Raw genomic sequence first — 72,089 nt, forward strand, 5'->3', positions numbered from 1 at the left:
TTACCCACACTGATTAAGAGATCTTACTGGTTTTATTTAAGCACAGGAATGAACTTCTGTAAAAGGTAAAATTGGAATATAGAAAAAGGTCAGATGAAGCTGGGTCATCCATATAGTAGTTTAGATATGCAGCAATTCGATCAAAAGGACACTAAAGACAAATTTACTTGCTTTCCCTAATGCATCCAACACAAATTTACTTGCTTTCCCTAAATGCATCCAACACTTTCATCTGCAGACCTAAATGCACCAAGGTTCCAATCAAGGATTGCTTCCAATGAAGGATTGAAGTATCACATGTTGGTGGCGTGCCAGCACGTTATTTGCATAGTAACTACTATGCCTTGCCTTAACAAGCCACAGCAGGGCACACTTGACATGCACTGGCATGGCAACATGCCAGCTACTAACATGCAGCTGGTACCATGTCCCATGCAGGGAAGGAAACTAGTGTGGGACATATATGGTTCTGTACTATACCATTCTACACTGACTGACAATCTTCTTAGTTTAGAGCTGCACTTAGTTCTTAAACAAAGATAATGACTATATTAAAACTGCTGTTATCAGCCATTATTAACATGAAATAATGGACAAAAACATAAATGTAATAGCATTGTTGGATTGTGATAATATTTTCAATTAGCACGGAAATGTGAACCACAAATTTTACTTTATTCAGGTGAACAATGATAATGTCATATAAATTATAACAATTGTTTTTCCCCTTTGCACGGAGATGTTATAATGATAAAATGGCTTATCGGTAATTGTTATGTACGAGCCCATCTCTCTCTCTCTCTCTCGCACTCTGTGGGTGTGTGCGCATGCACACAGGCACACAACCATTATTTAAGAGTCAATTACACAAAAATGTGTGCGCACACACAGCTAGGTGTGTTTGTTATTTAAAAGCCCGTTACACATATACAGACAAAAAGGTGTACTCCTTAGAAATTAAATATGACAGCCATTATGAAGTTATATCCACAAATTATGAACCTCAAATAATATAATTGTGCGATATAAGCATGCAGCATCAAATAATAATGCAGAATTTTTTAAGAAAAATACACCATTGATACGAACCAATTAACAATGTTCAAGATCATGCGGGCATGCATAAATCCTTCCTAAGTCTAACCGAGATGGATGTTGGAAGCAGTACAAGAAACAGAACTTGGAACAATTGGTAGCATGAAGTGAAGAAAACAACGTGGAGGAAAAACAGTAATTCATTAAAAAACCATCATCTTTAATTTAAGTTTTTTATATTTTAATGCTCATAAGTTCAAGGCTTCCTCAATGCCATATGCAATTAAGGAGAACTGAACTTTTCATGCACATTGCTAGAGAGTACCTCTCAATTATTTCGACATTTAGATTTTCATATATATTGACTGCCAGTTATTCCCAGACATGATGACGCAATACGTCTTAACATATTGTGCACATGAACATGTTGGCACAAGAAAGTATGCAATGTTGCCAAAAGAAAATAAAGACAAGCTATGATATGCTATGAAAGCCCTCATTTCTTATTCTGTGCAAAAACATATTTTAAACATCCAATGAAACAAATGTAAAAATCTTTAAGTTGTACTGAAACCATAATGTTCTAGCTCATGGATAATGCTGCATCTTTTGAAGGAATCAACCTAAAGGCTTGGCCACCACCATTAGACTGGATGAAATAAACCAAAACAAAACAGGTGAAGGCTTGGAAAAGGATAAATAATACTTGAGCCCATTAAAAATGATTATCATCTTTAGTATTCAACATATATGCAGTCCAACAAGGATCCTGTAATGTAGCATCTTGCCGCAGCAAAATTATGGGTCAGTCAGTCTGATATAAATGTGCACCTTGACACTGTGTCAACAACCATGCAAGGCAGGATGGTATCTATCAAATTTTACAACCTGTAACTGTTTCATCACAACAAAGATCCACCAAATCCCTGCTATCCTCACTGAATCTGTTCCAATATTATAAAACAGCTCACAGAATTACTTGTACAAACCACACAAACCAGAGAATGTAATTAATCTAAGAAAATCCTATCTTTGCTTACATCATGGATGTACATTTGGACCTTACTTGGCAGAATAAGGAGGAGGTGCAGGTGTGGGTGTGGGGAAGCAGATATTTAAGAAACACTTCTAATAAGAAAACGCCTCAGAAGTGGTGCTGGTTCTAGATTCCGACAAGAAATACACCATCATCAGAAGTCATCTGACATCTACTTGGCAGAATGAGGAGGTGCAGGTGTGGGCGTGGGGAAGCAGATATTTAAGAAACACTACTAACAAGAAAATGCCTCAGAAGTGGTGCTGGTTCTAGATTCCGACAAGAAACACACCATCATCGGAGCTCATCTGACATCTAATGTTTGACAGGAAGGGGAAGCTTGTTACTCATGTAATGCCTAAATGCAAGTCGTAGGGATTATCATTTGTCTTGTGGGAAAGTCGCTCGTCTCTTATTGATTCTTCTTCTAGATATTTTTCATTCTTTTTAACTACATTATTTTTAAAAGACTGAAAAATGATTAAGAAAAAAATTATTGTGTCTTTATCTTGTCTTATGAAACAGGTGACTATAAAAAAAGAACCTAATTAGATGGCAAGCACGAAGTTGGTCACTATCATAATATAGATGCTGACAGATGGTTAAAAGTTTTCAAAGGTAAACTGGCTATGAAAAGCTTGCCAAAATTAGGACCAATTTTTATGCTAAGGAGTAAGGATAGTGCATTAATGCCGTCTACCAAAGTCCTCACCACTCCAATTCTTTAGAGCTTAAAATATGGCAAATAATACAAACATATCCACTCTAAATCATCATAAAAGCATTGTACTAGTTACCTCTCATCAATCTTAATTTCTTCAAAGGTATCAGGCTTCAAGTTATAAGAATCTTCGTGCAACTTCTTGCCTCTTTCTAATGAATCTTCCAACCATTGATGCATCACAACATGTAGCCTACTGTCATGTAGTAGGTGTCTTTGAGAAGATGGAAAACTGCAGAAGCAGAAGACATAAACTACTCCAAAATTCATGGTATCATTTAATTAGCTGACATGTCAGAAAAAAAATAAAACAGGAAAAAAAGGATACAACATAAGGAGACATCAATGTTTCAATCAGTTTGACTAAAAAGATGCATGCTTGCATGCAAGCATGCATATATGTACAAATATAGCATAAACTACAAAAAGACAAGTTTTTGAAATTGTGGAAAAAAAGGAAGTCATAAAATGAAGTAAATTATACAGTCATCCCATAAATCTGCATTTCTCTTATCAAATTTTCATACATACAAGATTTTAAACATCAAAATTTGATAAACTACAAAAAGACAAGTTTTTGAAATTGTGGAAAAAAAGGAAGTCATAAAATGAAGTAAATTATACAGTCATCCCATAAATATGCATTTCTCTTATCAAATTTTCATACATACAAGATTTTAAACATCAAAATTTGTACTAGCAGATACAACCTACTACCATCAGAAATTGGCAAAGATGGTACTCAGATGTCTATGGAACTGTGGATGATCACTACAAAATTGTCAATATTTACCTTTTATATATTTCATCAAAGTTGTTGGCTTCTTTTGTTGTTGAATACACAATCAAATGAGTGGCATGTTGAAGACTGCTGCAAACTTCACCACCATGCATGGTTATTTCAAGCCTCATCCTCCTTAAAGCAAGCTCTAATATTACTTCACCGCATGTATTTCTTCAATACAACAAAAAACATTTTGAAGAATATGTAAATATTACAGAATAGGATTTAGACAATATTGTTCTTTGATTAAGTAGATGAAAAGTTAGAATGATAATGAGCACCAAACTTACATAACAGACATTGATTTGTAGAAGTAAACACAACAACCCTGAAACAAGCACAATGTTTCCACTGGACAGTACTTCTTCTTATAATAATCTATGTTGTTCGTATATTCTGGTCCATGCATATTGCTGAATATCTGGAAATCAAAAACATAATACATTAGACCCATGCAGTCATCTGCTGGCAGTGCCAGTCCTGGCCAGCGTGTACTGTGCATTGCTGGCTTGTGCTAGAATATGTTGTGGGTTGGCATGACATCTCTCAAATTCATTTCTTAATATTTTTAACTAAAAGGATTTTTTAGTAATTTTTTCTTTTCTTTTTTTTTTTTCATTCAGCATGTAGTCGCACATGTTTATGTTCTGGCACAACAAAGCATGTGCCATGCCAGTAGGTGGCCAGCATCGACACCCAAGTCCTCAATTAGATCATTGTCTTCCAGTCTAACTTCACAACACAGGTAAAATGAAGAAATAACTTTCCAGCTTTCCAGATATCATTATGTTTTTGGACAACTGTCTTAGATTAGCAATTCAATATTAGACATGCAGAAGGATCTTGCACTGCAACACCATGATTTAACTTACAGCAGAAGAACACAAATTGTGATAAAAGGCTAAAAGCAACACCAAATTGCAACAACTTCCACTACCTCACTGACCAACCGGACTGGGACATTAATGATTCAGTCTCATGACAATGTATCAGAATATAATCTCCCAATAACAATTATAAAGATGCTCATGATGTATGCTCAGAATATATACGATCTACCTCTCAGGAACAAAAGTACACAAGCAGTGCTGTAAAAGTGAGTACTGTTGCAATAGAGTAGATGCCATTATAGAACATTGGTAGAATGAGGCATTGATCTATTTACTCCCTTGCTATTTAAATATGGCTACTAATCTAGCATGCTTTTGGTCACATCAAATTCTTAAAAAGGACGACAAGAAATGGTCCATAATTATGAATGAGAGAGGATATACATTTTTAAGTAGAATTCTCTTCATGCCACAAACTAGGTCCCACTAGTTTATTCCAGAGTTACCTGGATGCCTATTTTTAAAATTTCCAGGAGTATCAGCACTTCCAGATACTTGGACATGGCATGACACAGCATGCCATTTCTGCTAATATCAACAGGGCACTTCTTTTTAACTCCCCCCCCCGCATCCCTCCTCCCCCCGCACCCCCCCCCCCTCTCCTCCCCTCCCGGCCTCAAAAAGAAGTGTCCTACTGACATTAGCCAAAGTGCCAAAACTAGGCAATTTTTTGGGGGAGTATTATCGAGAGACTCTTAGTCTCAAGTGCTAGATATTTTAAGGGTCCTTATCGTTTCAATATGAAGTTATCAAGGCTATATTGACACTTCAAGCAAACTGACCCCATCAAAATTATGAAGTGTCCCTATATTTTTAATTTAAAGTTATCACAATTATACGGACACCTTAAGTGTCATAATGTTTAAAAATAAATCTACCACCACTGATTATTAATTAATGTATCCCAACACATCTAAATAACCTTAAATAAAACCTAACAAGTGACACAAGCAACTAGCAAACTCATGGTTATTCTATTTGTTTGTGAGACAACATACATAACTCTCTTCCCCTTTCCAGTTTCTCTCTTCTAAGTACTGAACCACATGTGAACATGCATGCATGTGTGTATGCTATGTCTGCATGCCTGGATTTTTGAGGCTGCCATCAGAAATTTTGACTGCATCATTCTGCCACTCTGGCTGCATCAGCTGTTCGTATTTTGAAGCACACCATGGTGTTCGATGAATCAACATCAGGACAAAACCATGAAATTTTTTGCCTATTGGTTGATGGACATATAATTTTGAATTTTTAAGTTTATTTGATAGACATATTCATTGTATAAGGAAAAAACTTCCTAAGAGGCAAAATTTGAGCTGGCAATAATGGTACTTTCTAAAAGCATACCTGTTTAATGTCTGCAATATCTATATCCCAGTAATAATAATCAGAGAACGTGTCAATCTCCTCCCGAAACTTGCTCTTTGAAGAATCTGCAAGAAATAGGTAGTACCTTCCACCGGCAAAATCATTAGCATTTATGCTGACAAACTAAAACAATCTAAACAGAAAATGCAAGTACATAATGCAGTTTGGACCAACTTCGGTTGCAAATGTAGAAGATGCTTTTGTTTGCAACAATCCAAGACCCAAGAATAGTGAATGATATCTCCATGATGCATAGCAGCTTGATACTTGATCCCTGCCAAACTCATCACACAATTTTAGTCAAGCAAGCTTATGCCTAATACCCAATGGAAAACAAAAGGACATACCTTTTCTTTCAGCTGCAATGCAGTGAGTAACTGAGTCATTGAGATTCATTGAGAAAGTTCCCCCATTCTCAACCACAATTTTGTGAAAGTAGTCTACAGAATAGGATGGAGGAACATTGATAAAATCTAACAAAGTCAAGGAAATTTATATAATTTTAAATCTAATTAAGTCTTGGAACAACTGGAAACTGGATAGGCCAAAACTTGTCTCTACACAACATGATTAATTCACTCGGAACAGTCTCAGAGAACCAGCCAACAGTAAAGCAGGGAACAGGGATAGTATATTATCTCCCAATCGATAGGCAGATGAATTTGAAAAACATGCACAAAAAGAAAAAGGAGGTAGATAACATGAAACCAATTAGAGGATACAGAACATCATATTTGCAAATATGAGGGTCTCCTCCTTAACACCAGAGATGTCAGTATGGATCAAATGAGCAGGGACAATGGATAAATTTTTCTTCTCTCCCTTCTTGGTGGACTTCACACGTTTTGATCCATGATTTTGCAGACCTCCATGATCTGTTCCCCTCTGTGTATTCCCATTGCTTGAATGTACCAAGTCTACGAATGCTGAGATAGTAAATAGAAATATTCAAACATAATTTCAAAAAAAGTATCTTGCAGCTGCTTGAATGTAACTTGCAGCTGCTTTTTATAAATTGAAATGCAATCAAAAACTAAATTGAAATAACAAAATCAAAAGAGGCTCGCACAAAAATCCAGGAATAGTTCATTTAAGCAATAATAATGATATCATGTCTCCTTTTTTTACCATGTTCCTGAAATTCTAGCACTTTTTTGAAATCCTTTATTTCCATATTTCAACATCTATCAGAGCCCCAATTTTCTTTCTTTTAATTCTCTTGTAGCTTCGTGTTGAACCATTATATTAGTTTGCACATGCATCTTTAACCCATAGGCACTGGAAATGTTTCCCATAAGCTACATTTACAACAGTGACATATCCCTGCACAAATAATCATGACTGGAGATGCCTACTAACAGATACCAATATTGAACAAAAGAAAACCTTCATTTATACAGACCATTCAGCTTAGCTGCAGACTAAATCATAGAAATCAGGTACAGTATAATGTAATGATTATTGAAATTTCCACAACATCTCTCTTATTATTCAGTTCGAAAATAAGCGCCATGATACACTTGGCGGTTGGAACTATATTCAGAGTTTACCATCTACAAGGGTAAAACACCAGTCACACATATCAGAAAGCCCACTGGTTGATTAAGAATCAAGGAATGCTTACACTGCACATCAAGGCACTCATGCCATGGCTTGTCATATCTCACACGATGAATGCGTGGAAATCTCAAACTGTATGGTGCGGCAAATACCTTGGAATATTTAAAATTGGTGTTAAATACAATTAAACAACTAGAAATAATAGATCAAAGATAACAGCAGCATACCATCAAAGGAAAAAAAGCTTTGCAAGATACGGTATTATGACAAATACAACAGCATGAAAGATATAAGTATACAATCTTTGCAAGAACTAGAATCTGAACAAGCAGTATAATAACTTGAGATTCAAGCACCAGAATTATGGAAGTACCTCAGACTTTATAGTTCGGATATCGCTAGTTATAGAAAGTATGACCGATCTGCAGTTAAAAAAGTGATCAAAGAATTGTAAGATCATAGATATACTTAATGAAAATGAAAGAGAAAAAGGGCTGCCAACTTGTCAGGGCTGTCAATCCAAACATCTGGCCTCTCCTTTGAATTATTTGTGACTTCATAAAAGGGTGGCACTTTTTTTGGATATTCATTCTTCCTGGAAACACAATTTGAAATTAAACAATACTTTTATTGATCAAGGTTTCTCACCTTCAGAGTTAAATTTAGAGAGGAGAGAAAAGATAACACCAAAAGAAATTTTAATATAATCATTTAAAACAAAAGGGTGGCCAAATAATTAAGAAAGTTGAGAGTCTATGTTTAGCGATACAGAAACCTATTTTTATCTTGCAAAGTGTTAACTGTTAGTGCCTCACTTGTGTAAACTACCAACATGTAGAAAAAAAAATCTAAATTTCCATAACAAAATTAAATATCCTTATAGACAACCCTTAATGAACGAATTTCAGTAGCTTGTGAAAAAGTCTAGGCTTGACAATGACTTTTCATAAACTATAATTTCATTATAAAACCAAGATATGGATGAATTTGCACATGTTAAAAATGAAAAAGACAACTTAAACAACATTTCTAATGTTTATTTTTATGTTTTCAATTCTTTAGCCATAGATAAAACATATTGATAAGTCATGGAGTATAACACTTGGAATGACATAATGCAGGGGAATATAACAATCAAAATAGATACAGAAAAATGGTAGACAAATCCATCGAGAAAGGGCAAATCAGCACATCTCACAAACAAATATATCTAAATACCACTATTTTTTTTTCTTCAAAAGGAGGCCAATAACATGACCACTGACAAGAAGGCACTACTTTGTATAACATGAAATGGCCCATTTTATCCCTTACAATTGATTTCCAAGTTATTTATACTCAATTTCCTATCAGTTTCAGGTAATCATTCCATCACTATCTCCCAGTAAAATATATTCCAAGTATTACCAATTGTGTAAACACAATACAAATCTCATCATACTCCAAAGGACAGATTGAAGTCCCTAAAATGGATTAGCAATTAGGTTAGGCTGAGGAAAAACAAAACAAACAACAACAATCTTATTTCTAATATGATATAAATAAAAAATAACCACCCACTGTCTTCAAATTGGAGTCTTTAGATTAGTGAACAAAGAAAAAGATCAATAAATGTGAACACCACATCATACATGAAATATGAGATCAAGAATTGAAAACCTACACTCAAACAATATACACCACTTGTATATCTCACACATTTTAAACTCATACCGTGTTATTTAAAAGATTTTCAGAAATAAAACGGAACTTTCCATGGACATGTAAGACCTGGTCCAAATTCTAGATAGATGTGAAAGAGAGGGAGAATTAACAAGTTATGGATGGTAAAAGCAAAATGATACTCAATCAAAATACACACCATATGCACTCAAAGCTGAATTTTTGGTGGTTAAGTTTAGGTGTTTCATGCATGCAGATTTCAAAATATTTTTCAAAACAGACAGCGGAAGAATAGATTAAAACACTTTAATCTACGCATGCATAGATCTAATCTAAACACCTACAGATCTAGTTCATATGATAAAATAAAATGAATATGCATCTGATTTCAATATGAAAATAAATCCGGTGATCGAATCACCTATCTGTAGCACTTCTTTCCTTCTTCAAGATCTGGATCTGAAGATGTCTGCAGGTTCCGATGAAGCCGCGCATACGTCCGGCCTCTATAGATATCCACACGGGGCAGATGTAGATCGGGAGCGTCCGAGATCATCAAGGTGCTAGCTCTCTTTCAAATCTCGCTCCTTTGATCTCCTTCTTCGACTCTTCGCAAGATCGAAGAAGATGATCTGAAAAGAAAATTGTGCGTGAACACCTTTCGCGCAGGATCAGAGGAAGAGAAGAGGCAATTTGGGATGAGAGAACTCCTTCTCTCTTTCCTTTCTCTCTCTCTCTGATTTCTCTCTCGCTATTGGCGCACCAGGGATTGGGCGTCTGGAAGTAGGGGCGCAGAAGGAAGGAGGGGCGCACTCTCAAAAGTTTTACAATGAAAACTTACGTAGAAATCTTGTATCTCTTATGTGTGGCGGCCCAAATCATTCTCCTATTTAAATCCAATGCCTCATCCCTTTATCCTATCCATCAAGAGATTAAAATTTAAGTTTAAATCAAATTCAAACTTAAAACAATAGATAAAGATAAGAGCTGATAGAAAGAGACTCTCAGGAAGGGGCGCTAACACATGGATGTGCACCCCTTCTCCCTCTTATTTTTCACGTACGACGCCAATCTGATATTGGCACCCCACTCTAAGCATGAGGGAAGAGAGAGAGTCCCAGTAAATTGGGACTCTGGTGTCTAATCCAATTTGGGTTCAATCCGGATTCAATTCGAACCCGATTCGAGCCCAATTCGTTCCAGACTCAATCCTAATCTAATTAGGCAAATCTGAAATCTAAATGCCCAATTAAACTTAATTAGATCAAGTCTAATCAAATTAAATCAGATTTAATTATTTAGGACTTGATCCCCAATTTGATCTCATCAAATTACATTGCAACAATTACAATTAAGTCCTCCTTGCTAACTATTAGCAGATCCTCTACTTGTAACTTTTACAAATTGATCCAAATTATCAATCATATTGATAATTTAATCGTGATCCAACCGTTTGATCTAATAAAATCCCTATTATGTGTGACTCCATAAGTTCTCTTCTGTCTAGTAGTGAGACATACCATGTTCTCCATCATAGTATCATCAAAACACCTTTCAATGAGTTGGAACAATTCCAACTCATACTCATCTAGGATCATCAATCCAAAATGATCCTAATGAATTCTCACAATCCACTAGTGACGTCTAGCAATATGTGGTGGCAATCCAGCAGAACAAAATAAATAGAACCCCTAGGTGTAGTTACCGTGTGATTCAGTTTCTCTATTGTGAGTCTCGATCAGATGGAGGTTATGAAAAACTCGTCAAACCCCAACATCTGTCATATACAAGATTCAATTAGCTCGAGTCCAAATCATGAAACTCATGAAAACTTCTTTCCATCAATAATCTTGCTATGGCCACAGACTTAAGGACTTAGCTTCTCAAATCTCATAGGACTAGTTATCTACTAAAGTCGATAGATCTCGTCTAGGTACGTATCCTACTCCTACAATGAACTTACTGCAGCCAACATACACTACAAGGATTCAAATGGTTAAAAGACCATATTTATGTGCAATCAAACTACAACAACCCCACTGTGAGCAGTCGAGGCACCACAGATCAAAGAACCATTCACACTGCTACAGCATCGAGAAGATCACTGACGAGTGAGTAGACATCCATGTGATCTCTCGTATGGTCATACTCGGTACCGATGTTCTCCAACAACCACCCGCACTCTTGCTCAGTATCCCTACACTGTAGACTCGAGACTCGTCTATCCCGAAAGAAACAATCTGTACGTCGATCTAACCGAATCAATCACCATCTCCGTGATGATCCATCGATCAGGAGCAATTTAAGAATTTATCACACATGTTTCAAATTCTCAACTCTTGAGAATATGTCTTTTAAGTTATTAATTTCTTGAACGATTCAAGGACACATTACATAGGAATGAAAATGAAATTACCCACTTTATTGATAAATCAATATTTTAAATACAAATTTATGTCCTAAAAATTTTCAATGTGTCTGTCATATTGGCTTTTAGGGCATACATCTAATAGGTTAATCCACAAAGCTCGATAGTGATTGCAGAAGACATTCAGTTGTTATATGACAAACTGATAATAAAAGATTAATGTCCAGGGAAAATCATCTAGGGAGCCATTTTAGCTACTAAAGGTTTCCAACTTTGTTGCCAGTATGACAGATCATATCTTTTGGTTATGAGACAAGATTTTTGATATCAGCCTGTGCCACCCTGCATGTACCCTTGCTGGGCAAGTCATAACACCAACACTGAATTGGCACAACACCCTTTTAATACCTTCTATTTTTTTAAAGCTTTTTTAAAGAAATTAAGTCCGCAAATAATTTTTAGTTTTAAACAGCATTGAACATGCATAGGCAAAACATGACAAATAATGTATGTCAAGGATAGCCAAATCCCTATTTTAAAGCACTAAGAAATCACAAAAATAGAGAAGGCAACTACTCATATGATGGCATCTCTAGCCAAATTGACACCTACATACAAAAAGATGCTAAAAACACGAGCAAACAATAATACCATGGTAAGACATCAAGTGCATAAAGGAACTGACAAATCAACTCATGTTGAAACTGAAAAAAATTAAGGGGCAGGGGCAGGGACCGCCGAACCGGAACTGGACCCCGTGCCGGCCGGCCGACCGACAGTATGGTTTGGTACGGGTCCGTACCGATCCATGCCAGGCCAAACTAATAGGGCAGAGAAGGGGAGAGGGAGAAGAAAGAGAGAAAGAGAGAGGGGGGGAAGGAGAGGAGAGAAAGAGAGGGCCCCCGGGCTGCCAAAGGCCATCCGAGCCCTTGCCGAGCTCGGTAAAGGCAGAGGGAGGGAAAAAGAGAGATCGAGTCACCGAAGGCCCTCGAAGGCCTCCGGACGGACGGCAATGCCACCGCGAGATCTCTAATGGCCGGCGAGCTAGCGCCAAGGGAGTTGAGAGCGGCCGAAGGCCGTTAAAAAGCAAAAAAAAATTACGAAACAGGGGCAAACCCCTATTTCAAACTGGAGGAGAGTGGAGGCCCTCCTCCGGCCTCGACCGCCCTCAACTCCCTCGGTGCTAGCTCACCAGCCGTCGGAGATCTCGCGGCGGCGTCGCCGTCCGTCCGAGAGCCTCCGATGACTCGGTAAGATCTCCTCCTGTCTCTTCTTCCCTCCCTCCGCCCTTACCGCACTCGACAAGAGCTCGGATAGCCTCCGGCAATCTCTGACGGCCGCCGGAGGCCCTCTTTTCCTCTCCCTCTCTTCCTCTCTTTCTTCTCCCTCCCCCCCGAGATAGCCGCTGTGCCGTTTTGCATGCCGGAACCGGACCAATATCCCACCGGTACGGTTCGATATGACCTGAACCATTTGGTTCAGGATGGTTCGGCGAACGATGGGCAGGGGATTATCCGATTGACAGCCTCTGACAAGCGGACAATATCTAGTTGAGTTTTTGGAAAAAGGCCAACAACTTACTACCTAATGTTCCTTGATTTGCAAACAAATTTTTGGTGACATGCTCATGACCCAAAGTTGTGGGTTGCAGCTTCAACCAAAAAAGTGACTAAAATAAAAAGCTGGGAAAAACCATATTGAAGGCAGCAGTTTGATTCTTTTTCTGATCAGAACTCGGAAAGACATCAGAAAAATACTGAGGGCTTGTATTTATTGATAGAAACAATGAATCAATCCATGAAAAGGGGGTTAACAAAAACATAGGTAAGTTGACTGCCCTGCAAGACATAAGGGTCTATCGTTATCCCTTTCCTTTTTAATGCAAGAACACTTATCTATGGTTCACTTTGAGTGCTTGTGGGTCATATCTTAATCAGTCCACAGAATAACAGTACAGAAGTAACAGAACAACATATATACTTCTCCCTAAAAAGTGGCACTGGTGGTTTCTAACCTAAAACAGTGGTGCCTGACTTTCTTTATAAAATGCAGGACTTTACTCAATCTGTACAGGGGAAAGTAAACATCATTCTGTTGGAGTCTAATGTTTAAAGACTTCTTTTTGTCCCAGGGGCTGCGACAGTCATAAGCAAAGGTTTATCAGCCAAGACCAGTAAAATTTTGTAGTCCTTATGGGTTTTTGATTGTGCTTTATCATGTTCGAGTTCATGTATATGAGCTGCCAACCGATTTTGGATTGACTCTTGAATCAACAATGAAGAAATACATAAAGTTCAACTGCAGTTAAAAGAGAAACTTAAGGGACATAAAAAGAGATACAGCATGTCACAATGAATATTCTAATCCAGCCTATTTCTCATGAACGAAGAATCTAATGCTACCATATGACGAAAAAATGAATGAAGGTAAGGACAACTCCCATAATTGAGATCAATATATGATACCAGCATAACAACAAAAGAAACATTAAGCACAACAGCGATCCCAGCAACATGCTCTAAAGAATAAGAAAAGACCTAATTATATTCCAACACGAAAGGAGGAAACTGTGTATAATAAAAACCAGCAACAATACAACCTTTAAGAGGAAACATCATGATGATATGGAACTACCTGAAATAAGGCTTCAATTTCGTAATGAGAGCATCAAGCTCCTCGTCAGAGAGACCAGTACCAACTCGACAGAATGAAACAAATCTATGAAAAAGTAGGTAATAAAATTATTGTTAAAATAACTTTTGAAATAAAAATAAAACAGACTGATACATAAAAAACTAATTTATACCACATCAAAATAAATGTTGAAAAACAATATGATCCATATGCTTGTGGTTAGCCATGGTGATACTACTTAAAAAAGAGAGAGGAATATAGAAGAAAGAAGAAGAAAGGGACCAAATCCAAGCCCCAAGGCAACATGGGAGGACAACTGAAGAATATCATATTCATAGTTTACTAATGAATCCATCCAAACTCAGTATTCTACCCCCTGCATTCTGAGGCATCAAAGCAAAAACATCCCTAATTTAATATGGACCCTGAGTCAGCTTATTGACCCTGCAACTTTTAGTTAACTGTAATCTTGTATCGTCAATCAAAATAGAAGTAATCCAACCACTTCAAAAGGTTTTGATGCATACTGCATATTTACAGATCACAGCATACTTTCAGATAAACTGGACATCTTTCCTCATTGCAAGCAGTGAGATCTAACTATATCATGTAAGAGTCATAAGATGTACCATTCTGAGTATTGTAGCAAAACAAGAAATGTCATACTACCAATATGTAGTTAAAAACATACCCAGTCGCTAAGTCATTTTCTTTTATTTTATCATTCTACTAATTGCTTCTTGGTGACAAGTAACTGTGTCATGAAAATTCAAACAAAAACTTGCATGCTTCGGTTGTTGTTTAGCATCATATCTCCAACCCAATATATAAGCTGTTGCTGATAAAGCCAACCTATACCTAACTACATACATCTTGCACTAACCAAAGGATCTAAACTACAAACTGGCTCTCCATTGATAAAGCAGTCCAATACAAAGAAAAAATCATTCCCTTTTTCTCATTATCTGTTCATAAGCAGTAGTACTATATTTCAAAGTGTTTTACTTACAAATTACAATGATAACAAATAATCATAACCCAGTAGATCAATTAACTTGAAAATTATAATGCTTCTAGGCATTTCTAGATAACCTGTCAGGTGGCTAAATATCAAAAACAAAAATCAACTGGATGGATTTATTAAATTTTCAGGCAATCCACAACCCCCAACCCAAGAGACAAGATACAGAGAGAGAGAGAGAGAGAGAGAGAGAGAGAGACCCAAAAACCTTTCTTAACTTTTTAAGCATAGCTTCATTCTGCATTTTCTTCACCTAAAAATTTGCAATCTTACCATTTTGTAAGCCAAGGAGGTTTGAGGGGTCAAATCGAGAAAGAAACCAAGGTTTTAAATCTCATGTAATGAGATGTTCCGCCATCCTGCCCTGTCCCAACACCTGGGACCGGGGATGTCCCAAAAAAGTGTCGATTCGAACAGAACAACGGTGGGACGGTCCTATCCGGACACTCAGGATGGTAACCCATTCTAATGTCTTGCAGGATATCCCACTAAGATTTAAGATCATGTGAGAAACCATACCTCTACAAGAGAGAGAGAAAGAGAGATGCAGTACAAATATGATCATACTAAATATATAGTTTGATCAAATGGTACCAACTTGTAACTCAAATCACAGAGTATTTTTCTGAGACTACAATATCTTTGATATAGATGGATGCCATTTATACAACCTACACAACATGCACAACAATAACACATTGGAAAATGCAGTGCTACAATGCGTATGGTAAAAATAGCATACAAACGATGGTAAAATCGTTGCAACGAATGCAATAGGACACAACAACCAACTAAAAGGGAAAAATTGCAATCTGAAACAATGGATTTTGACACCACTGGTAAAGAAATAATTAATGCTATGGCCTTCTAATCTGATGGCATAGATGATGTGAACTCTCTTTGACATACCCTAATCAAAGACCACCATCTCAATGATAACAAACTCATGCCAAGCCTCACCAGACACATCTCATGATCAAAATCTTTACTTTGAGAACATTAACTTATCTGTGGAAGCAGCATGATGGCCTTGATCAGGAAAATGCACAATCATAACAGTTACCCATGATACCATAAAATCTGAGCCAAAATACAGTAACTTGAAAAGAGAAGTTCAAAAATTTTACTCACCGGTTTGGATAGCTGGTAGAATCTGAACGCACCGCAAGACCCACCAAAAACTGAGCTACCTGCAATGAGACAGGAAAAGAAAGGATGAAAAGAACAATTGCAAATGGCAGTTGATATTTATACACATTACACATATCTACAAAGACAACTAATATTTAGCTCTGACAGAGCCATCTAGGAACAGTCCATATGCAGCTACCAGCCCTTTTGCAGGACAGGGTCGCTCCTAGGTGGCCACATAAGAACTACAGGATCAACACATCAGAACTGTGTTTGAGAAGGGTATTATGTCAAACAGATGAAAACATGAAGCGCACCTCTCCTCCATGACGGCCAGAACCAAAATATCCTCCTATAGTCAAAAATCTATCATCATCAACTTAATCTGATCAATGAACTCTGGAATGGGAACCAACAAAACAAACTTACAAAAAACAAACCTATGACAAGCACATCCAGATCAGCACCAGCATGTATGTAATCAGGTTTCAACTTCAACCACTTTCCACTTCGATCACCAGGTTCCCATTTGGAACCAAGGTCCTTCAACACAATCCCCTCATCTCTGAAGAGTATCCAAAAAAAAAATTGAGTTCACTGCTTATAATTGAGATAGAAGAATGACTAGCATTTAATAGCTCGGCGTTCATGATTTTAGCAGAACATGATGTACAAGTATGCAAGAGCAAATCATCAATAACTGTTAACTGTTCATGAAAATGTGGCATCCAAACTATTGACCATAGCCTATCTACTTGCAATCAGATTGACCGGGGATCATATCTGCCACAATGCAAGTTTCCTCCCATAAATTTTCATGACTTTCATTATGGTCTATGTATGCCTTTTAGACCTTGTACCAGACATTAAAAGTCACAAGCATAGAAATAAGCTTTCTTTTCTTTTCACATTTGCCCAAGCCTACTCCTGGAGACCCAGGGAAAAATTGGAAGTCCTGATGATTGGTGCCTGCAACCTTTAGAATAGCAATGAGAATTCAAAAGGATTATCAGAACATATTTTCATGCTAGAGATTAGACCAGGCTAGCTTCAAAAATTTAATGGCAAAATAATGAAATCTGATCAAAAAAATAAAAATGGTAAGACGGAGTTGCTTTAATGCCAGTCTCGGTTCCTCAATTAGGTGCACAGATCCCAAACTTTATCCCTCTTGTCATCCTATATTCACCTTATATTTCAGATACTCATTTCACTTCTAGCGTTCATTGAAAATCCACCAAAGTACAACTTCACTATGTTGGCCCACATAATCTTGTTGCAAATGTTCTTTTTAACATCATAATAAAACCTAAATATGATCCTTACACAAATTTTATTTTCTCATGCATCTTTTTTCCCCCTACTATGAGTTTGAAATTGTCTGAAACAGACCACAGAACATGGTGCAGAGATATAATGTCCACCGACTCAAAGCAAGTTACTAATTTAATGACTTCTCACACACATTGCTAAGGTTCATAAATGCCAATGATGGCCATTGATTTTAACAATTACATGTTTCTGATCTGTGAATAAAAATATACATGCAAAATCTGAAAAAGGATGATGATTTAATCAGCAGATGTAACCAAAGAGGTCAAGTTGACAAATCATGAAAAGAGAGGCAATATTACATTGATGGTAATTATATAGTCCTTGATGGAAAGGACATAGGAAGGACAAATTAAGTCAATTCTAGGTTCACAAGGGAAGGTTTTTGACATGTTGTCATCCTAAATTGCATTGATGGATTATTTTACTTGCAGCAGTCCACGGTAAAGGAAAACTCAATATAAGCAACATGACCTTGAATCGCTTGAGCCAGCTCCAATGCTGTAGTGAGGCATAACTGCATAAGTATCAAAGACTACAGCCTACAGGTGCCAAATAATCCAAACTTCAAAAAGCGGGGTTCAATGATATACATCTTCAGGAATTTAATGTGCATGTACATGCATGATTTGCATGTGTCTTAATAATCAAAGTCAAGTTTATTACCAATATCTACAAAATTATAAAAATGGTCAAGACTCAAGAGACAAATTATACATATACATCTTTGAATAACATAAATATCTTTGAGTAACATACTTGGCCCATAAAGAAGCAAGCAGTGTTGGTGCCATCACTTCTATTATAATATCATAGGAATTCTAATCAAGGCCACATATCTCAGAAATACATTCCTTAAGTTACTTGAACACATGTGATGGTCCTAGATTCATATTAGCAGATAAAATGTGTTAAAGGTAGTTATATAACGTATCGAATTTTTAACATTTTACATGCAGCTTTTGAATTCTTTATTACAAAATCAAGATACTTCAAACAAAAAAAAAAAAAAACAAAATCAAGCATCACTACAGGTGCCATTTGCAATATCAGTACCTTAGGTGACTGGTTAAAACCCAGTAAGATCAGATTGTTCCTCCTTGATTTCTCAATTTTCTTTTAAATAATAGTACAAAATTCCACATTAGTAAGCCTATGAAATCTGTCATTCGGGCACATGAGAATTCATCTAATCTGAATGATGCATAATGATGAGGCACAAATAAAATGTCTAGTTAATTAGATGATCAAGTTTTTTTTTACGCTTTATAGTAGAATGGGTCAACCTGTGTGTATACAATCATGTGTCACAGAAAGAGAGAAAGAGAGAGAGAGAGAGAGATCTAGTTCTCAACTTCAGAAACAAATGTTATAAATTTGGGCCTTCCTAAGAAATAACTAGCTATTTTTTGGTTAACAAATAAATGAACTTCAACTATAAGAGAGAGTATACAGTTATTAAAAAGAATAAAACTTGAGATTTATTCTGAAGGATGGAACTGATTAAAGAAGTCCATGCTAAATGACAACATACCTATCCATAATTTGGTTAGACTTTTGAATCCAGCCTAAACCACTAATGATAGATACACCCTTGCAACTAATATCAGTTCCTTTTCATGATTCTTGTCATATCCTTAATTTTGGGGCTAAATGTTTCTTGAAACTCAGCATCACATTTGGGCTATAAGTCAATGCTTATGTAGACATTCTTTGCAAAACAGAGGACAAGAAAACCATGAAAAGGCTAGAAATACTTTGAAACAGCTAACTGAACAATTAATGGCTTGAAAGAGTTCAATAAATAAGATGAATAACAGAAAGGATAACTAGCATGCTGAAATATATGACCTATTTTCAATAGTTTCTTTGAAAAATCTCTCCACATCTTCCACAGTGTAAGCAACAAGGGACCAACATGGCTCGCCTGAAATTTCAAGATAAATATCAAGTCAAGTTTCCAACTCTAAAATCAAATAAATAGGTGACAGAAAATAAACACATAAAAGCATATTAAATTCTACTAATAAAAATATACATAGAATATAGGTAATACAAATATGCCAGTCACACCTCGGACAAATCCTCCAACTTAGTATGGCCCAAATCAAGTTGTCATTCCACTTATTGCAATGATAAGAACAAGTATTAAGAACAAAGAAGATATGGAAAGGGAATAATATGGGTAATTCATTAGAAATTCTTTAATAGCTCTGGTAGTGACCTATGAGACACAGCAAAATTAAGCAGATTCACAATTGAATATCATTGCATGCATATGGAAGAATATATGTGGAAGAAAATAACGTCATGGTCTTCTCACATTGGGAAATAAGCTTCATAAATGTAAAATGAGATATCAATGCCATAGATAATGTTCTTTCGGAAAAGTGATATATCTTTATATATTGTTTGTAATAAGACAATAACTTGCAAGGTTGTGGTTGCTTCTTTAGGAGCTATGTTGCTGAATCATACAATATGACTGCACTTGTTTTGCAGAGCTGGATATTGATAATTCTCACATCTGGATGGTACTACGCAAAATGAGAAAATGGCTCACCTTGCAAACGACGATCATTAAGACCCCCATTAGGGGTCAGAATTTCTAAGCGACCCTTCAAAGGTTTTACAACTTTTCGCAGAAGGTCAAGTCTTTCTGTCAAGCTCTGATGAATAACACTAGTGTCTCCGACATAAAGAATATCAAATGCAACATCTGTACATAACGTTTGTCAAGATAAACACCATAAATGCAGATATTAAGTCAAGATACAGATCAAAGCTCACCAAGAATGACATAAAAAAATAATGGTGGCATATTGATGCATTTTGCATGAGCAAGAAAAAGCATATGCAAAGTGAGTGGGGCAGACAAGACAGAAGGGATATGCTGGTACCAGTTCCAAGCTTGTATATGGAAGGAGGGCTAATATCAGATTGACAGAGGTAACGGAAATGACTAAACTCTAGCTGTTCTGATGGTAAAAATTTCAGAAGGGACCTAAACGGATGGAATCAAGCTTGTTGGTTCTGGATATGCTTCTGTGAATATATACCTTGAGCAAGCTCATCTTATAATAAAATCTTGATACTGGTCAAAAAGCAGGATATCCATATTAACAAATTCTAACATACTCAACCTACCAACTTGCTGCAAAATTCTAGCCATAGAAAATCCTCATTTATTAATTGCTTTCCTTGAATTGATGAAGTCAAGCCCAACTTCTAAAACCATCAAATAACCTTTGTTCTACTACAAACAGCAATTCAAACCATAAAGAACACAAAGATATAAGATATATGTCAAAATGTAAATCCACAAAGCACATGCTACAACTTGCAAATCATGCCAGTATTCCCTCTGCAACACTAGATGCTTATTCCTTACCAACCTCACATTGTGAAGCATATCAAACGAAATATCAACTGCAGGGGAAAGGATACAGCATAGCTGCATGTAAAATAACAATAATATTAATAAAATAAAAATAAAGACATGAAACTAGTATACTCCATCTTATATATAAAGTCTAGGCATTATCATAAAGCACAAATTTTTCAGCTTGGAACCTGGCGGTCACTCTCTAATCCTTCTCTAGCTGCCTTTGCTGCAAAAGGATGTTTTCAATAATTAGGGTGGCAAAGAAAAATTAAATAAACAAATTCATGCACAGAAACTGCGTTAAACTATCCAATGACCTATTTCCTGATTTGAACCAAATTCTGCAAAACGTTGAGTTGAGGTGTCCCAAACGAGCATTTCACCATCCAGAATACACCTGAATAACATCAATTTGCACAAAGATAAATGATGAATTTTATTAAAAAGAAGTTATGTTTATCAGTGTAATAATCCAAAAAGAATATGCAAAGAAAAAAAAACCAGAACTAACTATAGGCCAATTTCAGCTTGAAGTACCTAAAGCAGGTTCCTTATGTTTCAGCAAACTTGACAACTCAAGGTGGTTTTTCATTTTGAAGGATTCTTTATCCTCTTCAGATTTTCATTCCAGATATGCAGTCCAGTTCGTACTTAAGAGCCTGGAGACTTTTTGCGGTAGTCTGGCATTTGACTGGAAACAATGTCCAGTTACAAATTTTCTTTTCCCTGATGGGGTTCCTGTGGGACAGAGGGACAACATAAGATATGGTTCAGATTACTAAGTTCTCTAGTTTCATGATAAGGTTTGTTTTCACTGGCTTCACGTCAAGGTATATACTAATAGATGAGGTTATTTTTTCCCCAAATTAGTTAGGGACAAGAATTTTAGGAATGTGCATCTTATCAGTGTGCCTAATAGTGGCCTGCCTGATATGCAGATAAAAATTATGCAACATTGTCAAAGGGTAAACTAAATGAATGCAAAAACATAGTAGAAAAAATTATTTCTTTTAAACAAGAGCTTCGACCCCTTTTAAAAACTAAGACATCTGATAAATTATTATTCTAGATACAAATCATGCAATCAATTTTTTGTTTGATGTTGGAGAATGGAATTGAGCTTTAAAGAAAAGGCTACACATGAGATGTCAAGAGAACAGAACCTCAAAAATAGTTGAAATCATAAAAAGGAAAAGGCTGCCTTTTTTTTTATCAATTTGTTATAGCATTTATGACAATTCAAAAGCAAACTATAATCAAAAGGAACAGAATGCCAGGAGTTCTAGTGCATTTTCACATAAAAATTAACCAGGATGATTACCTCTCAACAGTGATGTTCTGTAAAATAATGTTCGACATGCCATGTTCGTATTCGGGATGATCGAGAAAATTCCTGTGAGCATCAAAAAAAAAAAAAAACTGCTATGACTACTATTTAGGTAATCAAAAATGAATGATGTGACACCAAACTTATCCTGATAAATATGCATGAGTCCAACATATTGAAGAAACAAACAAAAGAAAACTTTCAGCAGTTGCTTCATGCAATAAAGGCAAAGAAAATGAATCATTTCTGACACAACTAAAAAATTTAATATTAAACCAGAGATATTCAACAGTTAGGAAGAGGGAAAAAAGATGCTAAGCAATTGTTAGAATATAACTGCAATTACCGTGAAAAAAAGTGAATCTCTTCTCCGTTCTTGTGGATTTGAATGCGATCACCATCAAACTTGCACTCGACAACCACATGCTTTCCATGAAGCTAGAGAACAAGAAAAATATGTGATTAATAATGATAAGTGCAGATCATATTTCCCTATAAATAAAGATAACAAGACATGGATGTTGGTATTGCTCTTGACAAAAGAATATTAACATCACAAGTCCAGACAAAAGAAGCATATGGCCAAGGATATGTTGTTTGGTAAAATGCTTGGATATAGGTTTACCTTCCTCCATGCAGTTGCAGCATCACCGACCCTCATAGCTAGCTGAGGCCTTACAGCTTTTCCCACTTCTATATCCTAGTCATCAAAAGGACATTTTTTTTGTCAATGCACATTACTGCATGTAATGGACTTACCGCAATTTTAAGCTGAAATGATCACCCAAATGAGTCTAAAGAATTTATACAAGAATGATACAGGGGCTAAACCAGACAAATAAAACTAATATGGATTCAGCTAGGTTCCTGCATATGCTATGTGCTCAATATGATTTTGATTTTTTTTTCATCTATAGATCTAAAAAAGTAAATGTAACGTAACTAAAAATGACTTTTGGCACCACCAAACAATATATTGAAGAAGCTATATTTGATTTTAAGTTGTTAACCATACAACATCACAACTATCTTCTATTGATCACAAAGCAGAACAACTTCTGCTGCTGTAACCCTAAGAGTCAGCCTTCCACTGGTGGAAAGGGGAAAAGTATGAGACAGGTGATGCACCATAACCAAAGTTAGCAAAATTCCCCTGATTTAAACTCAGTCCATTTCCTCTATGGGTTCAGCAAAGATGATGAACAAACAATATGCTGAGTCAACATAGATCCCCCTCACCAAGGAAAAAATCCCATAAAGGAAAAAGAAGGCCCATCCAGATGACAATTGGATCCAGCACACTTTCTATGCTGATGACTCCTACTCTTAAACTAGCCAAGTTTGACAACTAGCATTCAAATAAATCTTATAAACTGCATAAACGGACAGACCTTACCTCATGAAGATTCCTTCAGCTTTAAATGAATACTGGTATTCATGTCAAACAGTCCCAAAAACTTGTATAGCATATGATAACTTTCTAAATCCTTCCTTGCAAATACCAATCAGAAATTTTAAGGTCTCCATCAGTTTAATTTCATCCTCCATTCGTTCCAATTACAGTATGATATGAAAAAGTACTATTAGAACTAAGAACCACTTGCCTAGTATATTGCATCCACTGTTCAACTAATTCATAAATGATTCTACGACTCTAGTTTATTCCACGAAGGATCTCTATTCCAAGATTTTTTAATGGGCTCATACAAGATATGCCACAGTAGAAATTGTGGGGTCAAGTTACAAATATAACATGAAATCAAATGGAGTATAATGCTTCAAGGTTCCCAAAAAAAAAAAAAAAAAAGAGCATGCAAGAAATTCTGAGCACAAAATTTACAGGCTCCATCAAATACAAATACCAAGAATGAAGATCATTTTATGTCCAAGTTGGATTTGATCCAGCATTTCAGAGAATATCTTAGGAAATGCAGATAACCTTGGCATTACCTACACTAAAAGCATTCATTGTAAGTCCATATAGCATCAAAACTTATGCTGTAACTATTTCATTAGTTTCCAGAAGTTATTCAAGCAGTTATTGCTGAGAAAAACCAGATTTTGGTATTACAGAAACATGGTTTCTGAAAAACTAAAATGCTTTTTTAGTTTCAAGTTTAAAGATCACATTAAAATTAAGAAGAGTCCAAACACGTTGTTCTGAATTTATGTTGGTCAACAAACTTAACACATAATTACTGAACTAACTGTTCATGGAACATGCATAAGCCCCATGTCTAAAATGGTAACTTTTCTTTTTAACGTTGTCAACATTTAAATCACTCCTGATGGAAGTTGATATTATCCTGCATGCTGAAAGTCATTGACTATCTGAAAAAGAAAACAAAATACTGAGAGTCATTCACAGTCTTGAAGAAAGATCTGTAGCGCACAGACAAGAAAGGGCAAGACTTCCTGGTTATAATTAGTTTACTGTTAAATTGGAAATATCATAAAATATTCTACAAAAAAAATATATACATACAAGAGTCTTTTCCAGAATAAAACCATAAGTTCTTCCAAGTTTTAGAGCACAACTGCCTGGAAATACAGCTTGGCATATATATGTTCGCACTCCACAGTGAAAGAGTAAGCTACTTAATTCATGTGGAAAGAATTCTAAAAACCACAAACAGACACCATGATTTACACTACTTAAAGGAGTATCATTAAAATGTCAAGGGAGTGCAGTATTTGTTAGAGAGAAGGAAACCAAAGCTTAATATGTTCAAAGTTGACAGCTTGATGCTACCTGCCGTTTATGACGTTGACTTCGATCTTTCAGCTTTTCACAGACTAATTTTAGGTCACAAGTGACATTGAACAAATCTTCAGCATCTGGGTGAAACTCATGAAATATACTCTTCTCACTAATCCCCAGCTTCAGATCTGCAAAGAAGATAAATTGAAGTACAAAACGATTATTTTCTTTACAAGAAGATGGAGCAATGATAGAAGTTTGTCTTTCTTTTGAGTAAAAATGATAGAAGTTTGTCAATGAGATACCTTTAAGAATGATCATTAGAATCCACTTCATTTCCTGGGCATTTGTTTTCTTAATGAGACTAGCAAGAACAGCAGTCTTCTCTGCCCTGTTAAAATGGATGTTTCACTGAAAAGTAAATGGAAGACAATCTTGCATGCAGACATAGACAAAACACAAGAACAGAATAGTACTTGAAACAAAGTTAACATCTACAACAGTTTAGAGTTTCTGAATTTTAAAATGATATGGGTCCACCCTCAATTTAAAGTGAAAGAAACCACTTTTGGATATCCATAGCAGTGAAATTTGAACTTTCTAATTATCTTCAAACATTCAAATCGTGCATCCAGCCTTACAAAATGCAATTTTTGTTTAAAAACTGAGCATAAAACAATAAGCAACAGCCGATAGAGATTGGCTACACATTGGTCATCCAAAATAACTTTCTAAACAAAATTTTGAAATTCAGCAAATGTTAATTCTCAATGGCCACAAATTTGCACCTATTTTCTTTTGAGGCTATTTGATCAAGAGCATCATTCAACTCCTTGATTGTAAGCCCACCAGAAGCCATTCCTTGCCTACGCTGTAGAACCTGAGCCACATGCAATGCTACATCTATGTAAAAGGTTATAATGACATCAATAAACCTTGTAGAGAGCAAGTCAATGGAGTTTCAAAGAAAGTGACATTATTGTTTACGTGTCTGATAAAAATTCTTGACATGGAAAAAGCTACTGTTCTTGGAGCACGAGCTATGAGAGCACCCAGTATAAGCGATGGTAAAGAAAAAAACATGAACCGGGAAAAATCCATAAAACATAGAGAATGAGAAATCCAATTTTTCAAAGATTAAATAAAAGAACAAGGAAAAAAGTTCAAGGTATTGATTATTTTCACAGTTGCAGTTCAAGTGCCCATTGGCAACGGTGGTCTTGAAGCAAAAGCAAACAAGTTTACCACAAAAAAGAATCATCTTCCTCGTATCAAGTCCAGCCTGCTAAATACGCCAATAAAAATCTAAACAAGAACGAAGCTGTTTGGGCCAAAAAGGAACTAATCATTCTTTCCCATAAGAAAGGAGAAAATCCAATCTCAAGAACAAACAAGAGCCGATTGGCAACTAGGCTGGAAATATCAGCAATCAAGTTTATCACAAAAAGGAATCGTTTTCCTTGTATCAAATTCCGCCTACTAAACATGTCGACACAATTCTTGAAAAGAAAAGGCCACCATTTTTAGTGCACTAACTAACAAGTCAATTCATGATTCACCACTAAACATTGCACCAAAAACGAAAAGATGAGCTATTCCAGAGGAGGAAAAGAAAGAACAAGAAGTCCAATTTTCTGAAGGATTAAAGCAAAGAACCAAGAAAAGCAAGGACAAAAAGATAGGAATTTGATTGTGAGGGAGGTTGTGTTGAGAATGCCGGACCTCGGCGGCGACAAGGGCGAAGTTGCCGGCGTTGGCACCCGAACGGGCGCCGCCCTTGCGCCAGTTGATAAGGCGGAGGGCGTCGGGAGAGTCCTTGGCCAGTCCGAGGGCGTCGACAAGGGCGGCAGCGAGGGCGGACTCCTTGAGCCCGTACGAGCCGCGCTCCCGGTCGAGGCCCGGGAGGATGAGCCGAACGGCGCTAAAGTAGTCCCGCCCCGTGTACACCCGATCCAGCAGCGTCCTGAACCGCTTCCGTTTCTTCGCCGCCGACCGATCCCTCACCATCGCCTCGAACATACTGCCCAGAACCCCGAATCTTACCGTCTCATCTGTCATTTTTTCTTTTTTTCTCCAAAACCCAATCTCTCTCTCACGCGCTCGCTCCCTCTGAATGAGTCTGTCTTCTTGAAAAAACAAAGAGAGCCGGAGGAACCGCCTAGGCGTCGAGAGGAAGGAGGGCGATGCGAAAATGAATAGGCTTCTATGAAGTCGGCGCCTCAGTTACGGACTTCAAGATTCGGCAGTTCTCTGTACTTAAGTCGGCGAAACGGGATGAGACCATAAATAAGCCGGAGAGGGCCGGTGTTTTTGGATACGGATTTTCTCCCCGTTATTTGGCTCGGGTCATAAAAGGAGAATGAATGAAGTTGGAATGGTGGATAACTTCTATCCATAATTTGGTTATAGAATTTTTAAAGAGAATGAATAAAAAAAATTTGTCAATCTATTTGATATACTAATTGGAAGAATGAAAGGAATAATAGATAGCATATGTTAGGATATATTTTTGCACCGACAAAATTATCTTTCATTAAATTTTTTTGATAAAAATATAACACTTCTTCATTTTTTCATTCATATTATTTATATAATTTTTATTTTATCTAAACTATTAATTTTATATTAAATTTTATTACTAGTTATTTTAATTTAATATATTATATACATATTTATAATTAAATAATTAAAATTATCATCTATTTTCTATTTATATTTAATAGTTTTAATTAACTATTTATATAAAATTAATTAATTATTTTAAATTAAAAAATTAAGTTAATCAATTATTTATATATTAATATATAATTAATTTAATTTATTAATAATTAATTTATAAATTATTATTTAATTAAATAAATATAAAAATATTTATATTTATATTTATAATTTATAAAGATTGTAAATTTATCCATTACTTATCTCTTTAATACAAATAAGTATTATAAATTAATAATAATAATAATATTTTATTGATATAATTAATAAAAATATTATATAAATATCATTCTTTCTTTCTTTCTTCTTTTCATAATAAATAAAAAAAATTTCTCATTTATTCTTCTATATTTCATCAAATATACAGTAGAATGGGTGGATATCCATCTTATATCCATCAATTATTTCTCTCATCTATTCCTTTTCTATCTAATCATCCAGCAGTGGATCCAGAAATTTTGCTTTGTAAGATCAATATGATAAAAAATAGAAGAACCGTGGGGGAGAAAGAAAAATAATAATAATATATTATTTTTAAAAAATAATAAAATATATAAAAATAATAACATGTAATATTTTAAATATTTTTTATAATAAAATATTATAAAGAAGTATCGTAAAAAATTTTAGATATTATTAAATATTAAAATTATAATGACAAACCAAAAATTATTCTAATCATATATATTTGATATATGTGAAAAAAAAGAAGGAGATAAAGAAAAAACTAAAAGAGTATTGTTGTCATTCTAATAATGTGGAGAGCACCAATAGTCACACATTGGTTGTGAGTCAAAAGGAACTTGTGTTTATAAGGAGAAAAAAAATTTCTCATATAAGACGCCTTTTAAAGGACAAAACCGTGAGGTCCATGGACCAAAGCGGATAATATCTCACATGATGGGTCGAACCCTTGTTCGCAACAATAGCACGCCAGGTAGGGATCGAGGTCTGCCTCGATTTTTTAGAGCTGAGGTCTGCCTCAGCTGACTGTGGGACTACTCGGACTATACACATGAAAGTCTCTCTTGACTAAAGGGTTTTGTTGTGGTTTTAATAATGTGAAGGGCACTAATGGTTCTATATCGATTGTGAGTCAAGAGGGACTCACGCTTATAAGGAGAATTTTTTTTTTCACGTGAGGTACTTTTTAAAGAGCAAAATCGTGAGGTCATGGGTCAGAGCGGACAATACTTCACATGACGGACAGAGCCCTTGTCTGCAACAATGGTGCATCAGATAAGGGTTAAGGTCTGCCTTGGTTTCTTGGGGCCGAGGTTTGCCTCGGCTGGTTGTGGGGATCCTTAAACTGTATACATCAAAATTTTCTTTGAGTAGGGGGCTCTGTTGTGGTTTTAATAATATAGAGGATATTAATAGTCCCACATTGGTTGTGAGTTAAGGGAGACTCATGCTTACAAGGAGAAAAATTTTTTTTTCATACAAGGTGTCTTTTAAAAGACAAAACCATGAGACTCATGGGCCAGAGCAGATAATACCTTACATGATGGGTCAAGCCCTTGTTCGCAACAAGTATTATACAAAAATAAATAAATAAATCGATGTGGGGTTTAAATGTAAATGGTGGACGGATGAGGACTATGGGTTGAGGTGGGGCATTAAAAGATAAATAGAGAAGTCATAAATAAAAAAAAAAAAGAATGTTAGAGAGGGAGAGATATATCAAAATGGCATGAGAGAGAGAAAGGTGGGATATGTGAGTCATTGAAGAGAAAGAATGTAAATCACAATTACTCTTTGTATCTTTTGATATCGTCCTTCTAGGGTATAAAAAATAAATTGATGTGGGGTTTAAATATAAAAGATGGATGGATGGGGTTGGGATGTGATATTAAAAGATAAATAAAGAAGTAATTAATTAAAAAAGACAAAGAAGAAGAAAGAGAGATAGGATACAAAGTCATTTTAGAGAGAGAATATAAGTCATAATTATTCTTTTAAATTTTTAATATGATTTTTATATTTTTTACTTTTTCAAAACTTTGCATAAGATATGGGATCAATTCATAAAATCAATGGGATTTAATTTAATTTTTTTTAATAATATATATAACTAATATTTTTTTATATTTTTTATGGGGTCAATTGGCCCCACATTTAATAACCTGTATCTCCCATTGCAATCATCCATACCAAACAAGACATAAGCATCATCTCTTCATATTTAAGTTGGATGCACCTTATGAGTGCCACATTGTCGTTGGATGCATTTGTTATATACATTGAAGGTGTTTGGTATGAGGTGATCCACTGAAAATCAAGAAGAATGTGGATGAAGGTGATAAGATCATCATATTTAATTACATCATAGTGATTTTATACGGCAGCAATTTCAAATCATCCCCTAATCCAGTGATGGGATACTAACCATCGAGATCGAAAATCTAAAATCATCTCCAGACTGATTTTAAATTAAAATAGAAGGATAAAAATATCCCTCACTCTTGCAAAAAATTCGATATATCAATATATCATTAGTATATTATATCAATATTATATATATGATATTATATTATATTTGATATTATATATTATGTTTATTATATATATTATATTATAATATATTATAATCATATTATTGTCATATTATGATTTAATGATAATTTTAAATTATAGTAAAAATATCTTATTATACTTTATATTTATATAATAAAAATATTTAATATATTACTTCTATTTATTTTATTTTTTTAATCAAAATAAATATTCATATTAATAAATAATATATGTTACAGGAATAAATAAAAATGTTAATTCTATAATAAAACTTAATATATTTTTATAAGATTAATAATTTATAGGATTAATAAATATATTTTTATAGAATCTATTGATTTTTAATATATTAATAAATATAGTAATATTTTTTTATTTATAATATATTATATATGATTAGTATATATATTTTTACAGAATATATTATGAATAATTTTGATATTATATAATTTATAATATTAAATTTTATAAAATATTAAATAAATTATTTATAAATATCTAAAAATTATTAATCATCGAATCATGACCTACTAAATTTCATGATCTTAGATCACTTATGATCAAATTATTATAAAATTTAGATTTTAAATCATCATTGCATTATTGTGTAAAATGCATTCCGGGACTATGCCACTGTCCTTCTTATCCAGGTTCTATATGCTTCTCCGTATCGCCAACAGCATGAATTCCCTCCATCAAATCTTGCTGCAGCCGCTGCTTTTGTTTGAGCTCCTGGAATCAGAAAAATAGATGAAGAAAAAATGGTACGTCATGGTGCCAAATGATATTTTTTTGTTGTAAATAAAACAAAATTGGTAAATTATTTCCATCAAAGAAACCCTTGGCGTAGAATCAATAAACTGTAGGGATACTTACTGAAATACACACACAAAAAAAAAAAAAAAAAAGAAGCTTACAATAGGAAAAGAAAATATAATTTGAATAAACTTCAGAAAGAATCCTGAAAATATAGTGATGATCCCGCTTTGCGTACCGATGATCATCATAGAATGAAATGCGAACCGAAATTTGTTTTACCTGTTGAGAATGAAACGATAAATCTTACATTCTTACCCAAAAAACAATAAATCTTCCGTATAACCATTAATAAAACTTGATTTTTATTGTGTAGAGGGATGTCTTGGTATAAAAAGGGACGGTTGTGATTGCCGATGGGACCCACATAATTCAAAGTGCGGTTGTGGACCCACTACATTCCGCATAGAAGAGCCCTACCCAGACTAAGGCCCGTACGTATATATATCCTAACCCTCGTCGTTCTTCAAACCTAAGCTCCTAAGTCGCGAATCTTTTCCTTCTCCGCTGCTTTGCACCTCGAATACCAAACTCAGACCCCATTCATCTCTCTCTCTCTCAGCCACATCCATCCTCCTTCTTCTAGGGTTTCCGCCATGGAAGCCCTCTCGAGCTCGAGTGTTCCTTCCGGGGTTATAAAAGCCTCTCCGGCCGGCCAGCCCAGGAGCTCTAGCCTATCCAAGATCCTTGCTTTTCGGTTTGGGTGCGCTAAAACCGTCGAAAAGTTTGGATCTTTGCGGTTATGGAGGCCTGAATCGAGTGCTTCTAGGCATTGGACGTTGTTTCGGGCCACCTCCCAAGGCTTTGCTGGGGGTGGTGGTGCTGGGGGAGAGGATGGGGTGTCCGCTAATGGGTTTAGCGTAGTTACAGATGAGGATGCATCTTGGTTTGAGGTTTTTTTTTTTTTTCTTCCTTCCATGATTGGTGATGTTGTCAAGATTTAATCTTTTGATAACTAAATATATGAATTCTTGTTTATTGTCAAGATTTTTTTTTTTTTTACGATGCATAACTAAATATTTGAATTCGTGTTCAAGTCTTTGTTTAGAATTCATGTTTTGATTTAAGCAAATTCTTTGATGGATTATAAGGCAGACTTAAGGCGTGGGGTAATCTTAGTCTTAGCTTGAAGAGTACCTGCTGAAGAAAGCGTGGATGTTCTTGTCTTCTTCTTTATGACTAGTTTATCTTAATTAAAGAAAATAATACGTTGGAGGAAAAGATTTATTTTTTGAGGGGAACACGACTTCTCGATACTCACGGAGGAGAAAATCCACTTCTTTCTTTATAATACCAATTTTTTATCACGTCCAAATCAAGGGCTTAACTAGTTAGAGTCTCATCTACCCATCTCAACACGCCAGCTTATCTATCACAATCCCAAGACAACCTTTGAACAAATAGCATCTCAGAAAATTTCATAAGCCAGTGATAGTTGGACTGGGCAAAAACTCTTATGAGAAGAGAGTTCCCAGCCTTTAACAATGATTTTGTTATCATCTTCAGGAGCTTTGCATCAGTTCCAAAAGGAGAGCTTCTTGTCATCTTTGTAGAACAACCTATTTTGTTAATGTTTCTCTAATCTCCATATACATCAAACACGTAATAGAGAGCATAGGTTCCTCTAGTATAGAGTATATAATTAGACGAGCATCAATATAATTTGTTCACTTCTGGGAATGATGTAAATATGACTATTAGCTCATCTTCTTCTCTACTTATGTTCCAAAAAATATAAACAAATAAATAGGTGGATGGCTGGTTATGATTTTGCATGGTGAAAGAGCTTTTCTTGCTTCTCCAAAATTGAAACTTTCTGATCATTATCATGTTTTCGCTCTGATTCTGGCACCTATTTAGTTGGTCTTAGATTATTTGTCTAAGAATGTATTCCTCGTTGTGTTTATTTGCTAATTACCTCTTTATTCAATATTTGAGACCTACTTATTTTAGCTGGGTTGGGATGAAGTTCTTGGATTCCAGGTCATCAAAGTTCAATCATCAAAATAGTTTTTTGGATTGCACACATAATATTTTGTGCTTTTATCTTGCTCTCAACTTTTAAAATTTAGTTACTTTTATTATATGGGTTTGTAAATCACAATGAAAGGTGATCAATAGCTTTGAACTCTTGGTATTGGTTTTTTATGTGCAGCTGAGAACCGATTGTGGTGTTTTGAAGTTTGAAGGAGAAACTACATGTTCAAAACACCCATTTCTAGTGGGGCTTAACCCTCAAATTCTCCTTTTGGCATTAAGAATTGTGAAAATACATGTTGTTGATGATGAAGTGACATATTTTAATTCACCATCCAGAAATATGATATGTATTTCCATGTTAATATTAGCCTTTCATGAATTCGAGGGTTCATCAAGCAGTGTGAGAGATATGCTGATATTCTGCTGGTTTAAAAAAGATGTTGTGGCTAAAGCAGCTTAAAATACTTCTCCTTTTACCTTATTCAACGGATCTACTCAAGAATTGTCCTGATACTTCAAATCTTGGCAGGGTAACTTGGTTCAGGATGGTAACTGTGCAAGTGGCAATGCGGAGTCATCAGAGGTGGTAGCATGTGTCACTTGTGGAAGTGGAACTAGTGGATCCAGAGCTGGGCTTTTCAGAACACCCATTTCTGGTGGTGTACAAAGTGCAACCTCTGTTCACAATTTACCTCGACCAGCCTTGGCAGTTCGCAATCTAATGGAGCAGGTAAGTTTTAATCTAGAGTGAAGTATAAAAACCTTATCATATATAATTGAATCAAATCATCCTTTCTTTCTAGTCTTTCTTCCACATTCTGATCTTTCTTAATCCTGTGAATGCTTTAAAACTCTTTGCTTTGCTGCTGTTACTTTGTGTCCATCATCAAGGCCAGGTTTGCTCATCTATGCACTTTGATGTCCCGGATGCATCATCAACATGCGGGATACCCATGTGGTTCATTAGTTGATTTTGCAACCGATCCAATGGGTCGTAAGTAATTAGTTAATTCTCACATGCTCATCCACTGTGCATTTACTTCATGGTGTAATGTTTGTTTCCAACTTCTTTGCAGATCCTGTTTTTTCGCTCTCTCCACTAGCCATCCACACCCGCAATCTTTTGGCTGATTCAAGATGTACACTTGTTGTACAGGTGTTTTAGTTTTATTCTTATAATTATCATCTTTGGAGTACTAGATTACATTCTTTTGTTTTTTACTTTGCTGAAACCTACTTTCATTGATAGATACCTGGATGGAGTGGCCTATCAAATGCACGTGTAACAATATTTGGTGATATCTTCCCACTGTCTGCTGACCAACAGGTTCTTTGCAAGTTATATTTGTATTTTCCTGACAATTCTTTTTGGTGAACTCTCAATAACTTTATCAGTAAAAAACTTATATTTGATGCATTTGTTTTTACTTGCAACTACTTATGTACACAAACAAACGTTTTAGTTCCAATATGATTTCACTAGAACTGGCGTTTGGGAATCGCAATTGCACTATTTTAAGGGAAAAAATTATGGGATTGATCAATAATTTGAACAGTTTTGGTGGGAGATGAGATCATTTCAAGATAATTATAGGAGATATAGTTAAACAATTGGACATGGATTATACCAATTTTCTTGAAATATTTTCCTTGAGTAGTTTTACCTAAAAAACCAAGGGCAGTTATAGTGGATTATTTGATAGGCCTACGGTTCAACTCTCTTTTTAATAAGGTATGTGTGAAACCTTGCATGCATTTATTAGCCATTAAGAACTATTAGGAATTGAAAGACAGTCGACTAACTTTATTGTATAGATCATACTTTGATGGCAGATAGAGGATGAACATGAAGGGCATAGTGACAGATGTCAGATTGCATTTGTGAGAAAACATGGAATAATGAAGTTAGAAGGCAAGTAATTTAAAGCAAAGCCATTAGCGAAATGTGGAGGGAAAAATGTTTGAGATGGTGTGGACATGTTTGGTTGGGCTGGAACTCCAGTGAGGGCTTTTAGTTTCAGGGCTTCCTTAATGCAACTGCAGCAGTGATTGGATGTTCATTCCTGCTCTTGATACGATTTCAGAATGCTTCATAATTCTCCAATAAGTAAAACTGGTCTTGAAAAAAAAAAAAATCTAACCAATAGCTAATTAATTCTCCTTTTCTATCTTCTGCTTTGATACTGATTCTGGATGCTTCATACTTCCAATGAGCAAAACTGGTCTGAAAATAATTAATCAATAGTTTTTTTTCTCCTTTTCTCCTTTTTTATATTTTCATAATTTGAATGATTAAATACAACAATCATTTATTTAGTTAAACAGACACCATTAAGTTAACTCATAGTTTTGATTTATCAAGTATGTTAATAATTGATCAATTGCTCAAGCTTTCTCTATGTTATCATTTTCTTTCTGTCACTATCCTAAATCTAACAGCTGAATCTGCTCTTTTATTTAGTACCCTGCCATGTAACTGTGAGACTGAATCTTCAAATCAGGTTTCAGAGACTAGGGAAGGCTTAAGCCTTGGGTGGAAGAAATTAACAGTTTCAAAGGCACACACTTTTCAAATAAATTGGTTTTGGGAAGGATCTCAAGGTGAATCAGAATTCACTAACCTTATATTTGTTGGCCGTGGTGTATATATGAACAGAATATACAAAATCTTCCCTCCTAAGAATATGTGAAAAAGGACAATAAGCTCTACTGCCTAGGAGAACAATAAAAGAAAATGACTGCACACGTCTAAGACGACAATCCCCCAACATGGAGGGTATGATCTATGGTAACTTAACGTGCCAGCATCACCATTTTCTTCTCTTGTCCAAAATGAAGGAAATATGGAATAATCATAAGAACTATCTAATATTTTTTTAGTTATCTATCCTCATTCCTCAAACCTTTAAATTTACCAAACAGAGCAAATGCTGCCAAAAAAAGCACTCCTAGTTTTGGCAATTAAACATTTGAATGGGTTTTTCCTCTTCTGCTTCATGCTACATACATAAAAGCTTGGGACCAATTCTTGCTTTGCAATTTATCCTTTATGAAACAGTGTTGACAAGCTATTGAGAATTGACACTGAGCCATTAGGCTTCAATGCTGAATTTTCTGTTATCACCTACAGTGTTTAGAAGGTGAACTCATTGTCAATCATAACTGTTGATTGCATTAGGAGAAACCACTTAGACATCCACTTGTGCCCGTAAATGGCATCATTTTGACATACCCTGGTGGATCCATCATGGGCTCCATTCATTGTCTACTCTCCTTAAGTTGTAACTGACCACATTCTTTTGAAGTAAACTAGTTGGATTCTCTGGTACATTATGAGAGAGAGAGAGGGAGGGAGCATATTGTTTTGAAGTGAACAAGTTGCAACTTGTAACCAATCACATTGTTTTGAGGTAAATTAGTTGGATTGTCTGGTACATTCTTTTCTTTTGAGAGAGAGAGAGAGAGAGCACATGTGGCCATTTAGAATTCTTGGCAAGTTTTTCATGCTTCAATTGTAATCTACATATTAGTTCCTGTTAATACTTATTGGTGAATGATAATATCTTTACAGGTTCAGACAAATGTTTCATGGATGTTTTAAAAAGTATAATTTTTTTTTTTTTAAACCTATTGCAGGAATGGGCTCATCAGCAGTTTAAAGCAAAACACCAACAATGGACATCTCAACAATGGGGCAATTTTTACTATTATAGGATGTGCAACATCAGGTTGGTCTGTGAGCTTTTCTTGCACCTGAACAACAATTCAATGATTCCCATTAGAGTTTTAAAATTTCACAAATATTGGTTATAGCATGTCTGCTGTACCTTAAACAAAAACCATTGCTATTGCCTACTGACAAAACATATATATTATTAGGTGCACTTGGAACTTATAACTTTTGCTGTGGAGTTTAGGTTCTTTTTTGAGGTTTTGTTGCCAAGATTACAGATGTGCATGAGTGCAGTGTATGCATGAGTGCGTGGCTCCGTGAATGTATGGCAAAGAACAAATGACACCAAGGACTTTGACTTCAAGAAATTTAAAAAGGCCAAGAAAAGTGCAAAAGGTTGCAATCAAGGACAGGAGGAACTACTCCAAACAATGGCACTGAAAAAGTGGCATCAAGGGGTTTGAAGAACATTAAAAGGCAAAGGGAAAAGAAAAGGCAAAAAAGCATTGGTTATGTGAATGATGCAATTTATGATCTATTTGACATTTTGGGTTTGAAGAAGACAGGAACAAATTTATAGATTAGCTCGGATGCAGAATGGGCAGACCAGTAATACAAATCAATTTAGATGCATTAAAAGCAAGGGATATGGTTTTCATGAAAGATAAGGAAATAAAGAAAATGGAATAGTATATCTGGAGATTGTTAAATTTCTTTGTTCATTGTTTTTTTTAGTATTCTTGGTGACCAACTGATAATCATCTTTTTTGTTACTCATAATCACTTAGTTAATAGAAAATTAGATTAGCTAGGAAGAAACATGTACCATATACATGAATTGATCAATGCTTGCATATCTCCAGGGACATATATTTCATTGGAGGGTTCGGCACTGTTGCATGGGTAGATGTCAAGGAATATGAAGCCCTTCAACCTGATAAGATTGCTATTGATGGTGGAGAACAAAATTTGAAGGTGCGGTCTTATGGGTATACTTGCTGCATTCAACACATCAAGATTTTGCTTTTTCCCACATGCATGATGAATTATTCCCCTTTTTCTTTCCCAAAGGAACTTAATGCAATGTTCTCAAAATCACTCAAAGAAATATTATCAATTGAGATGGAGTTAGATGATGCTGCTTTCATATCCATAGACAGCAAAGGAACTGATATCCGGGTGCGGCAAGGAGCACAGGTATCAACCATAGTTTAATAAGAAAATCTTGTGCAAATGTCAAGTGCTTCTTTTGATTTTTTTTCTCTTTAAAAAAAAAAAAATCTTTTCTGATAAGCTCAAGGTTGCAGCACTGTCAACTAGTTTGGCTTTAGACTTGTTCCTAAGCTAGCTTTGTGGGCTTGAAAGTAGATTGTGGTTTTCTTGTTTGATAATGATTAGTGGGGATCAAGGAGTCAGCCCAGCAAATCGCATGCTAAATATTATGCATTTTTCAAAATTTCACAGAGGTCAAAAATTTCATCCTTCAAGCATGTATTTGTTAGTACTTTAAGGATGAAACTATTTGTATTCTTATGATTAGCATAGTAAAGCACTCATGAAGTAATTCAGGGCAGAAAAACTTTCTAATCTTCTGTGATTAACAGCTGTGCGAGAAACAATTTAAGTATTTAACTAGCATTTTCTCATTTTCTAGCATCATAAAAAATGTCATAACTAACAAAGACAGTTTGTCCCCTCGTTGTCGCTACCAACCTTTGGAGGGTTCAAAATGAGTTGGTCCATGTCCAATTCATCCAGATCTTGGTTCCTAATTTGTTCAACTGCATGCAGAATCATCTTCATCTGTCTCCTAGAGCGACTGATCAAAACCAAATAACAAAATTGGCTTTGACCCTTCCAACTTCATGTGCTCAATTTGGATCTGAAGGTGCAAGTTTGTTGGATGTAATTTACATCTATATTTCAGTTTGGCAAATAAAATGCACCTTGGAACATTTTGTGGACTAAATGTTGAAAGCAAAATGACTTGTGCCTTAATTTATTAAATTTCTTATGTCATGTAAAGCTTTTCGATTCAAAAAATATTATTTTTTATTGTTTCTCTTGCAATGACATTCCTCCAAAAAATTTCTGTGCTTGTATCTTGGGAGCTTTGTTTGAGTCCACTAAAAGCTCTTAAATAGAGTTTTTGCAGACATGGCCTTTGTGCTCTTTAAGCTTGGCTTTGCTCTCCTCTCTCTCTGTCTCTGTCCACAGAATGGCTATGAATCTTGTTTCATAATTTTATATTTGAGCATACCTTTCCAACGCTCGTCCCCTAGAAGTGAAGGTCTTTGTTGAAACCTGACTTGAAATTGGTAAAAGCTGAGGATTGTGTTTTCGTTTCTCTTTAAAATTTTATGGCCTACGGGCATTAGTTCTTACCTAGTATTCTAAATTTTAATAACTAGCATTTTCCAGCAAAATGGGCTTTGTTTTTCTAAATTGAGAAGGTATGTGGTCTAAACTATTTATATTGACTCCAGGTTTCTGGTGTATGTTGGGAGTTTTTTTTCCTGTTTTTCTCCAGACATATGTTCCTCCGTGCATTATTTATATGATTTGTTAGTTTGAGTATCTTTATTTACAATGCCTCTAGTTATCTGTTCGTGGTAATATGGATAGACATTCTTAATATTTATGTACTATGCTTGCTGACGGCATCTTATTTTTCCTTGATGCAGTTCAACATTCAAAGGCTATCATTTGAAGTAGAACAGGGAGTACAGACTCTGGATGAAGCCAAGGCAGCACTTCAGAGGATAATTGATGAGAAGTCGAGATCACATAACAGGAGCTAAAGTTCTGTAGTTTTTTTTCTTTAAGCATTCATATGTGCTAAATATCATAAAAAATATATTTTTTTCTATCAAATAAGGAATATAAATGATGAATATCAGTTTATTTAACTTATTTTTAGCAGCTTGTCTTCAGAACTAAAATGGGACTTAACCAACCTGAAAAATGTCCTAGATTTGGGGCCTTTTATATTTGCGGTACCAAAGTATTTAACCAAATAGCAAAATAAAGTTCCATTTGATAGATAAAGTTTTTTGTAAATGCTCTGCCCAGATTTCACCCATCAGAATCCTCACAGATACCAGAAGACTGCAATTGTACCGAATATGAGCTACAAGCCAAAATTCTGAGACTTTAGAACGCAAGGTATGCGCTCTGCTTTCATTTTCATAGGTCCGGCCTCAAGGAAAAGCGTTATTAGATTTCTACTTTTCTGCTTCTCAACAAGCTTAGCACTCTCTATTTCCATGCACTGGTTGCATTGCCAGCCCACTCTGTCTGGTTCTTGTCATCACCGTACTCTTATTACCTCTCTAGGATTAGTCACAGGCTAAACCTTTTCTCGCATTTTCCTTTACTCTTCTTTTTTACTGTCATTTTTCTCCATCAGCAATCCTTGTTAATGAGAATTATAGTGCATACGTGTTGATGTATATTGATGATTGCACTTCATTGTAATAGGAACACCACATACTTACTAAATTAGATTCTCATATACTTTTCCACTTATTTCCCATGTATGTGTTGCTTATCTATCCTACAGCTTAGCAAATGCATAACGTTAGGTTTAGGTCAGATTAAACACTCCTTTGTCATGAAAGGTAAATATTTAATTCTAGATGTATCATAATGCAGTATTTTCGGTTAAGAAAAGTATGGTGATGCAGGATACCTTGCAATAGTCTCCAACAAATGCAAGAACCTGGGTATAAATCTAAACTATCTTAACTTTAAGATATGCTGCTATTCTTAAACTTATTATTAGATAAACTTCTGGATTGCACTTCAGCAGCCCTTAGTAGATTTTTTTTTTTTTTAAATTTAATTTTATTTACCTCGTTTTGGTTTAGCTCTCTCCCTTTCTTCAAGGGAGTAAAGAGATGGTACACTATTGAAAAATAATTGTCTTTAAAAAAAAAAAAATGATGATAGGAGTCTTGAAGCATTGACTTTCCAATGTATGTTTTTATAAGGTGTGTCAGTTGAACAATCCAAGTCTTGCTGAAGTGATAGTGCATCCATCGATCTTAAGTTAGATTGAATTCATAACTTTTGCAAGCCTGTAAATTAGTCTAGCATATTTCATCAAGGAAAAATAAAGGATTCAGTGTATACTTCAAAAGAAATTAAGCCTGTAGACCAAGGTACTATTTCTTACCACCATCTCTTTGTAGCTTTTTTTCATGTTTGTTTGCTTCCCTTGCCAATTGTCATGTTACAAACCCACTTACAAACCCTCTCCAGAGCCCAAAAGCTCCAAACTATCCCATTTCAAACCTTATGGACCATTTTTGTGTCAAAGGTTAAAGACTTAAATCCCGATTTGCTGATGCTTCCAACCCTGTTATGTAGTTTGTCAAAATGAATTGACTGAAAATTTGCAAAATACAAAGATTGTGGAGAACTTAAAAGATGGTAATGGTTTTCTCCTGATCATAAGAGTGCATTTTTGATAGTTGAGAGAGCCAAAAGTCAGTGCTGGTGCTGAGTATGTTTGATGGTGGCAATGCCACTCACCATTCTCCAACCTAACATCTGATGGCTTCACAAAGACAAATTTGATTAGTGTTCTCAAAATATTGGAGATGCATCTTACTCACAATGGATGACTATTTGAAGAAGATCAAGGCCTTAGGCCTCAATAAATTGGCTGGTATTCCTGTGTCTGCTAGTAAATATGGACATGGATGACTATTTTGACTAAGTAGTAAAGCAGAAGAAACTGTTTTTACTGTAATATGCAAGCATGCCAGTTTGGCTAGTGCTGATACGGATCGGTACTGAGCAAAATTCTTTTATTTTATATAGCTTCAGCATGACGAGGCAGGTGTTAGCACAGGATGCCTTGTACTGGTAGCACTTAAATCCTTGGTCTCAAAACTAGGCAGTGAAACAAGGAGCTCATAACCAGCTACCCAAGAGAAACCTTATATACAAATATACCAAGTGTTGCATGGAAAAGTCTACATTAACTCCAAAAAAAGATCATCATTGTTAAGATTATGCTCGAACTGCTTATACATCAGTTCTGAGCAGTTTCTTGAGGATACAATAACACGTGTCAGATCGTCCTCACTCTCCATGCATGATTGAAAAGTTATTTCTATGCTTTGTATGTGAACTTTGGAATATGTATGTATCACTTGGTCCAGCAGGCATCTCTTTGATGTCACAGAGAAGTGAAAGAACTCAGAAATGCAAGCAAGCCATGTATCTGTATGAACAATCAGAGAGTTCCAGCTGCTCACATATTCCTAAATGGTTCTAATGATTTGATCCCCGTCCAAGTTGCACCAGGCTCACACCATAATCTTACACTTCCTGGAGGCTTCTTGGTGAGTATTTACCAGATATGTGTTTTGATCAAATTTAACCTGTTTAACAGATATAGCAGGTCTCGTTTGATTCAAACTTCTCGCCCTGGGTCCTCCAATTATTTCTGCAACTTGAAGTCAAACGTCATATGCTCTGACTCATGACAAATTTCCAAATTGTGTTCTTATATTGACATTCTTGATTTGACACAAGCAATTTATTACATCCACAAGTAAGAACCACAATGGATATTTCATTAATACAAGTGGAAGGAAGATATCATCTTTTGTTATGTGATAAAAGAAGATAAGCTTGTGCAGTGTGGCTATTTCTCCTTCAACTTCAAGAAACTGATCCTATCGTGCCTTTATTGCTTCTCCAGAAACCCATCTGTCCCTTTCAGAAATCATTTCTTGGGTATTCATGATCCCAGCTTGCGTAATACTTGAAGTAATTATTAATGGTTCAATGCTTTGCCTGATCATCTGCTCCCTCCATGCAAGTAGGAATTCTTTTGCAATTTTTGGTGCTTCAAAGTTTTGAGTCTCAATCTTCTCTACACTCATCGCATGCAAAACCTTCTTTGCATTCTTAAATGCTAATTCGGTAGTTATCACTGCGAGTATGAGGTCCTTTGTGGAAAGGAACACCCAAAAGGCATTGAAACCTTAGGGGCTGGTAAATGTTAGCGCAAGTTACTTTGAGTTGATTTTCTTGTTTATTTATGTGTTGATTATATTAAACTGAACTCTCTGATCTCACATTCCTATGACTTTATTTCCTCTGAAAGTTTATGATCCATGTTTTCATTTTTATGTTCCTTGCGCCTTTGGTAAAAGCCAGTATTTCTTGATATCAGTTACCCATATTTCCCTTGGATCACCTGGCTTTTGGCTTTTGGATGACTCCTCAGTCCTCACTATCATTTCCATTTCCTTTGGTTATGAGTTATTGGCTGTTGAAACTGATGCTGTGGATAACACAATAATTTACTTTGGTTATGAGTTGAGCTTCTGAGAGACAGAGGGGGAAGGGAGGAAGCAAACCCTCCCACTGTAAGTTCCCACATCCAAATACCTACTTCCTCCCACTGTAATTTCCCACATCCAGATGCCTTGGGATACACCAACCAGCATTCAGAATTTGGAACCTCATCTTGTTAGTTAGAGCATAACCAGTGCAGCGACGCCATATGGCTACATTTAGAATAGTCATATTATAGCTACTCCTTTTTAAGAAGCTTTTCTGAAGGGGGAGCACAGTCCTGATCACGGTAATAGAAAGATCTTGGCCAATCTTTTTAAGAAGCTTTTCTGAAGTGCAGAGAGTCCATGAATCACAGTAGAAGTAAGATCCTATATTGAGTAAGAGCCGGACAAGTTTTATCAAGATGGTGGTGGCAGGAGAGACATTCCTTCTATTACTATGGACCTCTCTTAGCTGAGAACAGAAGTCTTCCGTTAACAGTTACGTTGATACTAATGCTTGGACTGGTGAGGACCATCCTTCTTGGTCCCTTGAACCATAATAACTTATGAGAATACCAAGATGTTGTGTGGGGGACCAATGATGATCAAATATCGTGGTCCCTGTGAGCATGAATGTAATTATTTATCCAGGCCACCTGATCAATTGCTTGCAAATTTTTAATGATCAGCAGCCTTTCTCTGGTGACATGGTTTTCAGGAATGAACATTTGTAAGCACTGAAGAGGATGCTTTAAATTCTCTGGCAGACCATGCTTCCATCAAGACAAGAGGTAGAAGCCAGAGATTACAACCTTTGGAGAGCCAAATGACAGATATTGAGTAGGGACCAAGGTAGAATTGATAGATTTAATGAGGAGCACTGATTGAATTGGTCCCATCCAGGTCCACATTTGGACTGAGCGTATGCATAAAGCATGGGAGATAATGTGAACTCATGAATGAGCTTGTCTTCATGTGTTCCCTCACATGCACGTGCGCAGAAAGCGACCACCAGATCATCTTCATGCAGTTCTGGGACAAATCATTGTTAGATCAATCAATGATGGCGTCACTCAAGAACAAATGTCAGGTAAGCAATGTCGCGCGTACCTTATGGGCATCTCACAGTCCCAGCAGATTATCCTTTCACAGAAGCGAGATCCTGTTAGCCATGGGCATGCCACCAATCTTATCAAGTGAAGTGAGCAAACACCAGTCTTGCAGTTTTGATCTGCATAAACAAGCATTATGTTTCATCTTGGTCAGCTGCATTACTTCATCACATTTATCAAATAAAAATCTAGTCTCCTGAACGATAATGTTGGAATCGATCTTACCAGCCTCATCCAACTATGATCTTTTATCTCTTTGTAACCATTCAAAGCTATAGAGGTCCTTTCCAAATTAAACAATTGCCCCTTTATTGTTCTTCTTATGTTAGTCACAGCTCTATTTTTTTGTCATTGCTAAGATCTTTATAGGCTCTGGTGCATTCTCATCATCAAACTCATCAAAATGATATGCTCCCTGCATTAAAACATTATTTGATCATAGTATTTGATCACACTGTATTCCAATACAATATTGTCCATCTTTGTTTGGTATTATGTGATGCAAATTCAGGAATAGTGTATTTTCTCTTATTACCACTTCAAATGACAAAAATTCATATTTCAGACAAATAGAATGTCAGACTCAATAACTTCCAAAAATTCAGAATTGAAGGATAGCCATTCCCATTGTAGGGATGAAAGTGAGCACAATTAGACAAGCATATCAAAACAAAACAATTATCATCTTATTGAAAGGGATGTGATGATGATAGCAGACCAATTCCTTTGGCACATTTGAGCACCTGGTAGGAGCGGCTTTTGGAAATATCTCACTTGTACTCAGCACATGGAGGGATTAAAGCGAGCGCCGGAGGGCGAGAGAGAAATCAATGTCAAAGAAACATCAATTGACAGTCTTAAGTTTAAATGGCAGGAACTCAACAACCATTCATATGAATTGAATACAACCATGTTAAATTCAATGACATAGCATAAAGCAAAACAAAAGCAGTAAGAGCATAGTCAAATTGCAAGCAACATTAATCTTTCATACACACTGGCTGTTTTTTTGTTCATTGCATCCGGTCGATAAAAGCAGGCTGGTCGAGAAGAGAAGTGTAATATAATAAATCAGGAAGGTAAACTATTCACTGATACTGGAGTCGCATTAAACAAGCTCCACCGCAAAGAAAGAATAACAATTGAATAATTAAATCAGGAAGATGCTTGTTATAACTCGAAATGCTTAGTAGGTATATTAGGACCAGTGATAGAGCACCAAGTTTGGTTGACATGCTACAAATAAATAAGAAAGAGCATAGGAAAGATTTTGAGATCCTGGTGTTGTGTCAGAATGCCAAAAGATATTCTGAAACCAAATTAGCCACAGCAATATAAGCATGAAAATGAAATGAGCCAGAGCAATTTAAGCATCATGGGTAGATTCATTCATGGAGCATCAAGTGGGGGATGGTCAGAATACTCGATCTATTTTTCTTCCCTAATTTACAGTAAATAAAATCCTTGGACTAGATTCAAGAATCAACTTCTACAAGTCAGGACTTGTGATCATCTAATTACCTTCAATTTTGATTTTCACATTTCAAGCTTTGGGTCACGAATACATGTACTTAAACATTAACAAGTTATAAAAAGGAAGAAAAACACATGCAAATTAAGAGTAATGGTACATCTGAATTTTTTTGAGAAAAGTAAAGGTACATCAAAGTAAAGATTAGGTCCCCTTAGAATGTTTTGCTAAAACTTCTAAAAGTTTGTCAGTCAAAAGGTTTTCCATTTTGACAGTGCTCTTATTTTACTCCTGATAGGCGATGCTCTTATTTTAAGTTTCTTATATAAAACTTATTACAGTGATGCAACTAGTTGTTTATCCACAAAAGCACCTAGCTTACTGCAATTCTTCACTTTGAAAATTTTATCAATACCATATCCTTCAACCAAACTACAAATGCCTAAACATATGACTTCAAACTCACTTCGCATATTTCTTGAAAAATATATTGAAGCTTTTGTTTCTTTGTCATCAGTTAAACTTCTAGCCACTGATATTCTCTTAATATTTATATCCTTCAACCTAATGTGAAAGATTAAACACATTCTTTGCTTGTAAATGCTTTCTGCTCTGCTGTTAGATGTGAAATGGGTGTCACACTGATGTGTCATTGTTGACAGGCCACCTTCCGGGCCTTGTCCAAGTCTTATTTTCTCAAAATTGTGTATATTTATCTTTCAGTCTTCTCTAAAATTTGTGTCACAACTATAACTTCTTACTTTGTGACACCTTAATTGTCAATAGGCACATGACACTTCGGAATCTCATCTTCAGCATGCAATTCAATCTTAATTTATAACTCACTCATATCAATTCAACTAAATATAAGATCCACCAAGAAAAACTTGATATATGAACCAGAACCTCCACATTAGTAATTTAACAAGAAATTGAAGGTAGTTCCTGGGATAGAAATATAGAAGTTGCCATGGAACACTTTCTTAGGATTTCGTGACTAATTAAAGAACTCGAACAAAACAGCTAACCACAATGAATTAACAAATAGGAAAAGAAACAAACAATAGCAGAAAGTGATCATACTGCCAAGGGATGTTCAATGATCGGAAGAGAAAAAGGACACTAGAGCTGTAAGGGAGCCCAAACCTTGAGTTCACTGGTAATTCAAGGAAGCTTACATGAAAGCAATTTAAGAAATTGCTAGTAGAGTAGTTGGTGGTTTGCCCTTCTCTTTTCTTCTCAAATATTAAAAAGAAAAAAAAGAAAAAAAGAGAAATTTTTAGTCAGACCAGATCATTATCGAGCTAGTGGACCAGTCCCACCACAAACCAACACGCTTGTATTGCTCCCTTCCCTCCCTCCTGTTTCTTTTTTCCTCCATCTTTGTGCATGTTGGTTCGTGGTTGGACTAGTTCACAGCTGAACTGGTACATGATCCAATCAATAATTTCCCAAGAAAAAGAGTTACTAGAAGAATAAAAATTTTAACATGTCATCATCCTCAGGAAATCAGCCTCACTACCAAAAGAATAGAAAGAAAAAGACCACAAAAGGAAAAACTTTTTGACAATTGCCCCCATCTGGAAGAACATAAATCAGGCAAAACATAGCGGGGTTTGATAGTAAACGATGAATTTCCTAATACTACTTAGTAAATGTAAACAATTTGATTGTAAACTAAATTCAGCTGACAGAAATCATCATGAGATCATCATATGCACTAGTACTCGGCGATGGTAGTAGCTACAAAAGACAACTGAATTCTCAAGTGTAAAACTAACTTTAAAACCAACGCAAATGGTGTGACAGAGCAAGAGGAGCAGATAGCCAACCTAATGCTCACCAACTCTAGCAACCACTCCATATTTATTAAACCAACCACTCAATGTTAAAGCAAAAGAAAAATTTTATAAAAAAAATGAGGAAAATGTACAGCATCATGACTTGAGTGTCACAAACAGTAATAGAATGAATGAATAACAGAAGATGTGTCTAAAGAGAGAAAAACACCCAAACATCTATTTACAATCACAACCATCCCAAGTTAAAAACAGCAATCCTGAAATGATCAGCATATGAATCTCCCATTCATAAGTTCATAGCACAAAATAAAGCAAAAGATGCAGTCAAAACAAACGGCACTACCTTGAATAAATAAGACTAAGATAGAACCCCGAAAAAGAAATTCGAGAACTAAGAAGCAAGCATAACTTTTGCCAAGCAAATTTATCAAGTGCATGAATATCATCTCAATGGAAAGAACCAATAGGAAGGATTGGAGACAATAAGAATACAAGCTCAGGCTTGGCACTGATTTTGGCAACATATTTATAGGCTGTTCGACGTGACATGGCTTTTATTATATACAACTAAAATGGAAACTCAAGCTTGTGCTAAATTCTTCCTTTATCATGTGGATGCTTGTATTAGTTATATCATTAATATGTTCTTTATTTTGGACAATAAGTAAGGCTCTTATATCTACTCTATTTTATTAGTTGTTATCTATTACATATAACTAAAATAGAGCCTCAATTTGTACTAAGCTCTCCATTCACTCCCTGCATTGCATAGGTCACCATAATGACTTTAGAAGTTAAAAACCAATATGAGCTGTTATTTATCTAAATGATGTCATTAACTCAAGTAAATACTTCAGGAGAACACAAAATCTCTTGCATCAGTGCGAAACTCGAGATGGAATGTATCGGGATTTCAGCTAGGTCGAACTTCAAATGACAGGGTTGAGGGATAAATGGAACGGTTGCCACCCAAATAGTCCAGATATCTATTATCTATTACACATTTCCAAAATAGAGGCTTCAAATCCTTTCCGTATTCCACATGATCATCAATGATTATCAGTGACAAGAAGCAAAATTCAACAATAGTTGGAAAAGGGAAAAAACATACCCAGCTCCTCGTATGGACTATATGCTAGTATATAATTAGAATGGAGGCTCAGCTTGTGCGAGCTTATATGAATTTTTGTCTTGGATAATAAATAGGGCTCTTATACGTACATTTCTGAACATATGGTGGAGAGAGTTGAACAGAAAATTATGCATGTCCAAATGTAACATGTTTCAGGAGCACCTGATCAGAACACTTGGTTTAAAAATCATGTCCCTCTTCGCACTGGAGAGGTCGATTCAGAATAAGGAAATGCTGAGATAAAACCTAAATACCTGACGTGGGATAAGGTTTATGTCATCCAATTTCTAAAGTCAAACAGTCCATTTTTACACTTGTAAAGTCGAATTTGTTCCTTTGCAACCAAAAAATTCACATGCCAGCAAGATGTGAGCACCCATAAATGATATACACAACAATTTGTGGAGCTGCGCCAAATTTTTTTTCCCAGAAGGAAATCAAATGGCCACCATATGAGAAACAAATGTTGTAAACCATTAAAACATTCAGAGAGGTTGAGAAAGGAAAAGGGCCAGAGAAGCAACCAGAAAATAAAGTTCTCTGTCAAACCAAATTTTAGCACCTCCAGAACATATAAACCAAATGCCACTTTATCCTTCTCTTCCAACACAACAAAGATCCCCTCTATTATACTGACCAAACCAACCTTGTTACAAAAGTATTCAAGCTTAACAAACAAAAAGGTGGAAAACACATAAAAGCTATACAATCGAACACAAGGAAAACAGCACCTCCATCTTAATCCATGATAGATCACCATCATCATTTCAGACACTGCCAATGCCAACAGCCAACAAACAAATACTGGAGTTGACATACATAACTACCCCACAATGTGAACCCAACTGCTGTATCCACTAAACTGGGATGACATCGATCTTTGAAGTGTCCTCACATCTCAAAACTATTCCATCAAGGCTTGCTGGGAGTATACACTTCGCCCACTGGCATCCCGTGGAAAAGGGCTCCGAGGGAGGAACTATCATAAGCACGTTGTCATTCCTTTGGACAACCCCCATTACGCTAACAGTGCTGCCCTCTTTGATGTACCTACAGGTGAAAAGAAAAGGTAGTTAATTACAAGGTGCTAACAGCAAACTTCATTGACCAGTTCTCTTCCAAATTTCCTGCTTTATGCCAATCAGTCCACATGCTAGCCGACAGTGTGTACAGAAGGAAAATACATCAAAGTTTCTCCCCAAAAAAAGGAGGCATTATTCTATCATGCTTACAATATTTGGATATTTCTGGTAAAAAGCTTGCACAAGTCCAACAAAGAAAGAAAAGCAACAAATGCTTCTAACTTGACATGCCTATGACCAAAGATAAGTTTCAGATTACCCTTCTTTCAGGCGCATTACACGATCATCACTTGAAAGGTTCCTCTCCCGCAACCACCTGAGGAATTCAGGAGACAAATCTTTGTTGTTTGGGTTGATGTCAACAACAACGGACTCATCCACATATGGGGCAAGCCTTGCACCATAGCCTGTCTTGACCAAGGCTCTTAATCCGGATTGAAAATCAGATATGTAAAAGTCAACCACATGCCTCTGCCAAAGTTCCAGTTTTTGATGACGGAAAAGTCAGTTCAAGATCACCAAATTACCAGAAAATAAAAGAGCATTCGGGATGGTTGTAGTAAAGGCAAACTCAACAAGTATTCGGGAAGTCCAAGAAATGTGAATGATTTGATATCATAACAGCAGAGTTCCAGTGGCTTAAGTGCTCTTTGAATCATAATTCAAGTTAGTCTTAAACAAAGTTCAGCAATATAAGGGAGCTGCTTACCTCCAATGACCTCAGTCCCCAGGTAAAACGTCGGTGCCTGGAATTGGCAGCCTTCGAGTCCCAACCCCTGTATTCATATAAACTAGTAGATGTATACACACATCTAGGAACCTTCTGAAATGATGACTCCAGGGGGACATTTCCGCATGTAACAACCTGCAAGAAGCATGAGTCCATGTGAAAAACCAAAAAATAAGTGGCACTGACCATCAAAAATAGACAAGAAGATAGGACTAAAAGAATGTCTCTAATGAGACAAAGAGCTAGCCACTCTATTGAACTGAAAGGTAAACATAGTAAATAAATGAAAAAGTGAACTTGAGGCGAAAAGTAGTCATCTAGAATAATTTGTGGAAGATCTACGTGCCGAATATCAAACCACAACACTTCAACTCAATGGCAAACAAGGAAAGCAGACAGTATGACTGTTAAATATATCAAAATTTCCATAGCTCTATACAATGAAAATCCATGACTGATACTCTATCACATAAACTTCCCAAAATTATGAGTTCATCTAATTTGATTGTCTATTATTGGAAGACATTAATTTGCTTTTCCATAATTCACCAAATTTAGATATCATCTTAATCAAGATACGTATAGAATTTCAAAAACAGGGCGAAGTGGAAAGTGTGAAATTAATTGGAAACCCCTGCATATGCTTTTTCATTTAAGGCATAGCTCATGTAAAACAACTAAATATTACGTATCTCTGTAACCTTAATTTCAAGATTATTCTCCTCTTCATGTTCTGAAAATATCCAGCAATGTTTTAAAAGAAGGTGCATACCCCAGAGACTTTAACATATTGACCATCTTTTGCAGTTCTAAGTTCAGCATCAGGATAGCGGCCAATGAATCCAATGATTGCTCTCCTTCCCCAACACCGATTCCAAATGAAAAGAGCAGCAACCGCACCAAATATAACCACAACAACGATGAGGAGAATGGCATTGTGAACAGCACCAAGAATGAAACCACCTGCAATAAACCCCATCACAAACAGCAGAACAACAGACCACAATATTGGCTTGGGCAAGCTCCCCTTGAATGAAGTTTCGACCTCCTGGCTGAGATTGGTGACAGCCTGGTTATGAGCAATGGAGATGCTATGTAACTTCATTGACCCAGTAGCATCCAGAGGACCAGATACTTTTCGAGGGGCGCCAGATGAATTGAGTGGCCCTGAAGAAATTGGTCCAGATGTGATTAGCCCCGTAGCAGGAAGAATTGGTGGAAGGGGGCCAGAATTTTGGCGAGCCATCGGGGTGACCCCTCCAGACTGAGGACCAGATGACTTCTTAATGGGATCTCCATGTCTGTTAAGTGGTCCAGAATTGGATTTTTGTCTGTTTGAGCCTCCAGTGACCGGGACTGCAGATGAAAGAGTACCAGAGGAGTAGCTAGAGCGACCAGGAGCATTAGGCATGATAGGTCCTGAGTGTGAAGCTGCACCACCAAATGATGTATTCCTTGAAGGAGCATTATTAAGTGGCCCAGATTTTCTTGACTTCTCCACATGAAGATCAAACATCTTTCCAAGCTCTCCAGACTTTTTAATATCTCCACCTGTGTATGGCATGGCTGTAGAGCTCATTGTTGGAGGCTTCTCCTTGGGTTGCTCTGGCCGGCCTGAAACATACAGGCCATTGCTGAGCTGATGCGATGGGAATCTGGAACCCATCAAGCTTTCTCAAATTTGCTCCACTAGATGTCAGCAGATGAAATGCCAAATATCTTCTGTAGTCCAAAGGATCAAAGTTGAGCTCTAGTATTCAATGACATTATTATCATGAGGCCGAATTTACAACCAAAGTACCATCTCACAGTATACTTCTCTTCAAGCACTTTGTAGGCAGAACCTGTGAACCATGTCAGATATCAATGAATTCACGTCCATGCAAGCAGAAAGCTAATATGAAATAAAGGGTTTGCAAAAGATTACTGAAAAGACATGAAACTGTGGAAATTAGTTTCACTCTAATTTCTATGCAATATGTACATATAGCATGGAAGCAAACTGCATCATAGTTATGGTGATGTTAACATCAAACCTCATTCAAGCAAATTTGTAGTTTCATGGATCATTGTTCACTGAAATTCCTTGGTGCTCCAATCTTTTTATAGTCAAAAAAAAAAAATCGTTTCTCACAATTTCATCCTAATGATGGTAATGTTAACACAATGTCTCAAAACTTCCAAGTCTTTTTGTAGTATTTTTAGTAATAATTTGTGTTGTTAATTATAACTATATATGGCTATCAATCAAATCCTATATAGAATATGTTTTGATAACATTTATATGTTGCATCCTATTATTTTATTTCATATTATATTTATAATATAATTAGATATTTATATTTGTTTATTATGGATTACAATGGGAATATTGCTCACCTGATTTGACCCCAAAAAAGCCGATAGAATGATAAAATTCCGATCCAGTCCAAGCTGAATGAAATTGGATTAGGTTGAGTTCAGCCTTTTAGCCCAATCCAAATATGGATTGGATTTAGGTTTTGCCTATCCTTGACCCAACCCGAGTCGCTTGCAGCCCTACACCTTCCTATATCCAGCAGGCATCATGGTGCTTAATCATATTCTGGTAAGATTTTATCTCCCTGGTTCAACAATATAGACTTCCCCACCTGTGTCAGCAAATTGAAACAAAGGCATCTTGTTGATTAAATATAACAGAAGATTAGACTAACTAAGGGTTCTAAGTTGCACATTGGTGAATTTTCTTTCCATTAGTCATTCATTTCTAAGAAAGGTGACCGATCTCATGATCAGGACTTGTGATATCTTATGTATTGAGGCAGGGATTGAAGCACAGTAGATGCACAAAAAATTAAATGGAAAATGCGATATGGTTCAGGTCAATTACACCATAGCAGGATTGTAACGCATATTACTGCAAAGAACTCCAATAAAAAAGATATTATTTAGATGGCAAGTTGCACCAATGTCAACCTACAACCATAGAAATGTAAACCCCGATCCCATGTTAAGATCAATGTCATACAAGTAGATATTTTGTTTCCACTGAAAGCAGGTCATGTCCGACCAATAACACTAAAAACCATGCGGAATTATAGAAAATTAGACTATCTTTGACACCCGGAGTCTACACCTAATGTCAAGAAAAGGCACATTGTCAATTAACCCTTTATAGATTTGGTAATTCTCGAATCAAATAAGCACATATATAGGAAGAAGAAATGAAACCGATGTTCCAGCAATATATCTAACTAATCCAATGGTTTTTCGGCAGAATGGATGAATTAATTACTCAAGGCGAGCATAAATACATCCATGAAAATCAGAAAATAAAATATTAAAAATTTGTTCCGAAAGATATATAGAAGAATCCCAATGAAGATCCAGTATGGTTAGTCACATAGCTCGCCATCAAGTCTGCATTGGATTAATTAACTAATTGAACGTCTTCGGCATCTAGAAGTCAAGAGGAAGAAACAGGCTGCAAGGCAAGATATGCCCACCTATCTGTTTTGCAAACTGTTTTCGACATCCAAATACTACAGAAACCTGAGAGCAGATCTATTAACATCAGTGAGAGAGTACCCAGAACCTCATCTCAAAAGTGAATATATTTTTTTGAAAAAGAAGCGCGTGCAAGGATGGAGATCCTGCCCGAAATTACCATTTTCCATCACCCACAGACCAGAAACTAGAACCCATATCACATCCTGGAGAGCACAAAGACCCCAATCTCAAATCCAGCAAAAGAGGCCGAGATTTGAAACTAAGTTTAGGGAAAATCCTTATATATCACCAAGATCCATTACTCCAAGATTAAGAGCCGGATCTCTAATGGCGAGGCAAAAGTATTCACAATTTCTGGCACAACAACGAAAACCCCACAGACATAGTGATTACTCAACAAATATGGTTCAGGTCACAGATCTCAATTAGTAAGTCAAAAGATACAAAAATCCTCCCTCTTTTCCACAATATTTTGGAGTGATGGGCAGCTGAAACAATAGAAACTGCAAGACTCCGAAAGATCCGAACTTTTTTCCCACAAGTCGGTCACCAAAACCAGAACTCTAGATCCCATACTGCAAGGTACTAAATCGAGGGACAAAGTAACCCAACCCATTACATTCCATACTACCCTCTGAGAAAGGAACGACCTTTACCCATCTATGAATCCACACATATCCCTGCCTCCCAGATCCCAAATCCGGAAAGAAAGCAAGCCCACATTCCCACTCCCATCGAAGGAAGACCAAACAGCAGCGACCAAAACCACATAGAGCGATCCAAGTACCCCCAAAGACCGGACTTTTCCCTCCTTCCCCCTCCCGGATCTCCAACCAGAGGAAGGAGACAAGCCCACATTCCCATTCCCAAATGAAACGGACATGGTGGGATGGATCAGAGACCTAGATTCGAGATCCCAACCCCCACCAGGGAGGGAAACACAGAGAGAGAGAGAGAGAGGGGGGGTGGCAGATCTCTCCGTACCTGTGTAAGCCGATAGGAGTCGAAAGATAGATGACTTGGAGGCGAATAGCGGGAATCAGGAGGAGGTCGGCGATGGGCTTAAGCTGCTAACAATCGCCATCGCTATCGCCAGAGAGAGAGAGAGAGAGAGAGAGAGAGAGAAAGTTGCCTGTTTCTACTGTGTGTTCTGTCTCCCACAAAAACCCCAGGGAAGAGCAAGGAAGATAAAAAACATAAAAAAGGGTAATAAGAGGGGAAAGAAAAGTAGAAACACACCTTCCACCTCCACCCTCTCTCTCTCTCTCTCTCCCCCCGCCGCTGCCCTTTTCTGATCTCCCCAAAGACCAAAATATCCCTAGGGTCTTGCTGCGATACTGTTTGAATCATACTATTTTCAGTCTTTATGGTTTCACTTTTATGTTATTACTTATTAATGATTCGAAATTTTATTGTCGATTTGTTTCCTTAAAAAATAATATGTATTATTGATTTGTGCAATTAAATCACTAAAACTATTAATAATAAGTTAACGGGCAACCTCGTGTGAACCAAGGAGTTCTCACTGTTAATATCCCACTCCTTTCAAAGGAATTTTGCATATAAATGGACAAACATTAAAACGTTTGACCCTTCATTTCTATCTAAAGCTTCTAGAAAGTAATGTGATTTCATAATATAACTATGCAAAACTTTAATATTTTACGGTATCATCATCTATAGCTGTTGAAATTAATGGTGGTCATGCCACGATTGTAATAATGCGGTGACTAGCGCAAAACCTTCAGTTATTAATTTTTCTAATGCATTTCATAGTTGATCATGAATTTTCTGCTTTTTTAGTTACATCTCATACCTCGTAATTTTTTTAAAAAAAAATATTTTTGTATAATTTTTAATAAAAAATTATCAGGTCTATGATTTCTAACTTAGCAACTCCCTGATCAACCAAGTAGTCCAAGTGTTTGGCAACAAATACTGATATTTGCTGTGTTTTTGTTCTCCGGTGCAGGAACCGTCTCTGTTTAAATCTTAATGCTGGCTGGGATCTATTGGCCGAAGGAATTGTGAGGGAGAATCTCGCTTGGTTGTGGCAATGATGGTGTGAGTACTACACACTGCTTTTGGGTATGATGTCTGCATCTCTTTGGCCGCATATGGGCATGAAATCCACCCACAGGCGGTGAGGTGGCTCCAAAATGCCATTAGCTTGGTGCCATGATCACATGGTTGCAAGGGGTGGGCCAGCGAGCCCATTAGCTTTCTTGTTGGCACCTAATCAGTCATCTGGAATGGCCCACAGTTGAGAAGATCTATCTGTCTTTGTATTAAAGTAAAAACAAAACTTTATCCTGTCTTGTTTAAGGCAGCTTTAATCAAGAACTTGCACTGCACACATCAATTTGTATGGATTGGTACCAGGCAAAGTCCAACTACAGATTATGTTGTTTTTTTTTTATATATATAGAATATATAGCTATTTGATATTTGACCAAATTATCCTTTCTAGGGTTGCTTCCATAGAACGATTAGGGGATGATGCAATGATAAAGTCTGTCTAAATGGTCCCTAAACATTGATTCATGTGATTTCGAAACCAGAGAACATAGATTAGTCTTATACTATATTTGCAAGTTGGTAGAGGCACATAATTATTGAACACTATAACAAATTATTAATTTCTTTAAAAGTTTGACTATATTTACAAGGGTTTCAAGGTTTACCCTATACCACATTGTCTACATATGAACTAATTGTTTTCAATTTATTATCCAATTTTCACTGCACAAAATAAGCACCCCATAGGAAAAACCCATATAACTGCCTCTTTGAAATAGATTATTCCTATATGAATTTTCTTAAACCACGAGATCGATCGAGCAAACTTTAAGTCTTACTGGTTTGGTTGCATCGAGTCCAATTATAAGAGCCAAGCATATGCTGCACAATGGATTTTATTGAATCTATGGGCAACAATCCATTAGTAGCTTTGAGTTGATTTATTGGTTTATCATGGACTTAATTCATCACAGATGAGATGGAGGAGTGATTAGCCAATAAAGTTTAAAAAAACAAGGGTGATTTGAGCAGTCTAACAAATCAACCGGCAAGGACTAATTAATCAAGGAATAAAACTGGTGGCCTTGTCATTTAATGGTCAACAAAGTTATTATTGCCCACCAACTGAAGTCTGAGCTGGCTTAGACATTACGTTAGGGAGCAAGCGGTCTGTTGGTCAGTTTTGCCCCCGCCTCATGTTTCCAGCTCTCATGCCGCCGTCTCTCTTCCGCGCCCCGATAACGACGTCCGAACAAAGGCGCGGTGCGAAACAGCCGTGCATTTAATAGTCCCCAATTCCTCCGATTAACCGGGATTCACGTGCTATGCGCGTGATGGAAAATATGGATGGCTGCGATCATATTGGGGAAAGCATTGATGGTTTTGATTCTACTTGATACGTGCACCCTCAATTTTGCTGCTGCTTTCCTCACGTTCCCTTTCTCGAACGATAGCGGGGATACATGTTCCAAACGCATGGTGTGGAAGAAAGATGGAGACCAACGAACAAATCCATGATCAAGAGTCTGAATGCAACATTAGAACAAACAAGTGAAACCATCAACAGACACGAAAGATTGATTGCTTTTGGAGGGGGGGGAAAACATAAAATGCAATTAATAATTTCTCCCTTCCTCAGAATTTTTCCTTATTTATCTTCACTCTATCTTTATGTTAAAATGCAACTATGACAAAAAAAATACCATGTTGAAGGTACTGAATGGCAAGCATTTTTGTTAATATGGAGCCCAGAAAAATACCAAATTGATTCACCAATTAAAAAGAAATTATTTATAAAATTTATACTAATTGGTCTTTGAAGTAAGTAGTTATTAGTTGTATCACTAACATTTATGCACAAGGAAGTAATAATTAGTTATGAGTTGTATCACTAACATTTATGCTCATTGGATGGTGAATGTGATCGATTTAGATGTTGCATTTATCTTGTATCATGTGAAGCAATCAGGCTACCAAAATAAACAAAATAAAATTAACAGTATATTGAGGTTTTTAAGGGTTCTTTAATTCACCCAACTTGGTTAATGGTGGACTTTTAAGAAACTTTTGGACTTATGTAACAAAAAAAAAAAAGAAGAAGAAGAACCTTTTTGACTGGAAGTAGGCACATGATAATTCACCTATAACAAGGTAATAATACATTATAATAATTTAATGAAACAAGATACAAAATTAGTGTTACTCCACGAACTCAAATTTCGTTTCTGCCTCCATGGAGGCGCACTTCTGTTAACTTATCTTTGATTTTGAGCAAAGATGGCAAAATTTGACCCATCCTGCCAATATGCACAAACCTATCCCATACAAATAGAATTGGACGGGGCTTTTTGTAAATTGGAACGATTCATGGCTAATGTGATATTGACATGATTTTAAATGGGTGGGTTTGGACATTTAACCCTGTAGGGATGATCTGATTTGAAATCAACTAGATCCTGATCTTAACATAGTTGATAGTTTCTATTTTTTCTTATATTTCAATTCATTTTTTTTTAGAAAAAAGAAAATAAATCATGATGATAGGTGGCCCATGAGATTTTAGGACATGTAATTATATTTTAGCTAATTTTAGCCTTATATAGTTCACAATTATCATATATTATGATGACTTGTAAAAATATATATATAGTCTCATATTTGTTGTGTGCTAGATAAATATTGGATACTTAGGATTTTCTTCTTGATTAATTATAATTGCTGCATTGCCATCATATCATCTATTGAATTCTTTACATGTACGTACAATTATTCATAGCCACATAGTTTTTTTTAATTAGGGTTTTAGCCATGAGTATAAGAGAATCAGCCAAGCTAACTAAAATTTTTTGATAGATATAATTGATGGAATTACAAATAGAGTTGGCCTTACAAATTCCTTTATAGGTGAAGGGAGCGGCTATATTGGAGGGCAGGGGAGGATGATACTACGATTAGCATCCAATGAGAGGTTCTGGCATAAATAAATAAATAGGCAGAGAGGTTCTGGCATACGTATGAATGGGATAAGAAAACAACCTTCAGCAAAAACCAATGAGAAATGAGTCAAGAACCGAACGTTTCTATGGGAAAAGTTGTCCTGGCGACTTGGATTCATGAGATGCTCCAAAACCACTCTGGTGCCTTTTGGGGCGACTTGATGTGAACGCCCTACCTAGAGATAAAGGCAAAGGGGGGGGGGGGGGCTTTTTAGAGATCTTCTCGGCACAAGAGCTTTCACCAGAGAACCACCCTCGTCGAGAGGATTTTTAGGTGAGATTCCATGGCAGTTCCCAACTTGCTTTCCATCACGTTTCTCGGGAGGTGTCATCCATAGAAAAAATAGACTATATATATTAGTTTAGGTCTCTTCGACAAGGCTTGGCAGTTGGGGTGAGAGAAATGGACGTAACAACGAGGCTTGAGGGGAGAAGGTACAAATGGTGTGGCCCCCCGCCCCCCCTCTTCTTTTTTTTTTTTTGTTCATTAAGTTGCGGAATTTCCCTCTTTATTATTCTATTGGCTAATTAAACAACTTCAACATTTTTTTTTTTTAATTTTGATGTGGAAGATTTCTTGGTTCAGAAGAAAGTGAGAGTGATTTTGTCATTATAGTTAATTAGCGACAAGCGATGGGTTTGGTAAAGCTATACGTAACATTTACTTTAGACTTTCTAACAATGTGATGGATCCTACTAACAACCTAGCTAGTTAAATGCTAGGGAACAGGGAGGCTTGCTGCTTACAAAAAGCTCCCTAATTTTATTCGAAGTGGTCCCTGTAAACCCGACAAGTAATCAAGAATATAACTTCACTTTCAAAAGCATACAAATATAGACGCCAAAATAGAGCAAGAAGCACAGATTTTGGAAATCTCAGTGGTAGGCATAATCTTTTGGAACATTATTTCATTGCACTGGTTTTTGAAATTTTGTTACTTTTTTCCTTGCATATACAGGATTTCAAACTATGATAGATTTGCAGATGTATCCAAATACACCCAAGGTAACAAAAGGGGCTTGTCATGAACCCAACAAATTTGAATGAGGATAGAATAAAGGAGCACAAAGACAAAGGAATGATAAAATAGTTCATGCATGTGCAATGGTTGAACACCTCTCAGAAGAAACATCCAAGACATTAAATTATGGTACACACACGTTTTCTGCAATTCTTAAAACTGAAAACGACGCAAACAGAGGCTCACCCAAACTTGAAATGAGGTTGAAGCACCGCATGGTTGGTTTATAGTCTGCTCTAATCAAAAGGAGGAAGAAATAGAATAGAAAGAAAAAGAATCTTACTAATCCTAAAATAACTAGGAATAGGATATGTGCAACGAGCCTTTTTTCGTCTTCTTTCAATGCTACGCTAAGCAGGGGCGCAAAGGTCTGCAACTTTTGGGCAGTAGATCCATTGTTTATAAACTGAATGCCATTCATATCATGTCAATTTCATTACAACCACTTTCTCTATTAGGACCCATGTCAGTTATGCACTGGATAAATCTTGAGTATTTGTACAGAGCCAATAAATCTAACTAATATCTTTCAACTAGTTCTTTTGGATGAAAATTTGAATTATTACAAATTATATCATAGTGGATCTAGTCCATGATTTATAAGAGCTGAAGGACATTGCAACATGGGCCTACTGGGGCTAACCATGATTCAATTATAATGCTTGTGATCAGATTTGAATGATTTTAATTTTTAGCTTAGTGAAGATGCCCGAACTTAAACGTGGGGGATATGTGCATATCAGTTTTGCACTGAATATATTTTGAATATTCATACAAGATTAAGAAATTCAAAAAATATTTTCAGACTAGTTTTTTTGCATGAGGTCTTGGATTGTGATATCGACAATGTAGAATTTGCAACAATTGGATATCCTTGAGCACCTTGACTAAATTGATCTAAAGAACCTTCTCTTGAGGGAAACAAGGTTGGGCTCAGCGCCAATTGGCATCAAGAGACGGTGAACTCGGGTCCAATATGCTCACCTAGAATGATTGTGAACTTTTCTAAATTGAATTTTTTGAAATCAGGACAGGTCCGAAAGCTTTGTTTTCAGGAGCTATGAGAAGAACATTATCCAAGAGAAAGCAAAATATGGGTGAGACAAATCAAACCCTCCCAAATAGATTTGCTAGTAGGCTCCTTCTCATCATATTCTTGCTTTCTTTATGAATCTTGTTAGCTAAGGGCTCACCCTCTTTCAAACCTCTACACTGATTTATAAAGCAACATCTAACACTTGACAACAGAGATTGTTGTTGTAATTTTGCCTCAGGCGGTTCAAGGATTCAAAATGTGATTGAATGGGTATCCAGATTAAATTTGACATGTCATTTTTGTTCCTAGTCACAAGCAGTGTTCTTCCAATTTCCAGATGATGGGGTGATGTAATTATTCCAAATATAAAACAGCTTTACAAGGATGCTTTACTTTCACGTTAAGTGTTAATCAAGTATATCATGTACTTGGCCTGAAGGAAGTTATAGATTAAATTCTGTTTGTTCCTTTTTTTTTTTTTTTTTTTTTGCTTTTAATACAAGGTGGTCTGAGGTTACAGATTTTGTCCAAGTCCAAGCTTCACATGGACCGAGACTTGAAACCCCCTATAGACTGACCTGGAAGCCCAGTAAGTGACCAACGCAACACTGAATTGAATTGGATTACATGTCCAGATTGCCACCTTGATCTGCTCCAGCCTCTTGCTCTAAAAAGCTCATGAACATTCCGAGTGTTCAGAATTTTTAATGGGTTAATCATGCATCCAACTGGAAGTGATAGTTCAACAGGTGCAATATTGTGAGCAATCTAATTGTGATCTGGCTCCACAAAGATTATGGGTTCTTCCTGAGCTTTTCACATTTTGATTTCAGGATATTATCTTTTTCTGTTAGGTCCCACAATGATTGAGATTTGTTACTCTATCTGAGTCAGTGCAGGTTCCAATTTTTGTGATTTATTAGAAAGCTCCACCGGCAACCACTCGTTCATTTCCTTAGGTTGGATGGCCTCAGGGTTTCTAAAAAAGAATTTGTTTTCTCTGGTTTAAGATTTCTTTTTAATATTTTCTTCATTTCTTTGTTTGAAAGATCTAGTCTGACTTTGGTGAATTATGATTTGTGTAATTCCAAAATTTCCAGTTTGCTGGTTTATAATTCCAGCATCTGGGTTCCCGCCTTTCCTCGAGGTAATTTCAGAGTCATCCTGAAATCTGAGGTCCGGAGGATATAAATTTCTTCCTTCGGGCTTCAGGGTTCCCATAGTTCATATCAAGGGAGGACTGGGCCTGAAGATTCCAATTTGATCTTTCTGTGAGTAGCAGCGGCCCAAGCTTAATCATGGACTCAACCTTGCATTTCACCAACCAGCAGATTTCTTTCAACGGGAAATTCTTTGTGCACCACGGGTGGTATAGAAAATTCATGTACCATCTTATCCGATTGATTTACATAGCTATTACTTTTCAACGTGTATTTAATATCTGTGATTTCATTTTTTTATTTAAAATTTTTAATAATAAAAATACTCCACTTCTTTAAAAAATTATGATAAAAAATTATAACATCATGTGGCATATTATGACATCCTGTATTAAATTATGATTTCGTGCATGCAGAATGTCTTAATATGATCAAAAAAATTATGACATTCTGTAACATATTATGATATTCTACGTCAAATTATGACTTCTTGTACGTAGGATGTCGTAATATAGCCTAGGATGTTATAATATGGGAGGGGTATTTTTGTCCAATCATAATCCAATATGTATTTAATACCCGCAGTTTTACTTTTTTATTTGAAAATTTGAATCACGAAAATATCTCTATTTTTTGAAAAAAATTATAACATTATGTATCAAATTATAACTTCCTACACGTAGAATGTAATAATATGGAGATAAAATATTATAATTTTTTTTAAAAAGTAGGATATTTTTGTCATTCAAAATTTTAAATAAAAAATAAAATTGTAGGTGTTGCGGGCAAAGGCTCGGTCCGTCACGTAATGTATTATCTGCTCTGGCCTATGGGTCTTATGATTTTGCCTTTTAAAAGGTGCCTCGTGTGGAAAGGATTTTTTCTTCCTTATAAATGCGAGTCTCCCTCCACATTATTAGAACACAATAGACCCCTCCAGTCAAGGACTTCGATTGTGTATAGTCTGAGAAGCCCCACAGTCAGCCGAGGTGGACCTCAGCCCTAAAGAATCAAAGCGGACCACAAAGGCTCGATCCGTTACGTGAGGTGTTGTCCGCTTTGGCCTATGGGTCTCACAGTTTTGTCCCTTAAAAGGCATCTCACGTGGGAATGATTTTTTTCTCCTTATAAGTGCGAATCTCTATTAACTTACAACCAACGTGTGACTAATGATGTCCTCCATTTTATTAAAACTACAATAGAGCCTCCCTACTTGGCACATCATTGTTGCAGACGAGGGCTCAGTCCGTTACGTGAGGTATTATTCGGTCTGACCCATAAGCCTCACGACTTTGCCTTTTAAAAGATGTCTCATGTGGAAAAAAATTTTTCCTCCTTATAAGCGCGAGTCCGCTTTTACTCACAACCAATGTGAGACTAATAATGCCCTCCATATATTATAACCAGAACAGAGCCCCCCAATCAAGGAAGACTTCGATTCATGCCATTATTATGGATAATAACTCGGTCCATCATGTGAGGTATTATCCGCTTTGATCCATGAACCTTATGGTTTTATCCCTTAAAAGACGTTTCATGTGGAAAAAATTTTTTCCTCCTTATAAATACGAGTCTTTCTTGACTCACAATCAATATGGGACTAATGATGCCTTCTACATTATTAGAACCATAACAGAAGGTATTAAATATGCGTTGGAAAGCAGTAGTTATGTGGATTAATCAGATAAGATGGTGTGCTCCGCATCGGATTTTCTACATCGCCTGCAATGCAGAGGAATTTCTCTTATTTTGACATACAGGGTCCATGATTCAAATTCTCAAGGTGGCATGTGGACTTCATTTTCTCTTTTTTTTTTTTTTATTTTTTTCGAGAGGATGGATGTATCACACTAATTTAGTATGAATACATTCAAAAAATTTATGAAACAAAAAATCACAAAGAGATTTAGGAACATCAGAATAGTAGGTCCCTAATATACTCAGCAACAAATGAAGTTATCCAAGAGCTTCGTTCATCTCTTGATAGGCATACGTAGCCTGAAAAATTATACAACAGCTTGCCGATTACTAGATGTCCTAAAGCAGGAGGTGCCAACCAGATGCTGTGCTCGTCTGCCGGTGGATCCATGCGATCATAGTTGAATCGTGCTCAAGTTGTATGCGCTCTGCTGGACTTCATTTCTTCTTTGGCCCCTTTGAATGAAACCAATCCTCACCATGCGATCTTCATGGATAGAAGGAACGGTTGCGAGGCGTTGGGTGTCCCAGTTAATACGGCATAAAACTTTTCAATGCAAATATTATTTCGACCGTTGTCCTTTGCTCGTTATTCTTGAGAAGAAGAGCTGGCGTATTATTTATATGCGGTTCATTCAAACATCGCCCGCATGATGTCTCGCGCGACATTGTTCTGGATGGTGGGTTTTTTTTTTTTTTTTTTTTGTGTGTTCTTGTTGAATCATCTTGGCCGTCCACTTGACGTGGTCCCCCGGGTTTTTGACGGTCGGATCTTTACAGCAGGCCAGTTCTGATGGGGATGATAGGCGTCCAGGGTAAGAGAGACGACAGAGAGTACGGGATGAAGCGTATGTTAGGAAGCACAACGAGAAGCCGGAGACTCGAACCTTCTTCAAGATCCGCTACGAGGACTAGAAGATGAACGACGCAACATGTATATAGAGAGAGAAGTTATAATCAAACCAATCAGATTTAAGTTTAAATTCAGTCAGATCAAAATTGGATCATAGCGATGATACATTAATAATCCAAACTGTTGAATCTGATTTATTATCTTAAAATTATTTTCATTTTAAAAATTATATGATTTGAAGACCTTCCGATCTATGCATCAAATAATCAAAACATACATGTAATATAATTTTATTTAAATTATTTAATTTTTAATTACTTAATACATAGACGAAGAATTTATAAGTCATATAATTTTTTATGTATAAATAGTTTTGAGATAGTAGGCTACATTCAATGATTTGGATCATTGATGTAGGATTTTTATTATAGAATTTTGATTTTATCGGATCTAAGTTCAAATCCAATCACCCTCATTTTAGCCTAATTTTTTCTCTCTCTCTCTCTATATATTCATTAGAAATTAGAGTCATATCATGTATAACTTGGTAATGATCCGTGCATATGCTGCTGATTCCCATCTTAGTTTAAAAAGAGGGTCAAGTGTTTGACCCACAAATGAACCCTTTATCTAATTTTTGGGTGATATTTGAGGTTCCAAATAGGTCGACACAAGATTTAACCTCCACCTAACGAACTCTATTTGTGATGTCATTTTCTGCATTTGATGCAGAATATAGCTTAATTTTGCAGCTTTCGATCCAGCAACTGTGAATGAAATTGAAAAATCAAGCAGCAATTTCAAACACACTCCGAGCCCGGAGCGCTCGCTGTGTGCTCAAACCTTACCAGAAGGTACGTCAACAACGTTTGTATTGGCGGACTAGCTTGCCGTATATCACTGTAGTCTTAGTTTATGGTTTATCAAATGAAAAGGTGTTGTTTTTGTAACATGCCAAGGTGAATCTAGTTTTTGGTGTATTGCTGTAAGGCTTCAGAGAGGTACTAATGTGATAAGAATTGGATGCTATCTAAGATCTACGATGCTGGAAATATCTACAAAGGAAGTCCACATTCATTGAAAATGTTTCGAAGGACTTTTCAATGCTTAAGATAGTTGGAGCTTTAGGAACAATAGAAAGAAAAAATAACGAGAGTGAGAAAGATGAAGAAAGTTCTCTTTCCTCCTTCCACCAAGGCTTCTTCCGCTCCTCAGAAATTGAGTTTTACTTGCTTCTTACTTAAGGATCCCTTTCATACCCTTTTTGTATGAATGTTGAGCTCGGAGGCTATTAGTCAATGTCTATGAGTTTGTTAAGCCTAGCTTCATGGATCCTTAGATCACGTTTTGATTTTTTATTGAGAGAAAAATATCTTCCATCTTTTTTGAATTGAGGTTGTTAATTGTGGCTATTAGACGCAGGCTTCATCTATGTGGCTGGATGAATTGGTGATCTTGGAGCCAGAGTTGGATGAATTGGTGGTCTTGGAGCCACAGTTGGTGTGGCCTTACCACATCATCTTCGATGCACCTCAATGAAAGATTGATTTCGGTCAATAGATATCTCCCGCAAAATCTGCATTCTAGGTTGGAGATGGATGACCTGTGGATCTGATTAGTGTTTTCATGCATCTTGTAATATTTCATCTGACACCTGTGGCGTTGGAGGGTAGCACATTTCAACCTTAGTATCTTGTGAACGGATTAGTCGAGATTGTGATAAATACCGGCACTAGATAAATATCTATACCACCTAAATACGCTTTTGTGACTACTTTTTACCAATGTGATTGTGATTACGATTAGAACCCAACCATGCTGTCGGTTTCACATGGGCATGATCCAAACGGTGCTATACATGCTGATTCCATGTATCACAAACGCTTAAGCGGCATTATGGTGACAATTTGCTTAAACATTGGTCAGCAATTGATCCCCGAATGGCTATTTCTTCTCCTATACTGCATAGATCATTAATAAAATAGATACCAATATCGTACTCAAAAACTGTAGATATGTAATTGCGGGCTTCTAAGGGCTTCTAAAGTAACTTGCTTTCTGTGGGATAATTCATTACTGATGAGCAAAGCTTGTGAAAGAGAAGGATGCTGTGCATGAAATAAGTAGTGTACTCTAAATATGTGCAGAGTTTACTCTAATGATCATAATTGTGAAAAGGGGTACTTGTTGGGCAGGTCACTCTTTTAGTTTTCTCTGTTGGTTTGTATACCTTGATCAACAGGATTATTGGCTTCTGATTTTAGAAATTAATCAAGTGAATAGCAAAGATTCATCTTTTACAATTTTTTTCCTTTTTTTTTGGGGGAGGGGAGGGTATGTCATAGTTGAACTTTGTCTACAGTTGATATTATCATGAGAATTTACGTTAATCAACTCCTAATATTTGGCAGAAATTCTTTTCTAAGGATACTTATCAAGAAGCTTTATGCATGTGCAGTGAAGCACAAACATGAATACTGTTACTGGACTGCTGGTATGGGTTGCAAATATGATCTCCGAAAATGGAGCCGGTGAATCAGTAATTCCCTCACGATATGTAGGGGTAAAAATGGATGATATATTATTCCTTCGGATTAGTTTTTTTATATAGATATAGATATAAATATGAGTATCCAATTAATATCCATATTCGTATCTATATCTATTAATATATATATATATATATAAATAAATAATTATTTGATTTAAATTTAAATATTTAATTTTATTTAGTTTTATATATTATTAAAAAATTTTAAGAAAAATATATTACTATATTAGAATGCTATTATTTTGATTTATCATCTACTTAGTAATATTTTTGGTCATGTGGTTATAAAATTTAATCATTCAATATATATTAATAATTTTAGTATATGATATATTCATATTCATTCAAAATAAATATAAATATATTTTTTATTTAATTAATATTAATATTAATATTTATATTTATTAAATAAAATTAATATAGATATAAAAATATTAATATTCGATTCGTATCGATTTTGGTTCCAATGATACGCGCCAATACAGCTCCTTGGCGACCCAAGTTGGTTCCGAAGTTTTCCCGCAAACGTTAACCTGAAAGTCGTCAGACCGGATACAGTGATCCAACAGTCGTGATGAACCTATCACATCACAGCATTAATGTTCCCGAGCTCTTTTTTTAAAATAATATAAAAAAATTATTTACATAAATAATACAAAATCTAACTTATTTACGAAAATAATGCAAAAGAAAAAAAATACTATTTTGAATGGCGTTTTCTCCCTGCCACGTCACCTATATTTTTTCATGTAAGCGTCGTCCGAAAAAAAAATAAAATAAAAAACACCATTTAAAATGGTGTTTTTAAAAAAATCATTTTAAATAGCATTTTTAAAAACATCATTTTGAATGACATTTTTAAAAACACCATTCAAAATGGCGTTTTCTATTTTTCTCTCCAAAAAAAAAATAAAAAAAGAATGATAAAAAAATAAATTTTAAAATTTTAAATTAATAAATAAATTAAAATTTTAATTTTGAATGAAATTTAAAATATAAAAATTTGAATTTGTAATTCAAATAAAAAGATAATTTTAGATGATTTTTTTTTCAAATTAATTTTTTTAAAAAAATATCTAAACAAAAATATTAAATTTTTAAAAAATTAAAAATATCATAGAAAAAGAAAAAAAAGAAAAAATTGTGAAAGAAATAAAAATTATAAATTTGAATATAAAAAAATAAAAATTTTAAATTTAATTCAAAAACATCATTTCAAATTCTTGCCAAAAATGTTTAAAAAAATAAAAAATTAAAAAAATAAAAAGTGTCATTAAAAAAATAAAAATTTAAAAAAATTGGAAAAAAATAAGAATTATAATTTGAAATTTTAAAAAATTAAAAATTTTAAAATTAATTAAAATAAAAATATCATTTCAAATTACTTTCTCAAATTTAAATTAATTTATTTAAAAAATATTACAAACAAATAAAAAAATAGCCAAAAAAAATTTCATAAAAATAGAAAGAAATGAAAAAAAATTATATAATTATAAATCTGAATTAAAAAAATTAAATTTTTAATTTGAATTAAATTTTGATAAAAAAATAAATGCCATTAAAAAATGAAAAAATGAGGAAAAAATATGAAAAAAAGAAATTTGTAAATTAAACTTTAAAAAAAATAAGAATTTTAACTTTAATTCAAATAAAAAATATCATTTCAAATTACACGATCCATTTCAAATAATTTTTTAAAAAAATTATCTGAAGAAAAAAAAAGATGTTGTAAAAAAATAAAAAATACCCTAAAAAGGAAAAAAAGGAAAAAAATAGAATTGAAAAAAAATAGAAATTATAATTCTAATTGAAAAATAAAATTTATAATTTTCAATTTTAAGAAATAAAAATTATAATTATAATTAAAATAAAAAATATCATTTTAAATAACTAAATTAATTTAAATATAATTATTTAAAAAATATTTTAAATAAAAAAAATATGTAATAGAATGCCAAAAAGATAAAAATAGAAGAAAACTAAAATTATAATTTCAAATTATAAAAATTTTAAATTGAATTTCAAAAAAAATATCATAAAAGAAGTAAATAAAAGAGAAAAAATGGTAATAAAATAGAAATTAAAATTATAAATTAAAAAAAATTTAACTTTAATTTAAATTAAAAATTATCATTCAAATTACTATCCGCATTATTTAATTAAATTTATTTATTAAAAAATCACAAAAAAAATAAAGAAATTAAGAAAAAAATTTAAAAAAATAAAAAAAGGGCAAAAAAAGGGGGAGAAAACGTCAAAGGGAATGGCGTTTTCTCCTTTCCCCCTTCTTCTCTCCTTCTCTCTCTTCTCCCTTCTCCCTTCTCCCTCTTCTCTCTCTTCTCCCTTCTCCGACGTCTCTTCGGTGGCACGACTGCGAGCTCTCGACGGCGGTGAGCTGCCTCCTCTCTCTCCCTCTTCCTCTCTCTCTCTCTTTTTCTATGGTCGATGGCAGGCCGCGTGCCGGCGGCGGGCCGCACGCCCCGACGGCGGGCCATGCGCCCCGACGGCAGGCCCCGACCCCCTCCTCTCCCTCTTCCTCTCTCTCTCTCTTCCTCTCTCTCCCTCTTTTTCCTTGGCTGCCGGCGACAGACGGCCGGTGGTGGGCCGCGCGCCCCGACGGCAGGTCGCGAGCCCCGATGGCGGGCCCCGATCCCCTCCTCTCCCTCTTCCTCTCTCTCTCTCTTCCTCTCTCTCTCCCTTTTCATTGACTTCCGACGACAGACGACTGACGGCGGGCCGCGTGCCCCGACGATGGGCCCCGGCCCCCTCCTCTCCCTCTTTTTCTCTCTCTCTCTCTCCCTTTTTTTTGGCCACCAGCGACAGACGGCCGGCGGAGGGCCGTGCGCCCCGGCCTCCTCCTCTCCCTCTTCCTCTCTCTCTCTTCCTCTCTCTCTCTCCCTCTTTTTCCTTGGCCGTCGGCGACAGACGGCCGGCGGCAGGCCGCGCGCCCCGACAGCGGGCCCCGGCCCCCTCCTCTCCCTCTCTCTCTTCCTCTCTCTCTCCCTCTTTTTCCTTGGCCGCCGGCGACAACGGCCGACAGCAGCCTGACGGCGGCCCGACGCGGTGGGCCCCGACGGTCCCCTTCCCTTGGCCGGCCCTCCTATCCCTCTTCCTCTCTCTCTCTTCCTCTCTCTGCCCCTCTTTTTCCTTGGCCACCGGCGACAGACGGCCGGCGACGGCCCGACGACGAGCCCCGACGATGGCGGCGGCAGCCCATGCAGCTGCGGGCGGGCCCCACGGGGGCCGGGCGCGGGCCCCATCGGGGGGCTGTGGGCCCCACCTGGGTTCGGGGCGGCCCCTGTGGCAGGCCCCGACCCTCCCCTTCTCTGGCGGCGGGCCCCGACGGCGGCCCCGTGGGGGTCGGGCGGCGGGCCCCATCGGGGGGCCGAGGCGGCGGGCCCCACCGTGGTGCGGCGACGGCCTCCTGTGGCGGGCTCCGACCCTCCCCTTCTTCGGCGGTGGGATACGACAGGTCCCACGCGATGGGCCGCGATGGTGGCGGGCCCCATCGGGCTCCAACGGTCGCTCTGCGATGGCTCCCGACGGTGGCTCCGCGACGACCCCCGCGACGGACCGTCTATTTCAATCTTTTTATTTTTTTATCTCATTATTTTTTATTTTTATTTTTATTTTTATCTCATTAGATTCAGATGTATTTTAAAATTCAATTCGATCGTATTTTAAAAATTTTAAAATAATTGTATTTCATGAAAACGTAGACCCGTCAATTGACCAATATAGAATATTCTACGTTATCCGTATAAAATATATATTTAAATATATATATTTTTGTATAGATATCGTAAAATATATACATTGGTCAATTGATTGTCCAGTTTGGATAGTTTGGGAATTGCATTTAATTCTATAGATAATTACATTATTCAAATGATATGCGGAGGGTTCGAGAGAAATTTCAGATAGTATTTTTCTTTAGTTCTCCTCACACATTTTGAGTCGTGTGGAGAGAACTAAGGAAAAATGCTGTCAAAATTTCTTTGAGTCTTTTTTACGTATCGTTTGATTAATATAATTAATCTATAGAATTAATGCAATTTTCGAATGGGATAGGATCTATCTATACCTATTTGTTGATGATATGATGTATGTATCATGTAAATCTTTTGAAACGATAAAATAATTAATAATATTAAATATTTTGATTTTGATTTTATCGTAGGTTTCTCTGAGAAAATGACCAGTACTCAAGTTTGTGTACTATTGTATTATGATGGCATGATACAGAATGATGAAACTGGTGTGCAGTACAGTCACCCTGCAAATCGGATGATTAGAGTATCTTCATCATTATCACGTCAAAAATTATTGGATCATTTATACAGCAGTATTCCTGTAGATAAAGAAAAATATGAAATAAAATTGAAATGAAAATCTTCTAATCTATCGAAACAGTTAATGCAGAGTAAATATATCTTGGTTCCAATTGATGACGATGAAGATGTCGAAGAAATGCTGACCTTTCCTTTGAAATATTCAGAATGTCAATTTTTAAAATTATATATTGAAAAGGAAGATGTACCAAGTTTTGGATACCATAGTCAGCTTTTAACTCAAGCGGACAATAATGTTGGGCCTTCCTCACCTTTCGTAACTCCTATGGTGCAAACCGATAGTGTTGAGATCGTTTTTGCAGAACAATATTTCACTACTGCCGGTCCTAGTTGTCTAATTATTCCAAGTCCTATGGTGACTTCTCCTGTATCTTCTGCTATGGTGACTTCTCCTTTGCTAGAAGTAGTGGTAAGTGCGGGAGACGACACTCATATAGGAAACGATGACTGGGTAGTCAGTGGAATAAATTCTGATAGTCTAGGCTTTGAGTCAGATGAAAATGGAACAAGGTCATGATCGCCGTTGCTGTCCTAGGATAATTCAACATATTTCAACTTCAAATAGTAGAAAAAATTAAAGGCTCCGAAGATTTATTTTCGTCATTGTTTTATGTATTTCT

General features: G+C 36.1%; 3 protein-coding genes across 7 annotated transcripts; 1 reads left to right on the forward strand and 2 right to left on the reverse strand.

Annotated features, from left to right (window-relative positions):
* Positions 1-2,849: 2,849 nt before the first annotated feature.
* Positions 2,850-27,131, reverse strand: LOC105039319 (DNA ligase 4). 4 transcript variants are annotated; one of them, XM_073245743.1, is made up of 26 exons: positions 26,681-27,131; positions 25,747-25,838; positions 25,264-25,349; positions 25,010-25,146; positions 22,883-22,957; positions 22,604-22,695; positions 22,252-22,323; positions 21,248-21,327; positions 21,119-21,156; positions 20,993-20,999; positions 20,109-20,264; positions 19,397-19,472; positions 16,654-16,778; positions 16,531-16,565; positions 16,214-16,272; positions 14,062-14,145; positions 7,900-7,992; positions 7,771-7,819; positions 7,462-7,549; positions 6,560-6,763; positions 6,185-6,310; positions 6,012-6,111; positions 5,817-5,922; positions 3,867-3,997; positions 3,586-3,747; positions 2,850-2,985 (listed from the first exon to the last, which is right to left on the reverse strand). In XM_073245743.1, exons 1-26 carry the CDS (start codon positions 27,014-27,016, stop codon positions 2,865-2,867), a joined length of 2,730 nt encoding a protein of 909 aa, XP_073101844.1. In that variant the 5' UTR covers positions 27,017-27,131; the 3' UTR covers positions 2,850-2,864. The 4 variants fall into 4 exon arrangements, with proteins under 4 accessions (XP_073101844.1, XP_073101843.1, XP_010913736.2 ...); XM_073245742.1 differs by having other exon boundaries at positions 2,850-2,988; XM_010915434.4 differs by having other exon boundaries at positions 2,850-3,024.
* A 4,363-nt stretch (positions 27,132-31,494) lies between these two features.
* LOC105039320 (uncharacterized) lies at positions 31,495-39,561 on the forward strand. Its single transcript, XM_010915435.2, has 9 exons — positions 31,495-31,902; positions 33,519-33,719; positions 33,881-33,983; positions 34,066-34,145; positions 34,239-34,316; positions 36,626-36,717; positions 37,526-37,637; positions 37,734-37,859; positions 39,347-39,561. The coding sequence occupies exons 1-9, from the start codon at positions 31,606-31,608 to the stop codon at positions 39,461-39,463; spliced, it is 1,206 nt and encodes a 401-aa protein (XP_010913737.1). The 5' UTR covers positions 31,495-31,605; the 3' UTR covers positions 39,464-39,561.
* Positions 39,562-49,055: 9,494 nt separating this feature from the next.
* LOC140852500 (uncharacterized membrane protein At1g16860-like) lies at positions 49,056-54,940 on the reverse strand. 2 transcript variants are annotated; one of them, XM_073245752.1, is made up of 6 exons: positions 54,767-54,940; positions 52,673-52,923; positions 51,066-52,137; positions 50,273-50,428; positions 49,823-50,034; positions 49,056-49,531 (listed from the first exon to the last, which is right to left on the reverse strand). In XM_073245752.1, exons 3-6 carry the CDS (start codon positions 51,957-51,959, stop codon positions 49,339-49,341), a joined length of 1,455 nt encoding a protein of 484 aa, XP_073101853.1. In that variant the 5' UTR covers positions 51,960-52,137; positions 52,673-52,923; positions 54,767-54,940; the 3' UTR covers positions 49,056-49,338. The 2 variants fall into 2 exon arrangements, with proteins under 2 accessions (XP_073101853.1, XP_073101855.1); XM_073245754.1 differs by lacking the exon at positions 52,673-52,923.
* Between the last annotated feature and the right edge of the window lie 17,149 nt (positions 54,941-72,089).

This window comes from Elaeis guineensis, chromosome 1, assembly GCF_000442705.2.
Source record: "Elaeis guineensis isolate ETL-2024a chromosome 1, EG11, whole genome shotgun sequence".
In the NCBI taxonomy this organism is placed as follows: Eukaryota; Viridiplantae; Streptophyta; class Magnoliopsida; order Arecales; family Arecaceae; genus Elaeis; species Elaeis guineensis.

Coding starts and splice junctions, on each gene's coding strand:
- LOC105039320 (XM_010915435.2), top strand. CDS start 31,606: ATGGAAGCCCTCTCGAGCTCGAGTGTTCCTTCCGGGGTTATAAAAGCC. Junction 33,720..33,880: donor TTCGCAATCTAATGGAGCAG/GTAAGTTTTAAT, acceptor TCCATCATCAAG/GCCAGGTTTGCTCATCTATG. Junction 34,317..36,625: donor CACTGTCTGCTGACCAACAG/GTTCTTTGCAAG, acceptor AACCTATTGCAG/GAATGGGCTCATCAGCAGTT.
- LOC105039319 (XM_010915434.4), bottom strand. CDS start 27,016: ATGACAGATGAGACGGTAAGATTCGGGGTTCTGGGCAGTATGTTCGAG. Junction 25,350..25,746: donor ATAGCCTCAAAAGAAAATAG/GTGCAAATTTGT, acceptor CCATTTTAACAG/GGCAGAGAAGACTGCTGTTC. Junction 21,157..21,247: donor TGGTTCAAATCAGGAAATAG/GTCATTGGATAG, acceptor ATCCTTTTGCAG/CAAAGGCAGCTAGAGAAGGA.
- LOC140852500 (XM_073245754.1), bottom strand. CDS start 51,959: ATGGGTTCCAGATTCCCATCGCATCAGCTCAGCAATGGCCTGTATGTT. Junction 50,429..51,065: donor AATATGTTAAAGTCTCTGGG/GTATGCACCTTC, acceptor TGCTTCTTGCAG/GTTGTTACATGCGGAAATGT. Junction 50,035..50,272: donor GGGGACTGAGGTCATTGGAG/GTAAGCAGCTCC, acceptor GAACTTTGGCAG/AGGCATGTGGTTGACTTTTA.